This window comes from Nicotiana sylvestris, chromosome 1 (genome assembly GCF_000393655.2).
Source record: "Nicotiana sylvestris chromosome 1, ASM39365v2, whole genome shotgun sequence".
NCBI classification, from domain to species: Eukaryota; Viridiplantae; Streptophyta; class Magnoliopsida; order Solanales; family Solanaceae; genus Nicotiana; species Nicotiana sylvestris.
In genome coordinates, this window is record NC_091057.1 from 141,499,094 (window position 1) to 141,571,182 (window position 72,089).

Below are 72,089 nucleotides of genomic sequence, written 5' to 3' on the forward strand. Positions count from 1 at the left end.
GACTTGCTGCAGGTGCCGCAAGTGCATGACAATTCAAATTGTTCTTGGGTGCTGCCGATATCCCCTGAAACATTGGCTTGACTGGAGCATCAATTTCCTCTCCTGCATTATCCTGATCACCCTCTTGGTCATCTTCTTCAGATGAAAAACCAGCAATTCCGTCACCCCAGCCCTCCTCATTATCATACTCTCGTAGGTCGTTCCACTGTTTCGAGTTAATAACCATCTCCCTCACCTTTGCTTGAATTATTCCTTTGTTATTACTAGTGGAGGTTGATGGTTGCCCAGATTCACCCCCATGCTCACCAATTGACTTACAAGATTGAGAGGGAATATCATACATCGATGTGTTCAAGGTGACCAACGGTTGCTTGAACATAGGGTTGGCATCCAACATTATTTTAATATGTGAATCTTTGATAATTTTCTCCACATGTGGACTGGAGAAATGTATCGTAGGAGTTACCTTCCCTTCATTTTGATCACGGGCTAGCAGTTGCATATTTGGATCAGTAGTCTTGCCTTCATTCTGATTCACAGTAACAAGAGCTTTATTCAATGCCGCTGGAGTCGATAAGCTATTTTGATCCAATTTCTGGTCCTTATAACTCTCAACCAGCTGTAAATTCTCTCCAGTCAACTTCCCATCATTATCATTCACATTACCAAGAGCAGAAAATGAGTTTGAATTTTTTGGTACACATGGACTCTTTTTTGCGATCTGCATTAGTTTTTTGCTGCTTGGAGTCCTTTTTTTGCTGGAAACCGATGTCCAGTTATCGTTAGTAATATGTTGTCCAGCTTCCCTTGTATGTTGTCTAGCATCAGTAGGTTTTGATCGTTCAGATTCAGCCCCTTCTAAAGCAAACTCAGCTTGAACTAAGGCAGCATTAGAGACATCTACAGCAGCTGTACCTATAGAAACAGTCACACCACCTTGTTGTTGAACCATATCAGGCTGGTTAGAGGTATCTGCTCGGACTGCCTTCAATGCAACATTAGTATCCATAGGATTTGCTGTTCTTTCAAGAAGATCAATCACAACATCATGTTTATCACTCGTAGATACAACTCGATCAACAGGAGATTGCAAAGCAACAGTACAATCCAGCTTCGAAACAATAGTAGCTGCAGCAGCTGCTTCAATAGCTACTGTCCAGTTGTTACTCTTGTTACCCTTTGTATCAGATGCTGCAAACTCCAATTCCATAACATCTACACGATGTTCCTCATTGGTAGCATCAACATTTGTTGCTTTATCAATTAATTCAACAAATATATCCTTAGGTTCTGCACTACCATTTGCTTTCCCAGTAGTTTTGGTCTCCATATTTTCTTGCACAACATTTTTCAAACTCCCACAAGCATCTTGTTCTACTCCAGCTGACATTTGGGAACCTGTAGCTGCACACTCCGAAACCACAACTTCACTTTGAATCCTAGATAGCCCAGGGACATGTTTAAACATATCAAGGTTGTTTGAATTATCAGTTCGATTAGTAACTGCCTTTAAAGAAACAACAGTAGCTTCATACATCCTTGAAAATACTGTGGAAGCAGGGATATCACTCAACTTTGTATTCAATGCAACAACATTTTTCAATGCAACATCAGTAGATTGAACAAATGGTGGTTTTCCAATTATTTCACGCGCAGCTGTAGTATCTCGATGATTCTGTAGTTGGCCCTTAACAACAGCTGGTCGTGGACCATCAGTCAATGCAGACTGAGTTGCTGCAATATTCTACTTATTTACATCAGCTCCTTGATGATAAACAATGGAATTATTTTCAAAATTGTTATCTGAATCCACATTTTTGCCTTCTAAAACCTGTTGCATCTTTCTTGCATTCAACAACTGCCTTAAATCCCCTTGATATTGTTCTACAGGACCTTGATCAATTGGTTCTTGAAAAACTTCTACATCTTCAATCTCATCATTTTGGTGTGCCATTTTCGATATATATCGACATGTTTTCTCATCGTGGCCCTGATGTTTACAGCAATTACAATACAAAGGTAGATTATCATACACAATTTCCTGAAAAACTTCAACAATTTTTCCAGAATTTTTATCCAAACTTTGGATTCTCACTCGCTTGGGATGCTTGTTCATCAGGTCCAAAATTACCTTCACCCTCGCTGTGCTTGGTCTGGATTTAATTTGTGTCGCTTTATCAATGGCTATAGGTTTTCCAGCAGCAGAAGCAATTGATAGCAACGAACACATAACAAATAATCCGGCGACAGATTCGGCAACGAAATCCAAACTACTGCCATTGTAGTTTCTTCGTTTGGATTAAATCCAATTGTCCATGGAAAGACTCTATACTGATGTTCTTTGCCATTCCATGATAGGTAATTTACTGCACGAGCTAAGGCCTGTACATAATCTTCATTTTGATCGAACCTTAACAGAATTTGCCTTGGTGCGAGTGAACCTACGAGGCATTGACCTTTTGTTCCTAGATGTTTGGGCAGTAAATTTCTTAGCTCTTTGAGATCTGGTGCACCTGAAGATAGTTTAAAAACAACAGATTGGTATAACCCTTCCTCCATTGCAAATTCACGCCTTTCTTCCATGGTAAAACAAACAGTTGGTTCGCCATGTACATATTGAATTGATTTCAACACTGTTTTTGTTGCAATTTGTGTTGGTGATTTGGTTTGGATCTGAGCAGCATATGTTGGTTTAATAGATGGCTCTCCCACAGCCAAAGGCTGGGGAGAGGACGCAACAGGCATGAAACTCTTCAACACTCCATTAACGTGAAGAATCAGAAGAAATTAATGAAGAACGCCTGGTTGCTACAGTAACCGCAAAATGAAATTTAAGATCCTTACCAATTGGTTACAGATTTGAGTATGAAAACAATTGGGGTTTGTGCGCAAAGAGAAAATGCTTCTTTTGACATCAAGTTTGCGACAATCAGCCACCGGATGCCGGAATTATGGCCGGAAAATGGTGACGAAAATACTATTCCTTCTCTTCCCAGAGAGAAGGCAGAGAATTATAAAATCCAACTTTAATTTGAGTTTTGACGAAATCATTTACATAATATTAGCAATTGGTGCACTTACTTTTCTTCCTAGCACCTTTTGTAATGCTGCCCAAGAGCAGCTGCTCCCTGTACTACCACTTTAATTATAATATAAATTAGCTTTTTAAACCAAACAAAAAAAAGGATAATAAAGAAGGACTAATATCAAGAAAAGCATCAAGTTGCTTATTTTGACGGGGATGATTCCACTCACCTTAGACAAGTTGTTGCTAGTAAAAGCTTCAACTTTCTTTTCGGGTAACAGTTCCACACGGTTTCACAAGGCTTTTCAAATATGAATCAACTGATGCATCATCTTGTTCTGCTTAAAATTAAAATAGTCAAATTATTTATCTGTTAGCAGCCTCAATTTTCCCTTTCTGCTCACAGTCCAAATGAGAAGTCAAATGTTTTCCCAGTTCTTCTTCATCCTACTACTCTCTATCTGCAATAAAATGAATGATGCAATGGCAGCTAATTCCAGCAAATGTCTTGAGGATCAGAAGATGTTGCTGCTGCAGCTCAGAAATAATCTTACTTATAATTCTGAAGTATCCACCAAGCTGGTTAAGTGGGATCAGAGGATTGACTGCTGTCAATGGCAGGGCATCACCTGCAATGATGCAGGGCAAGTTATTGGTCTTGACCTTAGCTATGAATCGTTCTCGGGCAGTATCACCCCATTAGCAAATCTTAAGTTTCTCTCTGTTATCCGTCTTGATGTGAACAATTTATCTGCTCCAATTCCAGAGTTCTTTTTGGACTTCTCCAATCTGACTGTCTTGAGTTTATATTCCTGCAACTTGATAGGGGAAGTGCCTCAGAAGATATTCCAGGTATCAACTCTGCACACTATTAACTTAGCACAAAATGAAATGCTTGGAGGTTCTTTACCTCAATTTCCTTCAAATGGATCTCTACACACTCTGGATCTAAGCTACACAGGACTCTCAGGAAGTATACCCACGTCCATTGAGAACCTTAGCATGTTGTCGCATGTTGACCTTAGGTTATGTAATTTTACAGGTCCAATTCCATCTTCTATGGAAAATCTTACCCAGCTTTCTTATCTGGATTTCAACTGGAATAGCTTCACTGGTTCTTTCCCAACTTTTAAACTGTCCAAGAACCTCACTTATATAACCTCTGCTGGAAATAATTTGACAGAAATATCATCCGACTGGGAAGGCCATGAGAATCTTAAATATCTTGACTTGGGTAACAATTCACTTTCGGGGCTCATTCCAGCGTCATTGTTTTACCTACCCTCACTTGCGAGTTTATATCTGGCCAACAACAAATTTTCTGGCCAAATAACTGAATTACAAAATGTTACTTCTCCACTAGCAACTCTTGACTTGAGTGCCAACAAATTGGAAGGGCCAATACCTGAGTTCTTCTTTGAGCTACACGAGCTCGGAACTCTTAAACTTTCATCCAACAATTTCAGTGGAACTGTGCACTTGAAGAAGTTTACAAAGCTCAATAACCTTGGAAGCCTTGATCTATCCCACAACAGCTTATCAGTTATCACAAATATAAGTGAATCAGAACTTGCCTTGCTCCCCCAGCTTGGTGGTCTATTCTTGGTGTCGTGCAACCTGCAGAGTATCTCCTTCCTCAAGAACCAATCCAGGTTGCAGATGCTAGATCTCTCAAGCAGCCAACTTAGTGGTGAAATACCAAATTGGTTGTGGGAAATCAATGATGGATATCTACGTTTTCTGAATCTTTCTGGCAATCACTTCACACATTTTCAAGAGCCTTATAGATTTGGCATTCTAGATTTCCTTGATCTGCATTCAAATCTGCTCACTGGAGATATTCCACTACCACCAATAGAAGTTAAATACGTGGACTTCTCCAACAATAACTTTGCTACATTGATGCCACCTGACATTGGCAATTATCTTGAAATTGCTTGGTTCTTCTCAATTGCAAACAACCAAGTTATTGGCAATATCCCTTCTTCAATCTGCAAGGACAGATATCTTGAAGTACTTGATTTGTCTAACAATAGATTGAATGGCACAATACCACCATGTTTGGCAGAATTGAGCAGCACACTGAAAGTGTTGAACCTGGGGAAAAACAAACTTGCAGGAAATATACCTCGAAATATTTCTCATAATTGTCAGTTACGAAGCCTTGATCTCAGTCAGAATCTCTTATCAGGTCAGCTTCCTCGTTCTTTGTCCAACTGCACAAATCTAAAGCTAATGAATCTGGGAAACAACAAGATCAGGGATACCTTCCCCTGCTGGTTGAGGAACTTATCCAATTTGCGCGTACTTGCATTCCGCTTCAATCGTTTCCATGGGAACATTGATTGCTCTGGATTGAGTTCCAACTGGACAGCTCTTCAAATCATTGACCTAGCTTCCAATAATTTAGGGGGCATTCTATCCCGAAATTCATTCTTGGAGCTAAATGCAATGACCGTTGATCCAGCTATAGCGCATTCACACTTTGATTACTTGCATTTTGAGTCTGTATCGGTTAGGCCAATTTACTATCAGGATACAGTCGGTCTTTTTCTTAAAGGACAAAATGTTACATTGGCAAAGATCCCCGTCTTCTTCATCTCCATCGATTTTTCAAGTAACAATTTTGTGGGGGACATACCGGAGACAGTTGGAGATCTCAAATCACTTTATCTGCTGAATATTTCACACAACAATCTCACAGGTCAAATCACTCCAGCATTTGGAAATCTGAAGCAATTGGGATCACTGGACCTGTCATTCAACAATTTAGATGGAAATATCCCAGAAAAGCTTGCTAGCCTCACATTTCTTTCCGTCTTAAATTTATCATATAATGAACTGGTTGGAATGATACCACGAAGTACCCAATTTGATACCTTTGCGGAAAGTTTCAGAGGAAACAAGGGGCTATGCGGGTTTCAGCTGAATAGAACTTGCAAACATATTTCAGCAGTAGCACCTTCAGAGCCAGAATTTGAGGAGGAGAATTTAGTTTCAAGGACGGAGATTTATTTAAGCCTTATATTAGGATTTGCTGTTGGCATTGGGATCATCTTTCTACCACTTTTGTTCTCTAAAAGATGGAACCAGTCGTACAACAAACTAGTTGACAGATGGATTTTAAGGATATTTGAGCAACGAGATCAAGATGGAAGATCGAGTGAGAGCATTAGCGAACCATCTTGGAAGAAGACAACGGGGAAATCAACAGGCAGTCATTAGGTTCACGAAATGATTGTAGATAAAGGTTTATGTTTTGAAGCAATTGCAGTCCTTTTTTGCCAGAATAAAGAAACAGTCCCTTGTACATTCCTCCATCTTGTAATACTTCAGTATATAATTGTTTCCACTGTGAGTTATCAGTGTTTCGTAGTTGCTGGTCCATTCATTTTGATCGCTACTTATTAGATAGCAAAGTAGTTTGTCAACCCATAAGATAAAAGTTTAAATTTAAAAAGAAGCAATCTTGCTTTCTACTTTGTAATTGTAGAGAACATCAGTGATGATGGCAAGAATTAAGGACATAAAAGAGAAGTCCTAATTTTTAGAAGAGATTTTTGGGATGAAATTGCAGACATTCTCGGACATTAAAGAGATGACAAATTCTTTTAGGTATCTACAAATGTAAATAATACACTGCCTCATTTGATATATACTTGATGCTAGGATTCTGTATATACTATTATTTAAAAATGATCAACTTATGAAAGTTTCCTTAAATGAAATCCATTCAGAATTTTTTTTCCTAATTCTTGGCATTTAATAAAGTGAAAATCCCACTTTATACCTATTAAGCCCAAACTATTTACCTTTTAATACCCATGCCCAAACTATTTACCCTGCCTACCCAGTCGGCCCAATTTATTTACCCGACCCCCATATTTCACGCGGCCCAATCTACCCATCTCTCCTTATCTTCGATCTAGCCCACCTATTTCACCCGGCACAAGCTTCCCACGCTTTTCTTCGTTCTTTAACGGTTAACAAGTAGACTAGAGTACAGTTTCCAAATCTCCATAGCCAACCAATGAGAACGCAAAATTCACCCACATTCGAGTTTTTAATTTTTTTTTTTTCCGATTTCGTTCTATCTCTTCGTCTAGTACCTATTTTTGGGTGACATTTTTGCTTTGAGTGAAATTTTTGCTTCTGAAAGTACATTTTAGTGAAAGTGGGTTTTCAAAATCATAGGATTTTTGTGTTTTTCTTTGTACTTTTGTGAATCAATGTCTATGGGTTGTTGTTTTCTCTATGGGTCGGACGCATTGTGCGCGTAGATGGTGGCGCCGTGGACAATATCATTCTTCAACACAAGTAGCTGTTGAATCCGTTGCCTCAGCCATGTCTGTTCCTTGTTTTTCCTTATTTTCTGATTCTCAGTCTCTATTTAGTCGTAACACTAGCAGTAGTAATGTTGAAAACACAACTGAAAATGTAGAATTAGAGGGTGGAAAAGGCAACAATATTAATGCTTCGTCAGTCGATGAAACTCCATACCTGTCATTACCCTACACAAATTCCGAACCAGTCATAGGAGGTGTTCCTGTGACTGATAAGAGAAAAGGTAAAGTTGTTGAGGATTCTGAGTTAGGGGGAAGCCGACATGAATCCGTGTCTAAAACAGAGACTCAACCAGTAGATGTTGATTGTAGCGATGACTCTCAGTTAAAGAAGAAAAAAATTGGTATCGCACTCAAGAAGGTAATTTTCTTACAATTATGATCGTTGAGATTTTTAATGTATAATACATTGTTATTTTTTGATTTCCTGTTATGCTTTTGTATTATATTATAGTTATAGTCAGTTGTGTTAATTTTAAGTGAATTCTATTTCTTCAAGTTCATTCTGTACATTTAAGAGAACTGTTGTAAATTTATTACGATTTCCATTTATCTATTTATTCCAGCTATCCGTTTCATCAATGTTCAGTGCGTCGTAATAGTGTTAATAGCTGTCAAAATCCATCACTAGATGATTAACTAAGAGAAAATCAAGTACCAACGAATTTTAAATTTTTGGGTGAAGTTCATTTGAGATGTTCTATGTGTATGTTTCTGTGATATTAGCAAAATTTAGGCATATTATTCTACTTAGAAGAAGTAAAAGATATCATTTTGTATACATTGGGTTTGAGCGTGAAGGAATTGAGTGATCTTTTCTAGTATATTGTACAGACCAGTTAATTTTCAATAATGAGCTTGTTAATTTTGGATGGCATATTTGTCTTTGCTATTAGTTTCTCAATGTTTTTGAATCAGTATAGACAGATTAAATTAATGTTCTGCTGGAGGTTTAAAAAGGGTCACTGATTCAGTAGTTGTTGTAGTCAACCATATTTATTGAAGCCAGAGCTGCTCTGTGTGATTTCTGATTTTCAGTTTTGCATTAGATGGTTTTGTACATGATTTAGTATTTAGCCAGTTGACAATGGTGGAGAGAAGCATGGAAGGAATGGGACCGTGTAAGTTAGGAGTGCAGAATGAGCGTTTCTTTATAGGTGGCATTGTGTGGATAGGGTCAATGAGCGAGAAGCGCTGGTACTGTAGCATAAGTTCCTTGTCGAATATTAGCTATCTTGTAGTGCAATTTGATGTGAGTTTATACTATTCTTTTACTTCCTTAGTAATCTCAAGAATATGTAAGATGAAAAGTATTTTGCTACTATCCTCTAAAATATGTATTTGATAGAATAGTTTCCGGATACTGTAGATTTAATCGCTAAGTTTCTTTTGGCTTTCCCTCCCTAGTAATATTGAATATGCATCTTCAAATGAAACAACTTAAAGTAAGTTTATGCATTGATGGTCACTTAGTATTGCTGTAAATTGTTCCCATACTATTTTCCTTTTGTTTCCTTATAAGTAAAATTTGTAGTTACCAGAAATTAGTTAGTAGAATTGTATACCCTGCTGGTATAGTTATATGTCGTGTTGGTATCGTATGGTAGTTGTAATATTTTTAGTTGGTTTAGTTTCATTTTAAGTGAATTCTATTTCTGAAATTATTTTATATGAACATGTTTTGCAGTGTTGGGATTTCCTTGTGCCTATGGACTTAGATTATAAACCAAAGGTTGATTGGGATACCAACTGCCATGTTATTCATCAATTGAAAGCGAATTTATCAAAGAGGCAACTTCGACTATTTAAGAAAACATGCTTTGGCTATTTTTTGGATCTGCCACAAGTTATTGTGCAGATTCGGGTTATGCACCATTTGCTTATTAGAGAAGTACATTATGAGGTGAAAAATGAGATGCGGTTTGTAGTGAATAATTCTAGGTTGTGCTTTGGCTTGGGTGAATTTGCACTTGTTACTGGGTTGAAATGTAAGGGTGATACAAGTATAGAGAGCATAGCAGAGAATAGGTTGATTTCAAAATATTTTGGGACTGCATCCGTGACGTTTGCCCAAATAGCAGACTGTTTTAAGAAGAAGAAATGAGAAACAGATGATGATGCGTTGAAGATAGCAGTTCTTTATTTTGTGAACAACTTCTTACTTTCTCAACTCAAAACAAAGGTTATTTCACGATCTTACATTGACTTGATTGAGTGCGGTGATTTTAATAATTATCCCTGGGGTATAGATGTTTATAAAGCTACAATTGACTCGTGTTCCAACAAGTTTCAATATAAGCCTTCTTTTTATAGACTCAGTGGCTTCCCGTTGGCTTTACAGACTTGGTTGTATGAATGCTGCCCAAGTTTGGATGGTCACTTTGCTGATCATCTTGGAAACAAACTTCCACGAATTTTGAATTGGGTAGTCATGGGTCAAATACCGAATGAACGAGTTGGTTTTAAGGGTGTTAAACGGGTGGGCCAGGCCGGGCCGTGTTGCTATTTTTTGGACCCGTACGGGTTACGGTCCGGGCCGGTTACGGGTTGGGGCTTAACGGGTTTAACGGGTTCGGGTTCATCCGGGTAAAAATTGAACCGTACGGGTTACAGGTTGAGGGGGTCGGGCCGGACCGGGTTTAGTGTATTTTTTATTTTTTTTGTATTTTGTATAACTATTGTAAGTTATATTAATACTTTGTATTAATTTAAAGATTACAAGTTATATTAATACAAAATTATTAATATAAATTGCAAGTACTACATTTATTTCAAAATTCAAAATTAAAGTTTGCATTTAAAAAGTAAATTAACAAAAAATAGTAAAACTAAATTTTCATGCATAATAAATTAACAATACTTCAAATTAATCTAACAAACTAAAATATTAAGCATAAATACGTCTAATAATTTTAAAATAACACAAATTGTCTTAAAATTTTAAATACGAATTTCCGGAGGACGCTCAAGACAATACTTGATATGCCTCCTTAAACTGCCTGTGCCAGACTCTGAACGAAAATTTAAGACTTGACCACAGTTCTTGCACTTTACTTTCTGACCTTCTTCATTTTCTTCTACCACCTCAAAGTGTTGCCAAACATATGAGCACACTCTAGAAGTACGAGGCATGATTTAAATTGAATTGAGAATTGAGAATTTGAGATTGAGACTTGAAAGCTTGAAAATTGGAGAATGAGAGAAACTGAGATTGGGAAATGAGAGTTGAGTGAAGAAATGAAGAAGAGGGGGTGTATTTATAGTTTTAGAGAAGGTTAATTTTGTAAATTGAAAAAAGGTTAAATTTTAAAGAAAAAAGAGGCTATTAATGCAATTAACCCGTTGGGCAACGGATCCGTGCCAGGTCTTACCGTTGCCAACGGTTAGGGGGCCCACTTAATTCAAAAAATTAAAAAAAAAACAAAAAAACGATTGTACCGGGCCGGGCCGGACCGGTTTAATCGGTACACAGTACTATTCACATGGACCGGGTTTGACCGGTCCGGTTAACCGTTACCAAAATTTAAACGGACCAACCCCCTCTACCCCTCCTACCCAGCCCCACCCGGCCCCCTATGTACCGGGCCGGTCCGGTTTCGATTTTAACCGGTCTGGGCCGGTCCGGTTACGAGTCAACCCGGCCCGTTAAACACCTTTAGTTGCTTTGCAAATGTGTAGCTTGAAATGCGAGTAGGTAATTTTCTCATAGTTTTATTGCCTCTCTTAATGTTTTGGTACAGTAGTTTAGTCACAGTTGTAGCAATATCCCAATTCAGTGATATGCTCTGTTGGTATACATGTATACTATATTGGTATCATGTATACTATATCCCAGTTCAGTGATATACTCTGCTGGTATACATGTATACTATATTGGTATCATATGATAATAGGGATCTTTTATCTTTCCATACTTTATTATCATTTCTATTTCTAACTAGTGTGCTTAATAATTGCAGTTAAAGAACATCACCCCAACTGATGATGAGAAACAACTATTTGATGTACGTAGTCTAAACTTTGAAATTGAAGTTGAGTGCACTGATAGTCAGCCCGATAACTTTCAGGTTTTTGGCACTCAATTACCAAAGACACAAAGTATGCATGAAAGTACTGGAGGTGATTCTCAACCTACCAATGCTGAGGTAATGAAAGAGTTACAAGCTTTGAAGCTTTTTGTAGAGACCAAGTTTGAGGAGGTGCTTGCAGCTATTGGTAGGCAGTCAATGAAACTAGAGGGAAATTCAGCGGTATTGATCTTTTATATAATATAATGCTATAGTATATTGTTCAAAGATGCAATATATGCTTATAGGATACTATTCCATTCTTTACTTTTAGTGCACATAGTATTCTTGTAATATACATAATACTAAAGTTGTTAGTTTCTCATTTTCAGCATAAGCAATAGGATAATGATCCTGACTTTCGTGAGATGCATAATGATTATGACCAGTTTGAAAGTGGCCACGTTGGGAATGATCCTGTAGTTCTTGGAGATAGCACGCCCAAAGCGCCTTCTACTATGTAAATCATAGATTTGATTGATTTTTTTTACTGTTGTTTTTTGAAAATAGTACTCTTGCTTATACTTTTATATGTTTGGTATCTGGTTTTGGTGGGGTTGGTCAAGATGGAGGTGCCACTGGTGTCAATGTGAAGAACTTCACAGCAAGTGATGGTGTAGTTAATGATGATTTTGGCTTAGATTCTAACTTTAAACTGTCTGCATCTGCAATTGATCAAATCACCGCCATAACACAACAAGCAACATATAAGCAGTCATCTCATGATGTTAAAAAGTCGGGTCCTGCTCCACTGCTATCAGGAATCCCTGTACAGACACGAGCATATGTTGTTATTGAGTCTAATACTGCTCCACAGGGTACGATGTTGATGTTACTAATTCTGTAGTTTGTATGTAAATGATAGGTTCTTGATAGTTTTTAAATTTTTATTTAAGTAGTGATGCTGATAATGCTTTTATGTGTTCAGCATGTCGGGTTGATGGTGTTGATCAAGTGGATGTTGGTGGTAGTAATGTGAATTTGCCTTCTGGTAATATCTTCTATATTTAACTTTTCATTCTTTTTTTCTAAATTTATTAACTTTGTATATTTATTTATTCACTAGCATTTTCTAATTTAAGCTCCATGTCGACACTGGGGTGATCTTCACTTGGATTCTGATTTTGAATATACTGATTCTCAACTTGATCTAATTGCTGTCATTACACAAGGAGGGAGACGTAATGTAAATCAATCTGGAAATGAACTAACAACTCGTGTTGTAAATAAGTCTAAACCTGATCAGTCGGTATCAAGAAGTATTGTCCAGATACAAATAGACGTTGAAACTACTCCTGCAGGTTTCGCACGGAGAAGGCGCCCCGCAACTGTAAAACAGTCGCCGTATAGGAATGACTGGCAATCTGGTGTTAGTGCAGTTGGGGGATCCTCGAAGGTTATCAAAGGAAGATTTCTATTTGTAAATGACATTTCAGAGACTGTTTATTTTAAGCTTACGACTGCATTCTCAAACTTTGTTGAAGCAAACATGCAATTGGGAAAGTGCGTATTCGTTTCCATGTACTTTTGTTTTCATTTTTTCTTAATGTTTGTTGTTATATTTCTTATCCATATCTTCTTTTATACAAAATAGGGAAGTGTATTTATCCGGTGATCAAAAGCTAGAGCCTTATTTTGACTTTGAAGTTGAACAGATTGATGATAAGACGTTTTTCCATACCTTAAACTATTCTGGCAGGCCGCTCTCTAGTTCGGTATGTGTACTTCTTTTTATTTTTGTTGTTGTAGTAGTTCATTCATATTGTTAGTGGTAGTCATGTTTTCTTCCTCTCTTTTTTGCAGCACTTGAATATTATATTCTACTATCTTAGGAAGAAGGCGAAATATGGAATTAATATGCCAATCAAAGTCACAACTACAGATACTCTTTTTAATAATATCATTCAAAGGGTTTTCACAGAATTTGTAAAAGGTGGCAAACAAGATCATTTGATTGATAGATCAGACGATATCATGGAGTACATGAAAGGATTTAGGATGCATTGCAACACTCCATGGCACCAGGTTGATCATGTCATTTTTCCAATTAATTTGGCAGAAATTTGGCATTGGATATTGGGGTGTGTGTCATTCCACAAGAGATGTTTTTACGTATATGACTCGCTACGTAGTCGGAAGCACAAAAAAGCTATTCAAAAAGTGGCAGAGGCTTATGCTGTGTTGATCCCCCTATTTCTAGTTAGTATTGAATTTTATAACCAAAGAAGTGACATTGTAGTAGAAAATGGTCTGCACATGGGAAAAATGTTCACTGATCCTTTTGAGATTGAACTGATTACAAATCTGTCAACACAACAAAATTCGTAAGAATAGTTACTTTTTTTTTATTTTGTTTTCCTCATTCATATTAACATTTTCACTTCTAATTGATTTTTATAGTCTATTCATTTGTTTTATTCCAGATATTGTGGAGTATATGTTGCTTGCTTTGCTGAGTATATTATTGAAGATCTTCCAATCCGTGTTGCTAATTTTGATGTGGATGGTCTTCGAGCTAGGTTTGGTATACTGTTGTGGCACTATGGGAGGAACAAGCAGTTGCATGGTGAATCAAGTGAATTCGAAGCTCCAGTAGCACCTAAAAAGACTCGTGGAAAGAAATGCAAGAAGTAGTATACATCTCTTTTTGGTTTTAGTTAATCGTATCATGAAAACTTTGCAGGATTTTAATAGTTTTTGATGAAGTATGGTATTATTAGTAGTAAATGACCTTCTGCTGATTCAAGACTGTAAGAAACTTGTGCCTTTATAAAATATTTCCAGCTGCTAATGTTTCTTTTATCATATTTAATTATTCTGGTTCAGAATATGTGGTATAGATTTCTTCAAGTACATGGGGGTTATCAGTTTAGTTATGTCTCTTGATGCTGAAAATTTGCTGATTTTGTTTCTGATTTCAGCTTGTTTTATTAGGCTTTTCTTAGGCTTCTTCCATAAAGTTGTTAGTTTATTAGGATGTCGAGGTCCATTCCTTTGACAGAGGGTAAGATTTAATGGATTCTGCAAGTGAAAATTAGGGGCAGATGAAGCGAACACTTCCAACAACATACAAAGTAGTTGTGATAGAAGTTAAATGATCTGCTTTCGAATGTGATGATGGTCTAAGCTTTAATGTTCATCTGTAGATTTAGCATAGATGGTGTATTAGTGTAGTAGAATTATATACCAATCAGGTATACTGATATACCATTTGGGTATCATGTTGTATTTGACTCACCTTTCTTCCTTCAACAACTAGATGTAAGTACTGACATGAGTTCCAAAGCGTTCGCATTTTGGGTATCACGTTGTATCTGGTGCACCATTTATATTTCTGCGCATATTTTGTTTTAGCTATATTAGTGCAATACCAATATATACCAGCGAGGTATACAAATATAACATTTGGGTATCACCTTATATTAATGTACCTGATGATGTACAATAACTGCATGTAAATGGCTTCCAATTTCTTATACTTCAATACAGACATGAGCTGCAAAGCGTGCCCATTTTGTTAACAAAGTATGTACAAATGTTGCATTTGCAACACCACTTCTATTTCTACACATATTTTGATACTAATAAGATATACAGATATACCAATAAGGTATACAAATATACCACTTGGGTATCACATATATATTTTAGCATCTTTTTTCCTGCAGCAACTAGATGTAAATGCATCCCACTTTTATATACTAAAATAGAAAATAAATAGATTCTTATTGAAAATACAAATAGCCATATAAATTTGTTGCCAAAAAGTAATTTCTCAAAGAATCATCATACCAAATATATGTCTAATGCAAGAAATGTATTTTATTTTTTTGCAATTCAAATGCTATGATTCTACGATATATGAGTTCTATAAAAACATTAAAGCATTATATCAATATCTCTTTGGAATATTTCGGCATGTTCTCCGGTTGTGTCCTTTTCTCCCGCATAGTGCACATGTAAATGTATTTCCTTCCCAGCCTCCTATGCCTCTCTTCTTTTTAGCTCTTCCTGGTTTGATTTTTCCTTTTGGTGGCAGTACCACCTGCGAAGAGACATCTTCTGGATTTTGCCACATTGTTTCATCAGGCAATGGATTTACTGGTATCTCATTTGTTTTCAGCAAGTAGTCTATGCTGTAGTAATCCGAGCAATACTTGTATGAATCCATATGGAATTTTTGTATAACTACCATTGCATGTGGACATGGAATATCGTCTAGCTGAAACCTCCCACAAGTGCAATTTTTTTCATGTAGGCGCACCATATTTCTTGTTTGGCCATCAATTACTAAATGTAAGAATTTAGTTGATGGCAACACCTAGTATAATTTTAATTAAGAAAAGTCATTAGCTATATGAAGTAATAGTATTTCTTAAATAACAATATTCTGTTGTTTAGTGAAATCATTAAGGTAAAAAGGTAAAAATATAGTACATGCAGTGTTTTTATGATTTTGAAAATGCATACCGTCATCGTCTGTGATAAGATAGTATTATCTGCCAATATTTTTTCATACTTTGCACCAATCTTCATAAATGATTCCGCTGCATCCTTCTGATTGGTGTAATTCCATTTTTGAATCAATGTTGTCATAAAGTCAAGCAAATTCACAACTGGGAGGTCTCTTGCGTGCTTGTTTGCTGCATTTACTGATTCCGCAATATTTGATGTCATGGTCATGGTTCTATTTGCCTTAGAATGCGCCCGAAACCATTTATCATATCCAATATCCATCAGGTATGTTTTCACTCTACTATCAATAGCTTCTAACTCTACCATATGCCTGTTGAATTCTTCAACAGTGTATGCTCTTACTAACGCAAAATATACTTCTTTGATTTGTTTTTGGCTCTTCCTGAAGTTTGTCGTTATGTTGTTCCACAAATGGAACATACATGCACAATGAGGGACTTCTGGATAGACAATTGAAGTTGCTTTCCATATAGCATCATGCCTGTCTGATACAATGTACATTCCCTCTCTTTGTCCATAGGTTTCTCTGAACTGCACAAAGAACCATTCCCACGATGCATCATTTTCCGAATCAACAATTGCATATGCAAGGGGTAGAATTTGTCCTGTAAACCCAAAGAACAAAATATCAATTACAACACACTATATTAATTTAGCATTTCATATAGTAGTATAGTCATAGGTAGGTGCATGTGTGTAACAAAACAACTATATACTCTGTTGGTATACTTGTATACCATACTGGTATCATATAATATTTGCAAATATTTTTTTTCTTTAACTGAATGTAATTGGATTGTACACAAAATATTAATTTAGTATTTCATATAGTAGTATAGTCATAGGTACGTGCAGGTGTATATCAAAACAACTATATACTCTGTTGGTATACTTGTATACCATACTGGTTTCATATAATATTTGAAAATATTTTTTGTTTCTTTAACTGAATGTAATTGTATTGTACACAAAATATTAATTTAGCATTTCATATAGTAGTATAGTCATAAGTAGGTGCAGGTGTGTAGCAAAACAACTATATACTCTGTTGGTATACTTGTATACCATACTGGTATCATATAATATTTGAAAATATTTTTTGTTTCTTTAACTGAATGTAATTGGATTGTACACAAAATATTAATTTAGAATTTCATATAGTAGTATAGTTATAGGTACGCGCATGTGTGTAGCAAAACAACTATATACTCTGTTGGTATACTTGTATACCATACTGGTATCATATAATATTTGAAAATGTTTTTTGTTTCTGTAACTGAATGTAATTGGATTGTATTCATACCCTCCGCGTCTTGCGTGGAAGCCACGAATATGGTCCCTCTATATGTTGACTTTAAAAAACGTCCATCAACTACAACTGTTGGCCTATAATAGACCCATCCTCTAATCGATGCATATATAGCTATGAATGCATACAAGAAGCTCCTATCTCCTTCAGTGTGTAGTCGTGTCACTGATCCTGGGTTAGTGTACTCTAACATATAAAGATATGTTTGCATTTTCTTGTATGATTCACTTGGTGATCGTCTCAATAATTGCATTGCTTTTTCTTTTGATCTCCATGTTTGCATGTAGCTTAAGTCCATACCATATGCTTTTTGGATGTCTCTCTGGATATCTGTTGGTGTATATATGGTTTTTGGGTCTACAAGTTTATCTTGTACCACAGCTGCAACAAAAGTTGAGACAACTTGCTTTTGTGAACAAAATCTCTTATCAGTTAAACAATTGTGGACATAATTGAAATCCGTCACTTTGAAAAGATTTGATGCTCGCAGGCTTGATGCTTTAAGTCTCCAAGTGCATCTTTCATCCACGCATTCAAGGATATACCTGTTTATAATACAAATACAGTTATGTATAATGTTTTATTGATAAAAAACACACACAAAAATTCGTACAATTATATACTTACATGGTATACTCTGTTGGTATACTTATATACTGTATCAGTATCATATTTTGCTGATAAAAAATATAGACAAAGCAACACAATTCTATACTCACATAGTATACTGATTTAGCATACATATATACTATATTGGTATTATGTTTTACTGATAATAACAAAGACAAACCAATACAGTTATATAGTCGCATAGTATACTGATATAACATACTTATATACTATACCAGTATCACTGATAAAAAACACAGACAAACTAATACAATTCCATACTCGCATAGTATACTGATTTAGCATACTTATATACTATATAGGTATCACATAGTTTTTTACATGCAGACGGACCTTCTTGGGCATGATTTATGAACCCGATATTGACATTTTTCTCTAACAACATACTGTTTCATAACGAGAGCCAACAGGTTCTTGTCTTCATAAATTTGTCCCTTTTCAACATTTTGATGAAATTGATCAGTTATGATGTTTGCATCATCAAGTTCTAAAATGGCGTCATCTGCTTCTTGCACATCAAACGTAGTAATCATATCAGTGCTTTCAAATTGTGCAATTTCTGATGAAATTGGAGCAACATCGAAACTGGAGGTGCTTGCAGCTATAGTGTTTTTAGCAAACGACACACACAGGGGAAGTGTTGTCATCCCTGCATTTGATTTTTTCAATTCCATGTAAACACTAACACTCATATCGCTGCAAATTGTAATTGGTGGATATCCTTGAGCAATAGCATACTGAATAACTATTGTTTTACTGTCCTTTTGCAGTTGCTTTGTAATTTCTCTGAGAAGTTGTTCAAATTTCCAAGAGGTCTTTATTAGAATTGCATCAACATGAAAATTTATGAAATTATTGTTATCATCCCATTCTCCACTATGCTGCAGCAAAATTGGAATATTTTCCATGATTCTGAAGTTATAATCACTTTTATGTCTTGAATCTCAACAATGCAAATTTCAACAGTGTTCGAAATCAATAGTGTTCGAAATCAAAAGTGTTCGAAATTTCAACAGTATATAGCTGCAACAGATTTTTCGAAATCAAACCTCTAGATCTCCAGATCTCCAAACCTAGATTAGAATTTTCAGCTAAAATTCAGAAGTTTAGCTCCGAAATCAAAATCAAAACAACAGCGAAATCAAAATCTAAAAAAAACAGCGAAATCAAAATCCGAAAAGAAGATGCGAATCAACAACTTCGATCTATTTTTTCACACTTAGTGATCTTCAAATTAGGGAATATCAGTGGAAATCTCAATTTTGTGCGCTGATTTTCTGAAATTTTGAACAGCTTTTGCGTTTTTATAGGTAGGGCATTAAGCGTGGGGTAGTTATTTTGATATTCCCGTTTATTTATTAAATGGGTAGGAGATTGTAATTATTTAGTGGGTAAATTTCTTTAATGGATAAGACATGGCAAATAGTTTCACTTTTATCGGTAATCCTGTCTTTTCCCCTTTAATAAAGTTACCTCATAGTTTTAAATTCTGCTTCAAAACTGAATATGGAAACATCAAGCAAAAAATATACTAGGTTTCTGTAAGACTGTAACATAGCTTAAACCGTAGGCCTTTTAATCAAGCAAATTTAAGCGTTTCTCTAATAGAAACTTGAAGCAAAAGTAAGAAAATAAAGCATATATGGAAATTTGCCGCAGTCAGAATTTTTCCTATCACTACTAGGTTTCTGTAACATTGCTTAAACTCCACGGATGAGCTTACCTCTATAAATACTACCAGTAACCTAAACTAAGTTTTCCCGTGCCTTCTGCTTATGATCGTTGTTTCTTCTCCTTCAATGGCTTCCCTTACCAACCACTGTTTCTTCCTCATCTTGCTGTTAATCATTTTTTCTGCTTCTTCCGCTAAGGCACAGGAACAATCTTTCCCTTTTTATTCCATTTACAGCTTTGGAGACAGCAACTCTGCTTCTACTTCTGATCATTTAGCTGCTGTACTTGGTCTGCCTTCTCTACAACATTACACCAACGAAGGCGTTGAGTTCGAGTCCGGTATTAGTTTCATGACGCCTGGAGCAACAGTTATGAGTCCCTTTTCCTTCATCAAGAATGGCATCCCGGCGCCTCAGCAGTCTCATCACTCGCAGATTTCTGCCTTTATGAAACTCTTCTATAAGGATTGCTTCTCTTTTCATGACTGCGGCAGAAACAAGGTTCTTCAAAAAGCTATCATCTATATGGATCAGCCTGGTTTTAATGATTATAAGCACTCTCTTTTGCATACAAAATCTATTTCCGAAGTGTCCAAGCTTGTCCCTGATGTTGTGGAGACAATCAAGAGTTCTATCGAACAACTGATCAAAGATGCAGAGGCCAAACACTTTGTGGTTTCTGGAATTATTCCCATGGGTTGCCTTCCAGGTTTTCGAACAATGTTTCCCGAAGACGACAATAGCAGGAAAATTAAATGTCACAAAGGACTAAATTTGTTCGCAACATTGCACAATGATCATCTATGGCAAGCGTTGGAGGAGCTGCGATTGAAGTACCCCGAAGTTGAGATCATATATGCAGATTATTACAAGGCGTTTATGGCGGTTCTACGCAATCATGCATTCTTGGGATTCAAGACAGAGACGTTGATGAAGGTTTGTTGCGGTAGTACTGGAAGCGGTCCGTTTAACTTTGATCCTCTGAGGCAGTGTGGAGAGAAAGGAGCTGTAGCATGTTCAGATAGGGCTTCGCATGTACATTGGGATGGATTTCGATTGACACCTGAGGCGTCGAAGAATATGATTGATACTTTCTTCAGCAAAAAGGGTTTTGTATTTCCAGAGTTCAAGTTCGCCACAAATCATCATACAGCTGCAGCAGAAAGGCACCGTTCCAAGGTTTATGGACGGTTTAGAGATGGTCTAAGGCATTTATTGGAGTTGCATGCTAATAACATAGTGGACTACTAAAATACCAAGTAGTATTTGTTTTGCTCTGTCCAATTTGAGACACATTATCTTTGCTGATGAGATTCGAACAAGCAATGAGTATTGTACTTTGATCTATTGGGTAGGCCCTCAAATATCGTATTGTATGTACAGTGGCTAATACCCTCTTCTTAGTGTATGCCTTTCTTTTTTACCAATCAATAAGAAATTCTTTGATTTGTCTTGAATGATGTAGTGCCTCTTTTTTTCTGTTTTTCTTTTTTTAACTTCTAACACTGAAATTTTGAAATTGAAGACATAAATTAAGGGGAATGGGTATTTTAATTGACAAGTTAGGGGAGCATGACGTTTCTGATATTCATGGTAAGATCTTTTCTATCCTTGGATCCCCAGCTTTTAGATTATACAGCTCGGATCAGCGAGTCAAGGCTGCGATGGGAATTACTCAGGATGTAAAGAGAATGGAATTCTTTCGTCAGACTATGGTGTGAATGATTATCAATGATAAGCTTTAAAGCTTTTGGTGGTTTTTGCATAGCTACTTTGTAAAGTCTGGATGTTGTATTTTTTGTTACCTCGTAGAATATCCACAAATGAACATATATGTGGATGTTGTGGCCTTAAAGTAGGCTGTTTTTGTATAACAAATGCACATGGAAATGTTAGTGTTTTCGTAAAATGCACATGAAGAACAAAGCTTAACTGATGTATTTAGCTATTTGCAGAGAAAGTGATGTTTTTCATGTACTTGTCTTCAAAGTCTAGAAAATAATTTTTTCGCTCATTGCATATATTCTTGATTTGTCTATGCCTGTAATTACAGATGATTGAACTCTAAAAAGTAAAAACAGCACAGCAGGGTTAAGACCTATAGACTTGGACCATGCAAAAAAAATTGTGGGCCAATATGCGGTGGTAACTGATTAAAGATTTCGAACATGAAAATTCAACAGGGGTGATGAAAGGTTGGGCGGCAATAGTCATAACGAACCTGATAACTACTATACTGACTTAGTCAAAGTAAAACCGGCACCAGCATGTTCTTCCCCTGAAAGTGAATGATTTTAGAAAAATCAATCTAAAGAAGCAGTTTAAAACTTTTATTGCAGCAAGTAGAGAAAGAATGTCCTAATGGATATTCATGTAACGCTCTTAAAAAGTAAACCAAAGCATATCATTGTCAGAAGCCAAAAAGGAAAATAGTATTACCTCTGTTCAACTTCGAAGAAGCATTTCAACAAGAACCTGCTCGGCACTAGGCAGGTGAGAGTTGTATTCATGCTACAAGAGTTAGAATTGAGCTTTTAGAATGTGGTCTCTTTATTAGTACTATTTTTCTCTCTACTTAATATCCAGGTCAAGTCAAACTGGGTTGGAATTGCTGTATCTATCGAACAACCAAATCAGAGGTGAAACACCAAGCTGGATATGGGGAACTTTTCACAGAGAGAGCCATTCAAATCAATTCACACATTTACAAGCACCCTTTAGAGTTGGCTTTCTAAATTGCTTTGATATTCATGCAAACCTGCTTACCGGTGAAGTTCCATTACCACCACCTACAGCACTATATGTGGACTTGTCTAGCAATAAATTTGATGGTTTTATTCAGCAATCACCTCTCAAATGCCTGTTCTTCTCATTGCAAATAACAAACTCAGTGGTGCTATCCCTTCTTCAATATGCAGTGCGACCAATCTTGAAGTACTTGACTTGTCCAGCAATAGTTTGAATGGCAGTATACCATCATGCTTAGCTAAACAAAGCCTGACAGTACTGAACCTTGGAGGAAACAATATCAGAGGTAATATGCCTGGAAACTTTTCAGAGGAGTGTCGCTTGGAGACAATATATCTAAGCCATAATCACTTGGAAGGGAAGATTTCTCGGTCTTTATCCAATTGCAGCAATCTAAAGGTGTTAAACGTGGGGAGCAACAAGATAAGTGATATCTTTTCCTGTTGGTTGAGAAGGTTGTCCTATCTCCATGTACTTGTGTTACACTTCAATAATTTCAATGGCAACATTGATTGCTCTGGGGTCAATTACACCTGGCCTGCTCTCCAAATCATTGACCTAGCTTCCAATAATTTTAGCGGCATTCTTCCAAGAAACTTATTCTTGGATCTGGAATCTATGAAGGTGGACTCCGCTATATCACGTGTTGATCACCTATATGCTGCCAATAGAATTTTCTTTGGAGATGATTCAAGCGCACAAGTAGAGATTTACTATCAGGATACTGTCACTCTTACTCTTATGGGACAAGAAATGTCCGCGCCAAAGATTTGGTTTACCTTCAACTCAATTGACTTTTTGAACAACAGTTTCGTTGAGACAGTCGGAGAACTCAAATCTCTTTATCTTCTAAACTTGTCGCACAATGTTCTCAGTGGACAAATCTCACCTGCAACTGGAAATTTGAAACAACTGGGATCACTAGACCTCTCATTCAATAAGTTAAATGGGCATGTCCCGGAGAAGCTCTCAGGCATCCCACAACTTTCGTTCTTAAATTTATCATACAATGAACTTGTGGAAGATACCTCGAGGCAACCAAATTCAAACATTTGATGATAAATCATTCATGGGAAACAAGGGATTGTGCGGCTTCCCAATGAACAGAGCTTGCAATAAGGACAGAGTAGAAGCACCTGTGCAGCCAGCATCTGAAGACGAGCAAATGATTAGCAGGGCTGACAGCTATGTAGCCGCTGGATTAGGCTTTGCAGTGGGTATGACAATCATATTTCTACCGCTCTTGGTTTCCAAAGGACGGAGAGAATGTTACAACAAGCTGGTTGATGGACTAACTTTTTGGTTGTTTAGCATGGTTGATAAAAAGAAAGGACGTACTAGTAGCATTAGCAAACTATATTGGAAGAAGAAAGCAGGGAAATCTCACAGCCAAGTTCCAAGTTCACGCAGATGATTAAAGGCTTTCAGTTCTTTTTATATCATAACACATCTCATTACGTGTAGCTGAATGGACGCATTTCCATTGGCAGCTACGGCGACCATGGGATGCCTCATGACTATTTCATTCCCAATTAGATTAATTGCAAATGAACATTGCTTCCCCGTTATTTATAGTAGTGTTTTTTGTTTGTTGCTGGCTAGATCAATAAATTCTTGATAAAAACCTATAAAGCAGCTTTTCAGAAAAGTGCAATGTGCTAATTGAAATGCATCATAGTTATCGCGAAGCATGTCATTATATTAAGCCGGCAAGTACCGTATTTCGTTACCAGAAAGCTGTTCAGGCATTTCGACAGACGTCCGGTGAGCATAGGTGACAGAATTTCCATTCATAAATTGTCAGGTCCATGTTAAGTGAAGTCATGATCCAAAGAAGTCATTACACTAATAGATCACAATTCACAGAGAATTTAGATTGTGGGATTAAAATCCAACCCAAAATGTTACTCCCTCCGGTCCAAAATAAGTGATTTTTTTGGATGTTTTCACACAGATTAAGAAATCCACCTTTTAGCATTAATTAACAATGGAATTGACCATATTAACCTTTACTATCTCACATAAATACTCCTAATACATATTTCAACACTATTTACTCCAAGGACAATGTAGGAAGAAAATAATTAATTCATTCTTGAAATCTGGAAAAATCACTTATTTTGGACCACAAAAAAAAAAACAACCAAAAAATCACTTATTTTGGATCGGAGGGAGTACTCCATTTTCTTTATTGGAATAAGGAGTTGAGCTGCGGTTCAATAAGTGAAAAAAGTACCTAGTAAAGCATTCTATTAATGAGACTAAGTGAATTTAAGACATCTAACATTTTGCATACTCATCTATCTCTCTCTATATACAAAGGACGGACTTGACAAGATGAGGTGGCACCTCACATAGTGTAGGAATCCTATTTATCTTTTTCCTTAATTTTTTGACCTTTCCTTTCATTTTAATCATTTATCTTATTTTAAAATTTACATTCATAACTCACACCTCTTCATTGAGGGTTGTGACTTTTCTAACTCCATAACCCCCAATTGTTTAATGAGTTATAAATTGAATAATTTAAGGTTTTGATTGAAATTCCATAACTACACAAATAGTATTAAATCTTAACAAAATCAAGCTCAATTACAACTCTTACTAAGAAGGAGACTGACAAAGCAACGGTTTCGACATTTATTGATAACCATTTCAATTTCTTTATATTTAAAAAGCACCTAATTCATCATAATGATTCCATAATGAGGTTTTTCTGTTACAAATTGAAATCGACTGTTACTGTCCAAAAGCAAAAAAACAGAGAAGAAAGTGCTTTTCGGGGACCATATATATGTCCCCGGTATTGTTATCTTTGTGCATTGGTGGTTGAAGAACAAAAATGATATGAACATTGGATTAAAGGTTTTCAGATTGATCGAGAACCATAAATTTTACAAGCAGTCATGGATATTACTCTTGTTAGGTTTGAGAAACAGGGGCAAGTATCTCCTTGATATATATATATATATATATCCTAAGGTTTTGAGGCTTTTACTTTTTAATTTAACACTACAAGAGAACATGACATTAGCTAGGAATCAAAATCCTAGCTAACTTACCAAGATCCTAGCTAACTTCGCTTTAGCTAGGAAATTGACCTTAGCTAAATTCCGTAGCTAATATGCTCTTAGTTAAATTTTTGCTAGAAAATTATGTTATCCGTTGCTAATATAGCTAGGGATATTTGCTTGGCACTAATCCCTCGCAATCATTAGCTAGGACATGTGGTAGCTAAATTCCATGCAAACTTTGTTTGGTCAATGTTGACTTTGTTGAAGCGTAGCTAGGCTATTAGCTAGGGACTTATTCCATGCTAATATTTGCTACGACTAGGCTAGCTAAATTCCAAACAAATTTTTCCTGGTGAGCGTTGATTTCATTACAACATAGCTAGGAATAGCCCTGGCTAAACTTACAAACGTTCTAGCTAGATTACTAGTAGGATTTTTGTCTATAGCTAATTTGGTAGCTAATTTGATAAATATCCTAGGAATAATTCCTATATTATAAATGATGAATACGAATGTAATTTTCTACATAATTCGACATGAGACGAAATAAGCAATTAAATTCATTAATTTGAACGTAAGCATAATCATAGTACTATTAATCCTAGAACAACGAAGTATATATATGTCTATTGGTAAATAAAACATGTCTTAACTTAAATAATTAATAACATAAAGTCTACTATTCTAAGATGGGGGACAACCAGAGCCGCTTGGTGGTGGTTGAGAAGGTAAATCAAGCATCTCACGCACGACAGCACGAGCCGCAACTTTTACTTCTTCTTGCATATCCTCCCGAATATCTGCTTGCACTCGTGCCAACATGTTCTCCATCCGTTGCTCCATTGCACGATCAAGAAGTTGTTGAAATTCAGGTGTATCAAAAACTTGTTGAGTAGGAACATTTGGAGGATTAAAAGCACTAGAGGATGCACAATTAGTGTCCAGTGAATCTGCCAGAAGACAATTTTTGGGACCAAGACCATATATTCTTCCTTTTTTTGCGCCTCCAACTGTTTCAATCCAAGTTTTCAATAGTTGCTCATCTGGTATAGTTTTCAACAAATCCACAATAGTTTCTTCGCTAGTTTTTTCTCCTTCCTCATCTCCATTTGTTGCCATGTTTCTTTCCATCTCTTCATCACCTACTTCAAAACCTTCTTCATCCCTTGAAGTTGAAGTCTCACCTATCTTCTCCTTAATAATATCTGTAAATGTATTCTGAAAAGAATTATAGTAATTAGTTATTACATAGAATAGAAAAGTTACATAGAATAGATTGGTGTGAAGCAGTCAAGATTGTTTTGTAATGAAAGAACATTCTTGGGACAGAAGAAAAGGACCCCTGTAGGCATATCTAGCACATAATTGGTAGCTCTCCTGCAGCTTTAGTTTATACATTTAACATGCACATAACTTATACAAGTGTGCATCTTCGTGTGTGTGTTCAGTTAACATACTCAAAAGAAAATTAATTACCATGTTTATGACTAAAAAATGGTCATACTAATGTCTTAAGTTACACATCTAGTCAGATCACATTAAAAAAATGGTGTGATATACTAATATATTAGTCACTAATAAGAGAACTTCCATAGTAGTCTATTGAATCTAACTCACTTTTAGTTATCCAAATGATCACTGATCTTTTACTTCCGACTAGTTCAAAGACATTCATCCACTCATCGTAAGGAAAACATGCATGTGACAATAAGTTTTCCGTAAAGATATGTAATTTCATGTACATCTCTGTTGAAGATCTTTGTCTTGATCACATAATCAAAACAAATAAAAACCTGAAGTTCACGTAATCCTCTTGGATATCGCACCTGATTTCCTGGTTTCTAGGGGTTGTTATTGGTGATGTCCAGATATTATCCATTCTACACTGTAGTACTTGCTGGAAAGCCAAATAATGAACCTTAATGGACCAAGCTAACACTATTATGTAGTTAGTACCATACCTCACTCAAGATCCATTAAGTTGACACTATTGCAGTCAGTACCATATATCACTCAAGATCCGCTGTCTCGCTGTTTTGCATCGTAAGCTTAGTTCTGATAGTTTATATAAGCAGTTGCAATAGTTTATATAAGCAGTTGCAATATTCTTTTATCCTAAGCCGAGGGTCTACCGCAAACAACCTCTGTATGGCAACATCACTCCACTTTGGCAAATCAGAGAAGAGATCACTCAAGTGCAGAATATGACCTCAGAGTTGTGTGGTCGTTTGTATAAGTTCAGTTTTTATATATATAAACAGTGTCATTGGCAAGAAATATATATATATATATAACAGTGCCATTGGCAAGAAAGTTGTTTTTAACTTGACAAACTTATTTTTCAACAAGTACTTAATTGAGATACTGTAATTCTACTAAAATAAGATTACTAAGGATTATAACTTTTAAACCTATCTTTACAAATTTAAGGAAACGACTGCCTTTAGTATAGAGATTTCAACCAAAAGTCCAACTAAAATAAGATTACTAAAGATTTTAATTATTAAGCCTATCTTTACAAATTTAAGGAAACGGCTGCCTTTAGTTTAGGGATTTCAACCAAAAGTCCAAAGACCGTAATTAATAATAATAATAATTAATAATTATAATAATAATTTGATAGAGACTAGCTTGGATTCATTGCTAGCTAAACAACCAAAATTGACAAAAAAGATTAGCGCCATATTTAACTTCCCGCTAAAAGGAAACATTTGTAGTACCTTTTAGCTAGGGATTAGCCACAGAATGTAATCCTAGCTAAAAGACAAATCTTCCGCAAAAATTTTAGCGTCAAAATAGGATTCCCGCTAATATTTGGCTATAGATTAGCTAAGGAGACTTTCCTAGCTAGCGCATTGCTAGGGATGCGCTACGAACTGTGTCCCTAGCTAAACTACGCTCTTTTGGAAAAATAAATTTAGCGCCAAGTTAGAATTTTCGCTAAATATTAGCTATAAATTTGGCTAGGAAAAATCTGTAGCTATCATTTAGTAAGGAATAGTCCCTAGTTGATTCTTAGCTATTTTGTGACTATATTTTTAATCGAAAACGTTCGCATGAAAATAGGACTTTTCTAGGTACATCCCTAGCTAAATGCTTATATTAGCTAGGGAAGTCCCACGCTAATTTTCCATGCTAATGGCCTGTTCTTTTGTAGTGTATAACCTTCATAAGCAAGTATTTCGCTGATGCAACTGATCTCAAAGCAAATAATTTCAAATAGAGTATATTACACGCTTTCATTTTATGCTTCAACTTTAGTTGAATGGTTTCTATGTTACACACTTTCATTGTATGCTTCACTTTTTGTTGAACTATTTCGTTACTATTATTATTCATGTCCTTTTATTTAGAAAAATGAGTATTTTCCATGATAATTATTGTTTGAGAGATGAGATGGCTCTACTTAGTTTTTATTCTCTCTTTTTTTTTCCTATTATTTTTTCTTCTTTTTCTTGCGTCGGATAAGACATTTGCTTTGAGTGAAGCGTATGTACCAGTATTCCCTTTATTGCAAAATCCTACATATGGTTGTTTCATATTATTTTCTATCTGTCATATTATATTTACTTGTATTATATATTTTTATTGTTTGGATTATGCTCCCCCTACAGATCAATTTTATACAAATAGTTCTACAGTGTTAAGATAGTAGAGTAAGAAACAAAATATTAAGAATTTTGCAAAAAATTGGATGAAATGGGAGTTACGTTGTTTGGATAACCTTGTCTCCTTCTAAAAGACTCTCCTCCCCATTTTTTACATGGAACTCTATTTAAATGGATGTGGTGTTGAAATTGTAAAAACTAATTAGAGAAAAGAAAAGGAGTAAAAAACTAGGAGCTGATAGTGCTTTTCTTTTTAAAGGTATGTTACTTCGTGAGGAACTTGGTAATTTTTATAAATAAATGATTTCAAAAGAGTAGCTTGCTACTATGAAAATCCATGCTCACCAAGTTTTTACGTTTGCTCATACCTATATTACATGAAGAGGGTCATTTCCACAATAAGAATGTGAAACAACAACTTTAAGTATTCTCAGTAAATTAAACTAAATCAGTGTTACTAATACTTCTATGTATGTATCGGTTCTTGATATAGTGATGTTCAATATGAATTGGATATTTTTAAAGCTTAAACTTACCATTCTACCCTTAATGAAAAACTTTTATAATCATATAAATACTCTGAGCTCCTTTTTGACTTGTTTAGGACTACAAATTTCAAAAATCTTCATTTTTTCTTAAATTTCGTGCCAAGTCAAACATGTTCATATAAATTGGAACGGAGGGAGTATTAACCAGGGAACAGTTGAAGAACAAGAAAAAAATATAAAAAAGAGTACAAAAAAAAAAAAAGAACAAACAAGTAATTGTACTTGCCTATGATGAGTGTTGATTTATTTTGTTATATTTCTTTCTCTTTTTTATTTCACATATCCTCTTCCATCTTTTTCGGGAGAAATTCAAAAATAGCTTGATTTACAAGTGGTCATTCAAAAATAGCTACAGTTTCAAAAGTAACCGAAATTTAGCCACTTTTCATGTAAAGATAAATCTGAAAAAAATACTATTCAAAATCCGAAAAATACTCCAGTATAATATACCAGTTTAGCATAATATACTGGAGATTGGAGCATATTATACTGGAACTCTCCTTGTATTGGAGTTCCAGCATAATATGCTGGAAGTTCATACACAGATATACCGATCTCCAGTATATAATGCTGGAGCTTTCCGTGTTGCAGCAAAACAGTGACTATATGACTTTGCAAACACTGGTTAGTTTTGAATGACCAGTCTGAAAACTATCTAGCCCGTGTTATTTTTACTTCTTTTTTCAATAGCGGAAACTTTCAAAAATATTTTAAATAATTAAACTTAAATATGCATAAAACATAAATTACGGGAATGTATTATTATTTCTGAAAATAATATTACAATTTTTTATTGAAACTTCCTTTTCACTTTTTAGAAACAAAAGAGCTAATTTAATTTATAAATACATATAAGCTTTACATATATTGTTTGAGGAATGCCCTCATAACCAACTGCAACAATATGTATGCTGCTTGAAGTATAGATATCACTGAAAATATTTATTGATGATTTAACCAACTCTGGAATAAATTTATCTATATATGTATATTGTAAGAAATTATTTATCTCTTCTATCCCAATTGCATTTTCAGAAAAGATCATTTCAATTTATGATTGTATCTTATTATCAAGCGAAGCGCGAATAAATTCACTAGTCTGAAACATAAACTTAGGGAAAAAAAATAAAATATTTACTTGCAAAATATACCGACTTTATTTTTTTACTTTGTGATAAACTTATATTTTTGAATGGTTTGGAGAATTAATACACGCCTTAAACGTAATAAATGCATGATTCCAGGTTACTATTTGGTGTCACTAGAGTATCAGATTGAATTAGGATCTTGAAACAAAATTTAGTACCATACCTGATGCCAGCGAGAGAGAGAGAGACATAGCAAATGGAAAAAAGAAAAAGACAAAAAAGAGAGAGACTTTTAGTTGTTAAAAATCTTATTGTTTACATAAGTATAATATAGAGCTACTCCATCAGTAGAGATATCCTTAAAAGGACTAGATAATAGTATTCTCTTCATCTGAATCTTGTGCAAAGCAATCCATGTAAGGATATACTAAATCACAAAGTTCCAGAGAATTAAGAATAGGGCCATAAGCTCTACGTTTCTGATCCTCTATCATGTCAAGGGATAATCCCCATTCCTTGAGCTTCTTATCGTCGTGATGAAATGCTAGGCTGTATTCCCCTCCCTGCCCTAATTGCAGCACTTGAAATTCACAAGTTCTCATCCTGTTAAGATCCTCAAACTGCTCAATAGTCCACTCGAACCATTTCATTAGAAAGATGCGACTGCTCAGTCCATGTGTAACAATTATGATGTTGGTCTCTTGAGATGGATCCTCACAAAACTTCTTCATCTCTATGTCCCTCCTTAAGCATTCAACAAAACCTGCACTTTATTAATTGTATGAGTTTAAATCTTAAGCATGAGTACCAGAGGCGGATGCAAGGTATAACACTTAAATCCTAGATCCGCCTCTGATGAGTACTGTTAAAAAGTATTTATATAATTCATAACCTGATAAAAGATAATACCAGCTAAACAGACTAAAATACTACAAAATTATCTGTATATATAACTTAAAAGGTATTTTACCACCTCCTAATTTTAATTACTAGCAGAAGAGAGGAGTGTGATTCCTCTTGTTTTTTTTTTTTGTTTGTAACTTTTTCTTAGGTAGGTGGCTAGAGACACTGGAGGAAGACCTTCTGAGCTTAGAAATGAAGAAAAGTCAAACAGATTATTTTCTTCACTAGTCAAATCAAATTCGAGTTTACTTAATATCCACTCCAAATGAATGCTCAAGGTAACATATACTCCCTTCCCTCTATTCCAATTTATGTAAATCTGTTTGATTGTACACGGAGTTTAAGAAAAATAAAGACTTATTTGTAGTTTTAGACAAGTTAAAAAGGGAGAAGAGTATTTGTGTGGTTAGAAAAACTTCCCATTAAGGTTATAATTGTAAGTTTAATCTAAATTATTTTCAAATTTAGAAATGAGTCATTATTTTTTGAACGGACCAAAAACAAAATAGGTTCATATAAACTGGAACGGAGAGAATAATAACTTATTTGGACTAGGTTTTAACATATATTTTTTCACCATATTGATATGAGATGAATCATACTTTTCATCTAGTTTTCAAATATTTAAATTTTGTTTTTAAGATATTAAAAAAATCTAATTCAATTTAATTTTAAATATTAGTCAAATTGAGTCTCGAAAAGTGAAATGTGACAAACAAAAGTGAATGGAGGGAATAACTAGGAAAGTGGAAAATTACAACTTACTTTTAGAATACTTAAACTTTAATTAAAAAAGATCTAATATAGTCCGATTTTGTTCTAAAATTGGTTAAAAGAGAACTTACTTGATATGCGGTCATAAACTTCAGCCCCAGTTTCACCTCCAGTAACTCTATAATAAAACCTCCCGTACGTCACTCGTTCCTCTTTAACCTTTGCAATACTTGCAGGGTCATGATAGTTACCAAAACTCAATTCTCTGAGCCTGTACTCTTCCTTCACTCCCATCACTTTCCTTTTCGGGAACGACTGGCCGATCTCTCTCAACGTCCTTCTGGTGCGCTCTGCAGGTGAAACATAGAAGAAGACCTTCCAATTGTTAGATTCAACAGCATTTTCAGAAGTGATCAGTTTCTTGATGAGGGAGCCAGTTTGCTTGGCTTGCTCAATCCCTTTTTGGGTCAGTTCAATTTTGTGATTTGGGGTTGTTCCGTAGACGTTAATGTCAGTATTTGCTAAACATTCACCATGTCGGACTAGGATTATGCGTTTGGGCAAATGGTTGCTGCAGGTAGTGTGAGTTGTGCCATTGGTTAGCTTTTTGCCAAGAGACATTATATTTGAGCAGATAGATACGAAGGGAATTAGTAGAAAGTCTAGTAATGAAGTCTATTGTTTGTTTGTTTATGCTATTTGGGTGAATATCATGCAACAAGTTCAGGTTGTATATATATATTGGTTTTTGGTATAGGTTTGAAAGTGATGGCCCAAGCTTCAACTTGGACTGAGCATCGGAGACTTAGAAAACGTATAATATAAGCTGGAGTTTAAGTTCAATATTGCTCGACGCTGTAAAAATTATTTGAACGAGTTACTTATAAGAGAATAGTATGTAAATTTCTACTATTATCAAACAGTTGAAGATATGTGTTTTACTCGTAAATAGTTCCTATAAAAGATAACTAATTACTCTTAGATATACTTTACGTCCAATAAAACAAAGTTATTATCGAACAAAACCTTGCGAAGAAGAACTAAAATTAACATTCTCTTAATGAATACCCTGCCTAAATATTCTCTGAAGTCTGAACTACGTACGTAACGTTCCAAGAACTTTCCACATGTTGGCATCTTGTGTCCTTTTCCTCTTTAATTCTGTGTTAAACTTCCTCTTTCTTTAGTGGAAGACAACGTAAGAACCTGTCAAAAGGGACTAGACAATATATGTTGATTTAACGTGTCCTGCAGAATCATCCTGGCCCTAAACAAACGGCAAAATTTGTAGTAATAAAGTTACTTTCACTTAAACATTCAAGTTACATCTTTAAAGTTACAAATTTGTACCGGACTCCGGAATCAAAATACGGTCCAATAACAATGGTCTCAAACATTAATTCTTTTCTTTATTTCTTAGATAATTCAGTAAATAATTTCTTTCAAAAATTGAATTTTAAGGCTTGGGACCTCAGAATTCATTTCCGGGCATACGCCCAAGTCCCATATTTTACTACGGACCTCCCGGGATCGTCGGAACACGGATCCGGGTCCGGGTCCGTTTGCTAAAAATATTGACCAAAGTCAACCATAATGAAATTTTTAACTCTAAAATTTCTATTTCTCATATTTTCACCTAGAAGGCTTTCCGGATATAGATCCGGACCACGCACGTAAATCAAGGTGGGGCAAAAAGGAGGTTTTTAGGTCTCGGAACACTGAATTCACTTGCAACACAAGTGATGACCAAATTCATGCAGTACACAATACAAAGATTTAAATAGATAATTATAAATGAAAAAATTATTAAAATACAAGTTAATAATTAGGCAGGAAAAGAATAAAATATAATTTTCTATGAGTATTAATCAATATGAAACATCGAATACTAACTTATTTGTCGAAATCAAAATAATTGAATATCGTCTAAATCTACGGACATAAACAATCAAAGTTTAATTAGATACATGTAAATTTTTTTTTTACTTATTTACATATTATGTTGTACAAACCATATCACTAATTGGCTGCCGGAGAAACTAAATTGATTTGATATTTTAACTAAATCTATGGTTGAATAAATTTCAAATCTCAAAATTCAAAATTAATTAAGCTCAATGATTGCAAGTTTTGGTCAATAGAATTCTTGCAACTGTAGTTTGTCGGCAATACAAATATGAAGATTACCAAACCATTTTCGAAATAATTCGTCTTTTAAAAAATTATGCATTTATAACAAACTATATTCATGTATCTCAAACTTATGCACTATTGTTTTTTTAAGGTAGTAGCATGACAAGGTACACATACTTACTTTTTTAATTTAACAACTTAGTGCTTAATACATATCAATACTATCATTCATAATATTTTTATTATTGTAATGGTAGAATATTAAATAATTCACGAGTTTCCACAAATTTTAAGACGAAACACTCTAAACCATAAATCAAACAAGAAATATATTAAAAGTTTTTATTCTATGTTTATCAATTAAACTGGAAATTGGAAGAGTCAATCTAAAAAGAATCTCAACAAGGTAGTATGTATAGAGAAAGACATAAAGTTCACCAATAAATACTTTATAAGTAAAAAAAATAAAAATATAGGAAAGGTCCTTTTCCATTAGAGAAAGTTAATTAAAACTACAAGGACATTATGTGAATGAGAAAATCAAACTACCATTGTAAATAATGGAACATGTCGAAACTTCTAATGATACTGACACATATAAATTTTTTCCTTGAAAATTGATGAAATCTTCTTTACCTAAACACGTTGAAACTCTATCGTAAAATGTCTCACGACGTTGTTTGTCGAGGATAGTGTGTGAAGATCATTGTTAATTTCTATTTTCGGGCGCAAAACTAAAGAACTCTTACGAACTAATGTATGGCTATGAGCTTGTCGTTTTTTTCACTATGGATCTCATTTGTATAGGGTATTGTAGCTTTTCACCTCCATTTTGTGAATGGAATACAAAAAGGAATGGTTGTGACTTTTAACAAAGAACATGAAACGTTGGCTTGGTTGTTTTTTAGAATATTATATTTAGATTAGTTAGGTTTTTAAGAAGGGCATTTTGGCAATTCAACTTTTATGTCAAAGGGTTCCCACTTTTATAATAATATAGATATAGATATAAATAGATAGATTTAAGAAGGACATTTTGGTAATTCAACTTTTATGTTAAAGCCACTTTTATAATAATATAAATAGATATAGATTATTTGAGAAAACTGAAGGCAATTTCTCTTCCATCAATCAGCCAAGACCACCCATGGGAGATAACTAGGAATCTCATCCTTAAAAATTCTTAATTGAGCGGTAAGAGAATATCTACTTGTCCTTCCTTCTGTTAAATTATATTCTTATGTAAACTTGGGTAAGTAAATATGTAGGTTATACATATGTTTACAGTTCGACATGAAATTATAGGATGTATGGGTCAAAATTTGACCACGGTAGTTGATTCTGCTGGAACTCCGCCCAAGCGACGGATAGCGAGAAACATCACGACCAACTTCAGTCTAAGCACCTATGGTGTACGTTAAGTTGAAAGTAACACTCAAGTGACAACAAAAAGGTGGCCGCGTGAAGATACATCAACCAGAGAATACGACAAGGGTCCCAAAATTATATATATATATATATATATATATAGATAGAGGGGAAATCCTCGAAGTAAGGGGGCTTTTCTCTCTTTATTCTTCTCCATCAAATTCTTTCCAAAAAGGAAGAATAATGGATCAACCTCTCTACCTCGCGAAATAGTGCAAACATCAATAAAGATTAATCACTCTTATTTTTTTACTTATTATTTTTCAATTCATCTTCAAATCTGGAGTTTATTGTACTTGACTAAGATTTACCTCATTATTACATAAATTATTTTAATAAAAAAGGTTTTGATATCTTTTGGTCAAACAAAGGACAATTTCGAACTTGTCATAATCAAAAGACTTACCCTAATTAAGTCAACTAATTAACTTTGTTTGTTCTCCTTATATATGTCCTTTTTGTTGGAATAACGAAAGACTAGACTTAACTAGAAAGTTAAGTCAAGTCGAGTGGAGTCAAGATTGATGTCCAGCGTTGTAGGGATCGACGACCCGTGTACCACACGGTCTTCGTTTAGCGTATGAGTAGAGTCAGGTTCTAAGTTTGTGAAATTACATGAATATCACGAAGAAATTATCCGATCTTACTGGAGAAATACTGCATTCACAAATTTGTTTCTCAGGATACAGTCACTCTTACTCTTAAGGGACAAGAAATGTCCGTGCCAGGAAGAATCCCTGAGACAGTTAGAGAACTTAAATCTCTTTACCTTCTAAACGTATCGCACAATGCTCTCACTGGCCAAATTCCACTTGCAATTGGAAATTTGAACCAATTGGGATCGCTAGACCTCTCATTCAATAAGTTATATGGGCATGTCCCAGAGAAGCTCTCAGGCATCCCACATCTTTCTTTCTTAAATTTATTATACAATCAACTTGGTGGATTGATAGACTTGTGAAGATCCTAATTAGTATATATAATTTATCATCAAATATATCTGTTTGGAAATTGATTCATCGACTTATAACTTACTCATATGCATCGCTGAATATAAAACAAAATGTCTGACTTATATCTATATATATATATATAGATAAGGGTCGGGGTTTTTTTTAGGGATTGATAGACTTGTAAGGATCCTAATTAGTATATATAACTAGTACAATTATCCGCGCTTCGCGCGGTAAGTTAGTGAATTTAGAAAAGAAAATTTTAATAACACAAATTTAGATAGAAGAGATAAAATATTTATTTGCTTGGAGACAAAACTTTTTTCCTCTACTAACAGAAAGTATAAAGAAAGAAAAAAAAACGAACTATCCATAGAAATCGATCAAAAGGAAAAGAAAATTATTTTTCTTTTGGATTGAATGCTGCTCCTATCAAGGAATATATGTCAGATCCTATTTTGATATTATTTGCTTTCACTGGGCCATGTTATATATTTACTATTATTTAGCCAAGGTTTTAGGTAAGATGAACTATGGCCTTCTTGATGCACTATGATATATGGTATAATCTTAAATATCTCGCTTCAAAGGTTACTAAGGTTATTTTAATCCTATTATCAAAAGAGAAAAGGAAATCATTTTATTTAAATCAAGTGAAACAACAACAATAATAACAATAAAAAAGAAAAACAACACTTATAACTATGATATTATAAGTATTTAAATCAGAAAATCACCGGAGAATTGCTTATAATGAATACCATAATTAGAGGACTGACATAAATTAATAAAATACTTCTAGTTCAATCACTTTAGTCGTCAAATTTTACGATAAGTTAGGAAATGTAATCGAGATTTTCTTTAAATCTTGGATCAATGCTCTCATATTCATACAGATGAGTAGACATGAAGCATACCAAACAAACAATAACAATAACAACAAACCCAGTTTGATCCCAACATGTGGGGTCTGGGGAGGGTAATCTGTACGCAGACCTTACCCCTACCTAATGCAGGTAGAGAGGATGTTTCCAATAGACTTTAGGCAAGAAGGGCAAGAAGAGGAAGAGGGAAGCAAGTAAGGAAAAAGATGGAAGAGAAAAAGGGGAGATAAAGGATAAGTAGTATCAAATAATAGCAAGGGAATACAATACCTGAGGCGAACAAAATCACATATCGTAACAAAAATCTAAGAATATGAAGGGACATGCACGCTACTAAGCCTATCGGTAAACACTATAAACTACCTACTAACCTTCTACCTTAATCCTCGACCTCCACACCCTCCTATCAAGGGTCATGTCCTCAGTGAGCTGAAGCAGCGCCATGTCCTGCCTAATCACTTCTCCCCAGTACTTCTTAGGCCTACCTCGACCCCTTCTCAAACTCTCCATGGACAACCTCTCACACCTCCAGACAGGGGAATCAATGCTTCTTCTCTTAACATGTCCGAACCATCTCAGTCGCAACTCCCGCATCTTGTCCTCCATGGAGGCTACTCCCACTCTGTCCCGGATAGCTTCATTCTTAATCCTATCTCGCCTGGTACACCCACACATCCATCTCAACATCCTCATCTATGCTACTCTCATCTTCTGCACGTGGGAGTTCTTGACTGGCCAACACTCAGCCCCATACAGCATAACAGGTCGAACCACCACTCGATAAAACTTACCCTTAAGTCTTAACGGCACAGTCCTATCACATAGGACACCAGAAGCGAGCCACCACTTCAACCATTCCACTCCGATGTGATATGTGATATCTTCGTCAATCTCCCCGTCACCCTGTATAATAGACCCGAGATACCAAACAAATACAAAAATAATATATTTCAATAAAAATTGTGACATGAACTAATGTTATTGGCATTACTACCAGAATGATAAGTTCTACAAAGATTTTTTTATAATAAAGTATGAGAATTGGTCTTTGAGAAGCACATCTAACATTCGTTTAAGTTGACCTCTTCCTGAATGCTCAACAATTGAAGTGCATAATTAACATATCATATGTTGTGCCGGGTAAGAGAAAAAGCATCACATTGAGTCCGAAACCTAAATAATGGTATTTTGGACTCAAAATTCCTTTATACAGTTAAAAAAAATTACATTTCTAACTAAAATGCAGTATGCAGTATTATACTGCATTTTAGTTTATCGAAAAGTTAGCCGTTAAAGGAAAACGTAGTATAATATCGCATTTTAATTAATAATTTATTTTTTTAATGTAAAACGCAATATAATACTATGTTTTATTAAAACGTTGTACATAACGAAAAATTATTGCCAGACGACTAAAAAAATAACTATCATATATTATTAAGAAAATTCTCCCGTAAAAATATGTTAATAGATGATATGTTTGTCAATTGTTTTTAATTTTTACTAACTATATATTTACTTATAAAAAATATAACAAAGTAAGAGTGAAATAATATCCATGTAAGAAAAAAATCCGACAAAACCGAACCAATCCAAATCGATATAATTGGTTTAGTTTGGTTTTGATAAAATTGAACTAACCCGGTCCATGTACACCGTACCCCTAGTTATAGTCACAAAACATTTTATGCCTACATTTTATGTCATTGTTCTGGTATCTATTGAATTCCCCTTATGTACACAGTGGAAGCTTTAGCATATTTGGAGAATGAAAATTTTATATTACAGACTTTACAGCGAATATTTCCAATGAAAAACACATTTTGCTCGCACCAAACCCTCTACAATTTATATTGATAAAAAGAGAAAAAAAAGTAAAATGCAGAAAGAGGGATGAAGCGTGAGTGCCATGAGAAAGAGAACGTACTTAGCTATGCCACGGTATGTAGTGAGTCTTCGATTTTAATTAATCTTCCAGACATAAATGAGAAGGTGGCTAGAAGACTTTATAGCCAATGAACATACATCTTCGTTCATTTTGTCAAAAGAAGATTAAAAAATGAACAGTCAGTTTTCTTCATTAGTAGAGAAAATGAAACGGTGGATAAACACGTTATAGACAATGAGCAGTTACTTTTTTATTTTCTGGAATTAGTTAAACTTGAAAATTAGAGTAAATAGCAAAAAAATGTGATAAAAGATAAATGGTTTTCCTAATCATATAGAGTGCCATGTCACCTGCCTTAAGCCCATGTATTATATAAATATATAGATTTATCATCAAATATATCTGTTTGAAAGTTGATTCATCGACTTATAACTTACTCAGATGCATCGTTGAATATTAAAACCAAAATGTCTGACTTATATCTATTAATGGTAAAAACAAAACGTCTTGGCCTATATCGATTAATCTATGTCATGCATTATTAGTGATGAATGAATGTAATCCATTAACTCTGTTATAATACAATAAATGAATACAATTACATATACTATAACATGCTATATATATATATGTAGTTAAAGTATTACAATGAAGTGGTTGTGTGTGTGTGTGTGTATATATAAGAAATGAAGCGCTAGGAACATAGAGTCGGGTTCTTTTAGGGATTGATAGACTTGTAAATTGATTCATCGACTTACATCTATTTAGATGCATCGATGAATATTAAAAAAAAAACGTTTTGACCTATATCGATTAATATAAAAAATAAAACGTCTCGATCTAAAATGGAATAATATTATATTGGTTTATCAATTGATTAATTATTCGTACGTACGTAGTAATGTATAAGATTGATCATCAATTACAATATAGTTTATTTGTATGTGTGAAATTACTCATATACTTAAATATAACTTAAAAATTTACTTACATAGATGCTATTGTAATCTATTAAAAGTAATTACCTAGTTAATATAATTTTTTTGTAAAGATTGTGCTTATAGTTTATAATTATTTAAAATAATTGTAGTTAAACAAAATAAATCTTTATAGTACATATGACATTTTTATAGTTTGTAATAATTTTTTATAGTTCATAATATGTTAAAAAATAAAAACGAAAAAAAAGAATTTAGTTTTTTTTTTAAAAAAATTGACCAAAGTTGGTCGGTATTTGGTCAAACGGTCAACACTTAATGTACTGACCAAAATACCGACCAACGTTGGTCGGTAAGTCTGAAAAATGACCTGAAATATACGGGATTCCCCCCATTTTTTCATATCTCTCTTCTCAAAATTCCTTAAACTCCCACTCAATACCTTACCCTCTCCCTCTCTATTTCCCTAACACAAATCCCATTCCCCACCCCGCGTCGCCACTGCCCAGCTGCCGCCGCGCCGTCGCCGCTGCCACTGCTGCATCTCTCCTTCTCCGCCTCCTAAAAATTCTAGGTTTGAATTACAATTTATATCTTTTGTGTATAAATCTAATGTTTTGTTTATTAGCTATGAATTAGTTTCAATTGATTATTTAACATTGTATTTTATAGAAATCTAGTATTTAGGTCTTGTTTTAATTGAATTGATTATATATCGTATAAATTGAATGTTTGAGTTTGTATTGTCTTAAATAGTTTAGTTAGAATTGAATTATTAACTTTGTATTGCCTTGAATAGTTTAGTTAGAGTCTAGGGTTTAGGATTTGTTCTTGTGAATCGAACTTTTAGGATAAGAAGTGAACTTTAGGATTTGTAGTTGAACTTTTAGTTTATGAACTGAACTATTAGTTTATAAATTGAAATTTTAGGATATGAACTGGACTTTTAGGATTTGTAGTTGAATTTTTAGTTTATGAATTTGACCTTTTGGATATAAATTGTATTTTTAGTTTATGAATTGAATTTTTGGATATGAATTGAACTTTTAGTTTATGAATTGAACTTTTAGTTTATAAATTGGAATTTTAGGATATGAAGTGAACTTTTAGGATTTGTTGTTGAACTTTTAGTTTATGAATTGAACTTTTAGTTTATAAATTGAAATTTTAGGATATGAAGTGAACTTTTAGGATTTGTAGTTGAATTTTTAGTTTATGAATTGAACCTTTTGGATATGAATTGAATTTTTAGTTTATGAATTGAAGTTTTTAGTTTATGAATTGAACCTTTTGGATATGAATTGAATTTTTAGTTTTTGAATTGAAGTTTTTAGATATGAATTGAACTTTTAGTTTATAAATTGAATTTTTAGTTTATGGACCTTTTAGGATATGAATTGGAACTTTTAGGATATGACTTAACTAAAAAAAGATTATGATACGAATTAACTAAATTAATTAGTTCTTGTTTTATTTGTATAGATGGAACATCATACTTGGATGTACAATAGGAATTATCCTATTCGGCGTGGATTGCGGGAGGATTTTGTAGAAGGGGTTGATGACTTTATTAGACATGCAATGTCACTTACACCATACCAAAGTGAAGGAGTAATTAAGTACCCTTGTGTCAGGTGTGACTGTATGAAATTTGAAAAACCGGAGGTAGTTAAGCTTCATCTTTATAGGAAGGGGTTTATAAAGAATTACTTTGTGTGCACTAATCATGGAGAGATCGATAGTAGCTGCGAGATATTTCATAACATGGTTGTTTGTGAAAGTATTAGGTCGGTGGAGAATATAAATCGTGATTCTAGAATTCATGATATGGTTACGGATGCTTTTAGGATGCACTTCGGGGGTGAACCCAATGAAAATGTTGTACAAACTCCTAATTATGACGCAAAACGTTTTTATGAACAGTTAGAGGAAGCTAGTCGTCCACTACGTAAAGGAAGTCCGCACTTCGAGCTGCCTGTTGCAGTTAGATTACTAAGTATAAAATCTGATTGGAATATTTCTCAAGCAGCCATGAACTCTTTTATTGACCTTATGAGTGAACTAGTTGACCCTAATATCAAGTTACCTGGTGATTTCTATAAGGCAAAGAGATTGGTTTCTAAGTTAGGACTTTCGTCAATAAGAATTGATTGTTGTGAAGATGGTTGCATGTTGTATTATAAAGATGATGCAACTTTAAATAGTTGTAAATTTTGCGAAAAGCCTCGTTTCAAGAGGCTTTCTAGAGGGAATATAATCGCTATCAAGGCGATGCATTATTTACCTCTTATACCTAGGTTAAAGAGGTTATATGCGTCGATGAGTTCTGCTCCTCACATGAGATGGCACTTTGAAAATAGAAGACCACCTGGTGTTATGTGTCATCCTTTAGATGGAGAATCTTGGAAGCACTTTGATAGGACATATCCAGATTTTGCTAGTGACCAAGGAACATTCGGTTAGGTCTATGTGCGGATGACTTCATTCCTTTTTCTGTATCTGTGACACCATATTCATGTTGGCCTGTCTTTATTACACCTTATAATCTACCACCCGAGTTGTACATGACTAGTCCGTATATATTCTTAAATTGTATTATTCCCAGTCTATGTAATCCGAAAAGTTTGATTGATGTATATTTGCAACCTTTGATTGATGAGCTAAAACAATTGTAGTGTGACGGTGTTGAAACATATGACATATCAACCAAGCAGAATTTCAATTTGCGTGCTAATTTAATATGGACTATTAACGATTTTCCTGCGTATGTAATATTGTCTGGGTGGATGACTGCTGGGAAGCTAGTTGTCCTTACTGCATGGAAAATAGTAAAGTGTTCACTTTGAAACATGGCTGAAAGCAATCATGGTTTGATGTCATCATCAATTCTTGCCTCATGATCATGAGTTTAGAAGGATCAAAAATGCATTCAAAAAGAATAAAATGGAATATGATTCTCCACCTCTGATGCTTTCAGGTGAGAAAATTTGGGAGAGGGTCCAGAACTTCAGTAAAGTTACTGAAGCTCCACCTTATAGATTCCCCGGATACGGTGTTACTCATAATTGGACGAAACAGAGGGAGTTTCCTTATTGGAACGATAATCTTCTCAGTTACAACCTTGATGTCATGCATATTGAGAAGAATTATTTTGACAATTTGTTCAACACAATGATAGATGTTAAAGGTAAGACAAAGGATAACCCGAAGGCTAGAATGGACTTACAAGAATATTATAAGCGGCCTAAATTATACTTGCAGACAACAAACAATGGTAAGGTGCTCAAGCCCAAAGCAAGTTACACATTCACTTTGGAGGAAAGATGGCAAATTTGTGATTGGCTTACGAAATTGAAGATGCTTGAGGGTTCTGCATTGAATCTTGAAAAAAAGTAAATATGGAGGTAGGGAAGTTGAGGCTTTTGAAAAGTCATGACTGCCATGTTTTCATGGAGACCTTAGTGCCTATTGCATTTTGTGGTTTGCCTGAAAGAATTTGGAAACCCATCATAGAGATTAGTTTGTTTTTCAAAGACTTGTGTTCTACCACATTAAGGGAAGAAGACCTACTCCGGATGGATAAGAACATTCGTGTAACTTCTAGTAAGATGGAAAAGATATTTCCATGTGGTTTTTTTAATGTGATGGAATACCTTCCAATCCACCTTGTACACAAGGCACGACTTGGAGGGCCTGTTCAATGCAGATGGATGTATCCCTTTGAGAGGTAATATTATACGTTTGATGTAATTTTCTGTTTTATTTGAATGTTCTTGGCTAACATGACATTGTGTAGGAAAATTGGCAAATGTAAACAATTTGTTAAGCAGAGGAATATGATTGAAAGATCTACATGCGAATCTTATCTTGCAAAGGAAACTACATATTTTTGTTCTTCTTATTTTGAGAGTAACGTGCCATGTTCTAGGATAGGCCCAATAGGCACACGGTCAAATGTGTGAATGATCCATTATATCTGCCAATGTCCATATTCAATCAACCAGGCCGATGTTCTAAGGATGTTAGTAAGAGAAGTTTGAGTGATATGGAGTACAAGTCAGCTACATTTCATGTGTTGCTAAATTGTAGTTGTACCATTTCTCAAGTAAGTATTGATTTATTAGTTATAAAAATATAAAATTTACTGTGATTACATCTCGATGCAACTACTAAAAATATTTGATGTGTCACAGTCACTTCGTGGGTCAATTTGGCCATGATACTGTATATACGAGATTTGATATGTGGTTCAAACAATTTGTAAGTTTATCCTGATAATGTTCTAACACTATATAGGTAAATAATGTTTGTAAGTTATGCTAACTTATGAATTTTTTTAACACTATGTAGGTAAATGATCCAAATAATAGTGTAAATCAATTTTTGATAGATATATCTTGGGGACCTGGGCTTAAGGTCACAGCAATATCTAAGTACGTAGTGAATGGTTATAAGTTCCATACAGAGAATTGCTCTAAAAATAAAAATAGCAACAACAGCAGGGTATGGGTTCAAGGTGGTGATGGCAACCAAGTTGGAGATATTGATTATTATGGTTTGCTCAAAGAAATAATAGAACTAGAATATACAGGTTGGTCATATAAGAAATTGATACTTTTTAGATGCAAGTGGTTTGACCCAAATTCAACAAGAGGCACAAGAGTACACAACCAATACAACATAATTGAGGTTAATCATACGAGAGAGTATGATCACTATGATCCTTTCATAATGTCACGACCCGGATTTTCCACCTTCGGGAGTCATGATGGCGCCTACTCATAGAAGCTAGGCAAGCCACGAAATTTAGAAAATTCTTTACTTTTTTATTTTAATCCTTTTAACAACCTGCTTTAACAGGTGATAAACATTTAAATAATAGCGGAATATGAGATTAAGCGAAAGACTTAAACAAAATAAACCAAAATAATTCGGAAATCAACATATGCCTCTACCCAGAAACTGGTGTCACAATATTCACGGACTATCTATGATTACTACATATAAACGTTTGAAAGAAGGAACACTGTCTGTCTTGGATACAATGATAACAGAACAAAATAACTGATAGAAGAGACGCCGGGCATGCGAACGCCTACAGGACTACCTCGGAATCTTGGGGGATTGAAGGCTAGCTCCCAAGCTACTGCTGCTGACCCAGTGCTGCTCCGGTATCTGCACATAAGTGCAGAGTGTAGCATCAGCACAACCGACCCCATGCGCTGGTAAGTGTCTGGCCAAACCCCGGCGAGGTAGTGACGAGGCTAGGACCAGACTTCAGATAAACCTGTGCAATTATATATATATATATATACAACGGAAAAGAAATACAGAAATAAACAAATAAAGATAGAAGGGGGAAACATGCTTCGGGGAATAACAGGTAAAACAGAATACCAAGAGAATTATAAAGGAATCAAAATCAACCACTAATAAGAATGAGGAAAAACAAAGATAGATTTCACTTTCTTTTCACATCTTGTTGCAGGCGTGCAACCCGATCCCGATTCCTGTATTTTGTGGCAGGCATGCTACCCGCTCCCATTTCATTGTATCTCGTGGTAGGCGTACCACCCGCTCCCATTTTATTATATCTTATGGTAGGCGTGCCACCCGCTCCCATTTCATTATATCTTGTGGTAGGCATACCACCCGCTCCCATTTCATCATATTTTGTGGTAGGCGTACCACCCGCTCCCATTTCATCATATCTTGTGGTAGGCGTACCACCCGCTCCCATTTTATCATATCTTGTGGTAGGCGTACCACCCGCTCCCAATTACAAGTCAATAATAATCACAAGGAATCCCGGCAAGGGAACAAAAGCAATATAACAACTTTCCGGCAAGGGAACAATGATATTTCATCAACATCCCGACAAGGGAACAATACTATCAAAACAAACATCCCAACAAGGGATCATTAATATCAAACAAACAACCCAACAAGGGGACAATGGTGATAATAACACATAAAGCGCAATAAATCACAACGAAGTCATAACAACTATAATACAAGACTCACGAGCATGCTTGACACCAATGTATAGATACTCGTCACCATGCCTATACGTCGTACTCCACAATTAACATGTAGCAAATAAGACACAACTCCTAATCCCTCAAGCTAAGGTTTGACCAAACACTTACCTTGATGCCTCAAACACAACTCAAGTTTCAATTATAAATTTACCCCGTGATTACTCCACCAATTCGCTCGTATCTAGCCACAAGTTACTTAATTACATCAATAAATGCTAAATGAATCAATTTGAATGTATGAAAATGAGTTTTCCAAAGTTTTACCCAAAAAGTCAAAATCGCCCCGGGCCCACGTGGTCAAAACTCGAAGTTCGAACCAAAAACCGATTACCCATTCCCCCACGAGCTCAAATATGTAATTTGTTTTGAAATCAGACCTCAAATTAAGGTCCAAATCCCCAATTTTTGAAAACCCTAGGTTCTACCCAAAACACCCAATTTCCCCCATGAAAATCATTGATTTTGAGTTGAAATCATGTTAAAAGATGTTAATGAGTGAAGAAAATGAGTTAGAAATCACTTACCAACGTTTTGGAGAAGAAGGGTTGTTTGAAAAATTGCCTCTTATGTTTTTGGGGTTTTGAAAAATGAAAAATGACTGAAAATCTCGTCTATTTATACCCCTCTCAAACCCCTGTGTGGACCGCACAAAATGGACTGCGGCCGCACAGGCCTTCCTGAGGGTACTGCGGTCCAGTGCCCTGTGCGGACCACACAAAATGGATTGCGGCCGCACAGGACTCCATCGCGCACCGCACGAAACCGACCACGGACCGCACTGGCCCCCTTCCGCGGTCGCACATATTTTTGTGCGGACCGCACTGGCGGGTTCAGAGACCTGCAATTTCTGGTTTTAAGTCTAAAACATCCCGAAACCTACCCAAAACTCACCCGAGCCCTCGGAACTCCAAACCAAGTGCACACAAAATCTCAAAAACATCCTATGGGCTTATTCGTGTAATCAAATCACCAAAATAACATCATGAACATTAAATTAAACCTCAAGATCAATGAAATTTCTCAAAACTTCTTTAAACATCAATTTTGCAATTTAAGTCTGAATCACGTCAAATGACATCCGTTTTCACCAAATTCTTTAGAAATGTCTTAAATCATATGTAAGACCTGTACCGGGCGCCAAAACCAAAATACGGGCCCGATACCATCATGTTCTAAGCAAATTTCATTTCAAATTTCTTTAAACAATTTCAGAAAATAATTTTCTTTAAAAAATTCATTTCTCGGGCTTGGGACCTCGGAATCCGATTCCGGGCATACGCCCAAGTCCCATATTTTCCTACGGACCTTCCGGGACCGTCAAATTACGGGTCTGGGTCCGTTTACTCAAAACATTGACCGAAGTCAAATTTATTCATTTTATAGTCAAAACTTATCATTTTTCACAGATTTTCACATTTAAGCTTTCCGGCTACGCGCCCGGACTGCACACGCAAATCGAGGTGGTGCTAAAGGAGCTTTTTAAAGACTTGGAATGTAGAATTTAATTGCAACACAAGTGATGACCCCAAAGGTCATCACATTCTCCACCTCTAAAACAACCCTTTATCCTCGAACGGACAGAAAAAGGAAGCACCTGAGTCAGCGAAAAGATGGGGATAACGACTCCGCATATCGGACTCGGACTCCCAGGTCGATGCTTCAGGAGGCTGAACTCTCCACTAAACACGAACAGAAGGAAAACTCTTCATTCTCAGCTGACGAACCTGCCGGTCTAGAATAGCCACCAGCTCCTCCTCATAAGATAAGTCCTTGTCCAACTGGACAGTGCTGAAATCTAACACGTGGGATGGATTGCAGTAATACTTCCGAAGCATGGACACATGAAACACTGGATACACGACTGATAAGCTCGGCAGAAAAGCAAGTCTATATGCCACCTCTCCCACTCGATCAAGAATCTCAAACGGGCCAATGAACCTATGGCTAAGCTTGCCCTTCTTCCCAAATCTCATCACGCCCTTCATAAGCGACACTCGAAGCAATACCCGCTCACCGACCATAAAAGCCACATCTCGAACCTTGTGGTTTGTATAACTCTTTTGCCTAGACTGAGCTGTACGAAGACTATCCTGAATAATCCTGACCTTGTCCAAGGCCTCCTGAACCAGATCCGTACCCAACAACCGAGCCTCTCCCAGCTCAAACCATCCAACTGGAGATCGACACCGCCTACTATATAAAGTCTCATAAGGAGCCATCTAGATACTCGACTGGTAGCTGTTGTTGTAGGAAAACTCTAATAAAGGCAAGAACTGATCTCACGAACCCCCAAAGTCAATGACACAAGCTCGGAGCATATCCTCCAAAATCTGAATAGTCCGCTCGGACTACTCGTCCGTTTGAGGATGAAATGTTGTACTCAACTCAACCTGAGTGCCTAACTCTCGCTGAACTACTCTCCAGAAACGCTAGGTAAACTGCGTACCTCAGTCCAAGATGATAGACACAGGCATACCATGAAGACGAATAATCTCCCGGATATAGATCACAGCTAACCTCTCGGATGAATAGGAGATTGCCACAGGAATGAAATGCGCTGACTTGGTTAGCCTATCAATAATGACCCATACTGCGTCAAACTTCCTCCGAGTCTGCGGGAGTCCAACAACAAAGTCTATAGTGATCTGCTCCCAGTTCCACTCGGGAAGCTCAATCCTCTGAAATAAACCACCAGGCCTCTGATGCTCATAATTAACCTGCTAGCGATTTAAACACTCAGCCACATATGCAACAATATCCTTCTTCATTCTACGCCACCAATAATGCTGTCGCAAATCCTGATACTTCTTCGCGGCACCCGGATGAATAGAGTACCGAGAGTTGTGAGCCTTCTCTAAAATCAACTCCCAAAGCCCATCCACATTAGGCATACAAACTCGACCATGCAATCTCAAAACTCCATTATCATCTGAGGTAACCTGCTTGGCACCTCCGCGTTGCACTGTGTCTCTAAGGACACACAAATGGGGATCATCATACTGCCGATCACGTATACGCTCCAATAAAGATGAACGAGCAACCGTGCAAGCTAACACCCGACTAGGCTCAGAAACATCCAACCTTACGAACTGATTGGCCAAAACCTGAACATCCAATGCGAGCGGTCTCTCACCGACCGGAATATAAGCAAGACTGCCCATACTGGATGACTTTCTACTCAAAGCATCGGCCACCACATTGGCCTTTCCCGGATGATATAAAATAGTGATATCATAATCTTTCAACAACTCCAACCACCTCCTCTACCTCACATTCAACTCCTTTTGCTTGAACAAATACTGAAGACTCTTGTGATCCGTGAACACCTCACATGCCACGCCATATAGATAATGCCTCCAAATCTTCAATGCATGAACAATGGCTGCCAACTCCAAATCATGAACCGGATAGTTCTTCTCATGAATTTTCAACTGCCACGAAGCTTAGGCAATGACCTTGCCATCCTGCATCAATACTACACTGAGTCCAATACGAGATGCATCATAATAGACTGCATAAGGCCCTGAACATATGGGAAAAACCAACAACGGTGCCGTAGTCAGAGTTGTCTTGAGCTTCTGAAAGCTCACCTCACACTCGTCCGACCATCTGAACTGGGCACCGTCTGGGTCAACCTGGTCATCGGGGCTGCGATAGATGAGAACCCCTCCACGAACCGATGATAGTAGCCTGCCAATCCCAAGAAACTTCGAATAACTGTAGCTGATATTGGTCTTGGCCTGTTCTTGACTGCCTCAATCTTCTTCGGATCAACCTGAATACACTCTGCTGACACAACATGACCCAGGAATGCAACTGAACTCAGCCAGAATTCACACTTCAAGAACTTAGCATATAGCTGACTATCCCTCAGAGTTTGAAGAACCATTCTGAGATGCTGCTCGTGCTCCTCCCGGCTGCGGGAATATATAAAAATATCATCAATGAAGACTATCACGAACGAATCCAAATAAGGCTTGAACACTCGGTTCATCAGATCCATAAAATCTGCTGGGGCATTTGTCAACCTGAATTACATAACCAAGAACTCATAATGCCCATACCGAGTGCAGAAAGCTATCTTAGGGACATCGGATGCCCTAATTCTCAACTGATAGTAGCCAGATCTCAAGTCAATCTTTGAAAATACCTTGGCACCCTGAAGCTGATCAAACAAATCATCAATCCTCGGCAATGGATACTTATTCTTGATCATAACCTTGTTCAACTACCGGTAATCAATACACATTCTCATCGACCCATCCTTCTTCTTAACAAACAACATCGGCGCACCCCAAGGCGAAACACTGGGTCTAATGAAACCCTTCTCAAGCAAGTCTTGCAACTGTTCCTTCAACTCTTTCAACTCAAGCGGGGCCATACGATACGGCGGGATAGAAATGGGCTGAGTGCCCGAAGCCAAATCAATGCAGAAATCAATATCCCTTTCGGGTGGCATACCCGGCAGGTCTGAAGGGAATACCTCAAGGAACTCACGAACGACGGACACAGAATCAATAGATGAAACCTCAGCACTGGAATCGCGAACATATGCCAAATAGGCCAAACACCCCTTCTCGACCATACGCCGAGCCTTCACATACGAGATAATACTGCGGGTAGAATGATTAGGAGTCCCTCTCCACTCTAAACGAGGCATACCCGATAAAGCTAAGGTCACAGTCTTGGCATGATAGTCCAAGATAGCGTGGTAAGGTGATAACCAGTCCATCCCCAATATAGCATCGAAATCGACCATGTCTAAAAGCAACAAATCTACACGAGTCTCAAGACCTCCAATCACCACAATATAAGAATGATGGACTCGATCAACTACAATAGAATCACCCATCGGTGTAGACATATAAATAGGAACATTCAATGAATCACTAGTCATGATCAGATACGGTGCAAAATAAGGTAACACATACGAGTATGTAGACCCTGAATCAAACAACACTGCATCATCTCTATCACAAACTAGAACCGTACCTGTAATAACTGTATCTGAAGCCTCAGCCTTGGGCCTGGCAAGGAGAGCATAACATCGGGGCTAGGCTCCACCATCCTAAACTACATCTCTGGGATGGCCTGTAGCTGGCTGGCCTCCATCTCGAGTGGCCTGAGCTCCACCTCTAGCATCTCTACCTACACCTCTAGCACCTCTACCCCCACCTCTAGCTGGCTGGGGGTCCTGTGGGACACCTGGTGCCTGAACCATAACACGGGAACCCTGATGCGGAGAACTGCTCGAAGTTCGAGGGCAATACCTAGAAATGTGCCTCGTGTCACCACAAGTAAAACAAGCCCTCGACTTCTGGGGCGTACAACCCTAGAAACTCTGAAGCGGTGGTGCACCATAGGACTGTTGATCAGAATACTTTATCTGAGGACCACGGCTACCTAAAGCACCGTGAGAAACCTGAAGTGCTGACTGGAAAGGCCTAGGGGGATGGCCTCTACCATATGAATATCTACCTCCAGACGAGGTACCACTAAATCTGCCTGAATGACGGGGCCTCTTATCCGACCCATGACCACCTCCCTGTGACAGAACTATCTCCACTCTTCTAGCCACATTAGCCGCCTCCTGGAAAGATATCTCACTCCCAGTCTCCCTATCCATCTGAAGACGAATCAGCTGAATAAGGCCATCAATAAACCTACTCACCCTCTCTTTCTTGGTAGGAAGTATGACAAGAGCATGGCGAGCTAAGTCGATGAACCTGGTCTCATATTGTGTAGCAGTCATGGAACCCTGCTGGAGGTGCTCAAACTGCCTCCTATAGGCCTCTCTCTAAGTAATGGGGATAAACTTCTCCAGAAATAGATGTGTAAACTGCTCCCAAGTCAAGGCTGGAGATCCGGCTGGTCTGGCCAAACAGAAATCCCTCCATTGTATAGATAACCCCCATGTTCCTGAGAACCTCGTGGCAACTGTATAGATAATCCTGGGGATCCTCAGAAGAAGCACCACTGAAAGTAGCAGTGAAGAGCTTGGTGAACCTATCCAGCCTCCACAAAGCATTGGCAAACATAGCTGCTCCATCGCCGGTCTAAGCTACCACACTCGGCTAAACTACTCTAACTGGCTGAACCGCTGGATTCTGAATCTGGGGAGATACCTGCTCCGGAGTGCGAGTAGCAAGAGTCTGGGCTCCTCCTCCAGCCTGAGAAACGGCTGGTGCTACAGGAAGCAAGCCTGCTCGGGTGACACTCTCCATGAGTCCCACTAATTGGACCAGAGTATCCTGAAAAACTGGGGTAGCAATAAACTCCTTTAGGACCTAAGCTAGGCCTACCGGAACTGCTGGGGCCGGAACCTCCTCATCAAAATCAACCTGAGGCTCCGTCACTGGTGCTGTTGCTCGGGGCTGAGCTCTGCCCTTACCTCGGCATATAGAACGGCCTCGGCCTCGCCCTCCGCCCCTCATGGAAGCTGATGCTGGGGGATCGGCTGCTGAACGGTGGATGAGGAAGCGCGTGTTCTTGCCATCTGCGAAAGAACAGACTAGGAATTCAATTAGCATTGAAAAATAAACCGCACGACAAGAAAGAACGAATGTGAAGTTTTTCCTAACCCTGTACCCTCTGGGGGATAAATACAAACATCTCCGTACCGATCCCTCAGACTTTACTAAGCTTGTCTGTGAATTGTGAGACCTATGTAACCTAGAGCTCTGATACCAACTTGTCACGACCCGGATTTTCCACCCTCGGGAGTTGTGATGACGCCTACTCGTAGAAGCTAGGCAAGCCACGAAATTTAGAAAATTCTTTACTTCTTTGTTTGAATCCTTTTAACAACCTGCTTTAACAGGTGATAAACATTTAAATAATAACGGAATATGAGATTAAACGGAAGACTTAAACAAAATAAACCAAAATAATTCGGAAATCAACATATGCCTCTACCCAGAAACTGGTATCACAACATTCACGGACTATCTATGATTACTACATACAAACGTTTGAAAGAAGGAACACTGTCTGTCTCGGATACAATGATAACAGAACAAAATAACTGATAGAAGAGATGCTGAGCGTGCGAACGCCTGCAAGAATACCTCGGAATCTCGGTGGACTGAAGGCTGGCTCCCAAGCTATTGCTACTGACCCAGTGATGCTCCGGTATCTGCACATAAGTGTAGAGTGTAGCACCAGCACAACCGACCCCATGTGCTGGTAAGTTCCTGGCCTAACCCCGGTGAGGTAGTGATGAGGCTAGAACCAGACTCCAGATAAAGCTGTGCAATTTTATATATATATATATATAGCGGAAAAGAAATACAGAAATAAACAAATAAAGATAGGAGGGGGAAACATGCTTCGGGGAATAATAGGTAAAACAGAATATCAAAAGAATTATATAGGAATCAAAATCAACCACTAACAAGAATGAGAAAAAACAAAGACAGATTTCACTTTATTTTCACAACTTTTTGCAGGCGTGCAACCCGATCCCGATTCCTGTATCTCGTGGCAGGCGTGCCACCCGCTCCCATTTCATTGTATCTCATGGTAGGCGTACCACCCGCTCCCATTTCATTATATCTTGTGGTAGGCGTACCACCCGCTCCCATTTCATCATATCTTGTGGTAGGCGTACCACCCGCTCCCATTTCATCATATCTTGTGGTAGGCGTACCACCCCCTCCCATTTCATCATATCTTGTGGTAGGCGTACCGCCCGCTCCCAATTACAAGTCAATAATAATCACAAGGAATCCCGGCAAGGGAACAAAAGCAATATAACAACTTACCGGCAAGGTAACAATGATATTTCATCAACATCCCCGCAAGGGAACAATACTATCAAAACAAACATCCTGGCAATGGATCATTAATGTCAAACAAACATCCCAGCAAGGGGACAATGGTGATAATAACACATGAAGCGCAATATATCACAACGGAGTCATAACAACTATAATACAAGACTCACGGGCATGCTTGACACCAACATATAGATACTCGTCACCATGCCTATACGTTGTACTCCACAATTAACATGTAGCAAATAAGACACAATTCCTAATCCCTCAAGCTAAGGTTAGACCAAACACTTACCTTGATGCCTCGAACACAACTCAAGTTTCAATTATAGCTTTACCCCTTGATTCCTCCACCAATTCGCTTGTATCTAGCAACAAGTTACTTAATTACATCAATAAACGCTAAATGAATCAATTTGAATGCATGAAAATGAGTTTTCCAAAATTTTACCCAAAAAGTCAAAATCGCCCCCGGGCCCACGTGGTCAAAACTTGAGGTTCGAACCAAAGCCCGATTACCCATTCCCTCACGAGCTCAAATATGTAATTTGTTTTGAAATCGGACCTCAAATCAAGGTCTAAATCCTCAATTTTTGAAAAACCAAGGTTCTACCCAAAACACCCAATTTCCCCCATGAAAATCATTGATTTTGAGTTGAAATCATGATAAAAGATGTTAAGGAGTGAAGAAAATGAGTTAGAAATCACTTACCAACGTTTTGGAGAAGAAGGGCTGTTTTGAAAAATCGCCTCTTATGTTTTTGGGATTTTGAAAAATGAAAAATGACTGAAAATCCCGTCTATTTATACCCCTCTCAGACCCTCTGTGCGGACTGCACAAAATGGACGGCGGCCGCACATGCCTTTCTGAGGGTACTGCAGTCCAGTGCCCTGTGCGGACCGCATGAAATGGACTGTGGCTGCACAGGCCTCCACTGCGCACTGCACAAAACCGACCGCGGACCACACTGGCCCCCTTCCGCGGTCGCATACATTTTTGTGCGGACTGCACTGGCGGTTCAGAGACCTGTAACATCTGGTTTTAAGTCTAAAACATCCCGAAACCTACCCTAAACTCACGCGAGCCCTCAGAACTCCAAACCAAGTGCACACAAAACCTCAAAAACATCAAGCGGACTTATTCGTGTAATCAAATCACCAAAATAACATCATGAACATCAAATTAAACCTCGAGATCAATGAAATTTCTTAAAACTTCTTTAAACATCAATTTTGCAATTTAAGTCCGAATCACGTCAAATGACATCCGTTTTTCACCAAATTCCACAGAAATATCTTAAATCATATATAAGACTTGTACCGGGCGCCGGAACTAAAATACGAGACCGATACCATCATGTTCTAAGCAAATTTTATTTCAAATTTCTTTAAACAATTTCAGAAAATAATTTTCTTTAACAAATTCATTTCTCGGGCTTGGGGACCTCAGAATCCGATACCGAGCATACACCCAAGTCCCATATTTTCCTACGGACCTTCCGAGACCGTCAAATCACGGGTCCGAGTCCGTTTGTCCAAAACGTTGACTAGAGTCAAATTTATTCATTTTATAATCAAAACTTATCATTTTTCACAGATTTTCATATTTAAGCTTTCCGGCTACGCGCCCGGACTATGCACGCAAATCGAGGTGGTGCTAAGGGAGGTTTTTAAGGCCTTAGTACGTAGAATTTCATTGCAACACAAGTGATGACTTTTTGGGTCATCACACATAATTGCACATAATGTTAGGCAAGTGTATTATGCTCCTTATCAATTGCGGCGAAATAAGTCCAATTTATGGGTTGTAATAAAAACTAAGCATGTAGGTAGGGTGGAAGTCGATCATGTATTAGATGTTGCATACCAAAACCAGTGTTCACCAAATAGTGGACGATCAGCTAGAAAATAATTTGGAACATCCTAAACATATATTGGAAGAAATTGATATAAATGAAGTAATAACTATAGAAAATGAGCACGAAGAATCAACTGATGAAGCTCAAACAAGTGAGGACGAAGAATTCTCGGACGAGGAACAATACGTCGATGAGCTTTAAAAAGTTGGGTTTTTAAAAAAATCTCGTTTTATAGATAGTTTCTTATATATTTCAATCTAAATATGTATTATATTATGCAGATGACAGGCTAGGGTCAAGGTAACAATGACCCTACTGGTTCTCGGGGTCGAGAAAAGGCTAGGAAGGGAAAGAGGAGGGTAGGAAATAATACTCCATATGCTCCACCCTCTTCAGAGATGCCTATGCCTATGCCTATGTCTTATCCTCCACCCGATGGCTATACTGAGCTGCCACAACATCATGAGCCCTATATCTTCGTGCAAACACCAGGTCTTTCATCAAGGGGCCATAGGACTATACGCCTGACATACAGTCCAGCTGCCTCACAACCACGTGGATCGCATCCATCTACATTGCATGGATCACATCCATCCATGTCACAACCACATGGATCACAGCCACTCGTGTTACAGCCATCAGTATCACAGCCACTTGGAGTCCATCCAGCTATGTCGTAGTCACAGGGATCGCAACCATCTTCATCATCGACTCTATCTATTTTAGGCCTTCGCCTGCGAGGTAGTAGCTCTAACCCCCTACACCGTCCACATATGCCTCTGATATACATGCTTCGAACGATGATGCTGATGATGATGAGGAGGTGCATTATGATTGATATGGCGGGATCATCATAGTCCCTGAGGTTGATGGGTAAGAGTTATTTGTTATTTTTGCGTTTATTGTTTTGTAAAATTTTTACTAAAATATTAATGTGTTTTTATTGTTAAATTGCACGTTCATCCCGAGTAATAAGACTAAGAGGATAATCACCAAAGCTATCAGAAAGCTTTATGATGGCCCTTATGCGACTTGGACTGATTTCCCATTCTCGCTGTAGGGGCAAAATTTTCAATCAATTTAAGGTATAAATGTTCTTTTAAGCAGTTTAATAATTTATATTTATGATATTTTCATATAATATTTAACTTTTGAAATACAGAACAAGTGTGTATAGGAACACCGCTATAGCACGAAAGTGGCAGCACATTTCCATCACCAAGCTCGCAAGCGATTGTCGCATACTTTCTCCGAAGCTAGAAAAAAGAACAAGAAGCCTGACTGGTTACTTCAAAATTTATGAGATGATTTGCAAAGGCAATGACTTATCGTGAAGTTCTTAGAGAAGAGCGAAAAAGGAAAGAAAGCTCGCGCATCTGAGAAGGAAGGCTCCTTGCACATTGGAGGTGCGATCAGCCTAGGGACAATAAAAAGAAGATTGGTATGCAATTGCTTAAATTATTTTAATTTTCAAACTATATCTATTCTGTTTATTAACTAAATTAATTTTTTTTTCAGGAAAAGAAGTTGGGGCGTCCAATGAACCATGATGAGCTACTCAAGGAGACACATATTGTAAAGAAGAAGAAAGAGACGGATCAAGAAAGGTGGGTCAAGGACCGAGCCTCGACTGTATATGTAAACTTTCACTTTTCTTTAAGTATTTTAATTTACTTTTATATAAATTTTGAAATATTAATTCAATTTAAATTTTCGTATAGGTTCGCTACCAAACTAACATGGAGGAATTCATCCGCACTCAGCCAGCTAGTGAATCGGGTGAGCCAACCCAACCTTCAGACGAGGATGCTGAAAGAATATGGATGAAGTCTGCTGGCGGTCCAAAATGGGGGAAGGTATACGGGCTTCCTACTAAGAAATTCTATCGCTATAAGTGTGGAATGCAATGAATAGGGACTTCCTCGCAAGGCGAACAACTTGACAGGAAGAGCCTCTCTGCTATGTGGGAGATTGTGACAAAGCTCACATCCGAGCTAGAAGCGGCCAAGGAAAGAGAAAGGGTTAGAGATGCTCAGTTCCTTGGCATGCAAGCTCAGATCAGAACTCTCCTGTCTACTGGAGCTTTTCCGTTGCCCCAGTCGTTTAGATGAAAGTTCCTTCCGTCCTCCCCGTGATCGTTCCTCCCGTCCTCCTTGTGGTCGTTCTTCCCGTCCTCCTCGTGGTCGTTCTTCCCGTCCTCCACAAGACCCTTCTCTACACTGTCTTTTAGATGAAAGTTCATCAGACGGTGATGATGATGTTGTACAAAACACTCTTTGAATTTTATTTACTTTGAACTAGACAAATAGAACCGGTTTTGAACTAGTTGTAATAAGTTTGAACTTGGTTTTGGATATTTTTGTTCTATTGAACTTTAATTTGTTAGTTTTAATGTATTTATTGAATTGTGTTATTGTTGTTGTTGTTGTTGTTGTTGTTGTTGTTGTTGTTGTTGTTGTTGTGTTGTTGTTGTTTAGGGATTTTGGTATGCTGGCAGGTGGTGTAGCTGCCAAAACATGCATTTTCTGCCAAAATTAAAAGCCAGAAAACCAACCAAAGTTGGTCGGTTCCTACTTATTTTTTTTTGCTGATTAGCGACCAACCTTGGTCGCTTAATTTTAAAAAAAAAATTAAAAATTACCGACCAAAGTTGGTCGGTTATTGAACAAGGATTACCCAGATTTCAACTTTACCGAGCAACTTTGGTAGGAATGGTTAAATTTTAATTTTAAACAATATATATATTTTACTGTACCGACCAACTTTGGTCACTAATTTTTAAATTTTAATAATTAATAACATGACGTAATTTAAATATACCGACCAACTTTGGTCGGTAAAATTAAATTATTAAAATATTGTTACCGACCAAAGTTGGTCGGTATGTGCTTTAAATTGCACAGTTGGTCTTTTTACCTTTGCGACCAACGTTGGTCGGTAATTAGCGACCAACCTTGGTCAGTATACTAAAACGACCACCAAAATAGCGACCAAGCGTGTTTGGACGAGTTTTGATCAGTAATTTGCCTAAATTGACCAACGTTGGTCGTTTTTTTGGGTCGCTAATTACTGGATTTCTAGCAGTGAATGATACCTCGAGGCAACCAAATTCAAACCTTTGATGATATATCATTCATGGGAAACAAGGGACTGGGCGGCTTCCCAATGAACAAAGCTTGCAATATATAAGGACAGAGAAGAAGCACCTGTGCAGCCAGCATCTGAAGACAGCAAATGTTTAGTAAGGCCGACATCTATGTACCCGCTGCATTAGGCTTTGCAGTGGGTATGGCAATCATATTTCTACCGCTCTTGGTTTCCAAAGGATGGAAAGAAGGTTACAACAAGCTGGTTGATGGACTAATTTTTCGAGTATTTAGCAAGGTTGATGAAGAAAAGACGTATTAGTAGCATTAGCGAACTATATTGGAAGCAGAAAGCAGGGAAATATCGCAAGCCAAGTTCCAAGTTTACGCAGATGATTAAAGGCTTTCAGGTCTTTTTATATCATAACATATCTCATTACATGTAGTTGAATAGACACATTTCCATTGTTCGCTATGCCTGAATATTTCAGTCCCGATTAGATTAATTGCAAATGAATATTGCTTCCCGTTATTTATATTGTTTTTTGTTGTTGTTGGCTAGAAAAACTCTTGATCAAAATACGATAGTATATAAAACATATAAAGCAGCTTCACAGAAAAGTGCAGTGCGCTAATTGAAATGCATCATAGTTATCACGAAGCATGTCATTTATGTTAAGCTGGCAAGGGCATTCTTTCGTTACCAGAAAGCTGCGTTCAGGCATTTCGACAGACGTCTGGTGAGCACAGGTGACAAAAAATTCCACTCATACTTGTTAGATCCATGTTAAGTGAAGTCATGATCCAAAGAAGTCCTTTATACTACTAGATCACAATTCACAGAGAATTTAGATTAAGAAGTCAACCCAAAATGTTTATAGAAGTATAATATACTAATCAATAGAGATATCCAACACCTTCCTTAATTAATTTTCTTACACATTAAGAGGACTAGAGTATTACATAATAGTATTCTCTTCATCTGAATCTTGTGCAAAGCAATCCATGTAAGGATGTAAATCACAAAGTTTCAGCGAATTAAGAATAGGGCCATAAGCTCTACGTTTCTGATCCTCTATCATGTCACGGGATAATCCCCATTCCTTGAGCTTCTTATCGTCGTGATGAAATGCTAGGCTGTATTCCCCTCCGTTCCCTAATTGAAGAACTTGAAATTCACAAGTTTTCATCCTATTAAGATCCTCAAACTGCTCAGCAGTCCACTCGAACCATTTCATTAGGAAAATGCGACTGCTCAGTCCATGTGTAACAATGATGATGTTGGTCTCTCGAGATGGATCGTCACAAAACTTCTTCATCTCTATGTCCCTCCTTAAGCATTCTACAAAACCTGCACATTATTGTATGAGTTCAAAATTTTAAGCTTTGGCACTTATTAGAAAGTATTTACATAATATAAGGTAATTGCAAGTAAATATTTATGATTTATTGTAATTGGTAACCTCATAAAATAAAAACAATGCATTAAGTTAAAGTACAATTTGATACTGTGAAAAATCATTAAACTACCCGTGAATATAACTTAATTTCTTATTGCATTAATACCACCTCCTAATTCCATTTCCTAGCAGATGAGATTAGTAGGATTCTATATTTTGTTTTGTAACTTTTTCTTAGGTATATGGCAGGGGACAGTGGAGGGAAGACCTTGTGAGCTTGGTAACTGTTGAAAAGTCAACAGATTATTTTCTTCACTAGTCAAATCAAGTTCAAGTATCCATTCCAAATAAATGCTCGAGGTAACATATACTCACTGATCAAGAAGGATTAAATAGAAAAGCTCATCTATATTCTGCAAAATAAATTTAAAAAATCGCACTTCAAATGCATAACAACAATAATTACAATCACCCTGTTCCAAACAATTTTCACTGTGTACTTTTATTTCACAATTTAAATTAAGTATACGGTGACTATCCTTTGACATGTATTCTTTTGCCATTTTACTATTGGAAAGTGGAAAACTACAACTTGTTTGTCGAATACTTACAGGGCTTTTGCATTTATAGCGGTTTTGGAGTTACAATTGAACTTATGTGTAAGCCTACTCACTTTATGATCAACTTCAGATTTATCGGGTCTGAAGTTAAAAAAAACTAGCCTGAAATAAAAAAATTGCACTTAAGATGCACTTAAGGCCAAATAGGTCCGAAGTGCAACCAATGGTTTCATGCACTTAAGGCCAATAAGTCTGAAGTGAAAAAATTGCGCTTCAGAAGCACTTAAGGCCAAATAGGTCTGAAGTGCAACCAATGGTTTCATGCACTTAAGGCCAATAAATCTAAAGTGAAAAATTGCACTTCAGATGCACTTGAGGCCAAATAGGTCTAAAGTGCAACCAATGTTTTCATGCACTTAATGTTAATAAGTCTGAAGTGAAAAATTGCACTTCAGATTCACTTAAGGCAAAAGGTCTAAAGTGCGACAAACGTTTTCTTACACTTAAGGCCAATAGTCTGAAGTGAAACATTGCACTCTAGATGCACTTAAGACGAAAAGGTCTGAAGTGCAACCAACGTTTTCATGCACTTAAGGCCAAATAGATCTGAAGTGCAAATTGCCCAGAAATAGAAATTTGTTCTTCACAATCCAATATACGATTTAATACATAAATCTACTCCAAATGAGCTCAAATTTGAAACATAACCTCCAAATATCATCAAGAACATACTCTAATCATCAATTTGTCAAAACAACAATAAATCTAACGAACCCATTTTTCAATTAAGAAAAAGAAGAAATTCTAAGCAATAGTAAAAATAAAGCGCCACAACAGCTCATCATTGTAAAACATCATAAACTATCTTAAAATATGCTCACAAACACCATATAAAATTATTGTTATAAGAAGAAAGAGGAGAAAAATGTCTGAAGTTGTTTAGACATTGGGTACAAGTTAAAATAAAATTTAAAAAGTGAGTACAGATTAAATGGGGGTGGCCAAATAGGACGTCCGTACAATTTTTACAATACTTACCGAATATTTAAATTTCATTAGAGCCTCTTTGGAAAGCTACATTGGAAATAGATTTGGATGTAATTGAGTGTAATTACACAGTTTGGCATGTTTGTTTGGCCAAGTAATTACTTGGTCAACATGGAATTGGGTGTAATTAGAGGGGTGTAATTACACTCTCCAATTCTCAAGGGGGAGGTGAGAATTGGTGGTAATTACACTGTATAATTACAAGGTTGTCTTTTAGTTTCTTTCCTTTTTGTTTTTATTTTAATTTATTTTCTTTATGACTTTTTATTTCTATTATTATTAATTTTTAAATTTTATTTTTACTTTTTAATTTCTTTTGAAATTTTAAAATATATTTTTCTTTGTACATTATTTATCTTTTATTTCTCTATCTTTACTTCTTGTGATTCCATGTAATTGCTTATATTTTATTTTTTATTTATTTTATTATTTTATTTTTTGAAACTACACCTCCTAATATTAGAAATAATAAGTCATTAACAAATTTGGCATATAATGAGTGATGTAATTAAAGTGGAATTTCGTTGTTGAATGTGGTTATAAACTTATCATGTTTCCTAATTTTAAGTTGCAATGAAATTTACTATTATTATGTTGGAATTTGACATATGTTAAACGATTTTTTATTTTTATTTTGAATTTTGAAAATGTGTTTATTCATGGTTCCAATTTACTTGTTTTAGTAGTACTGGCTCACATTGCATGTTGTTCATTTTTTAGTTAAAATTGATAGATTAGTTTTGTCAAACATTTGAATAATGTTATGACATTACATTTATAAATATTAATTTATTTATCAAACATGGATTTCATGATGTTCTTACAAAACGTATATTTTTAATTTTTGTAAGTATCTAAACAAAAATTTATTAATTTAAAAAATATATATAAATTATTTTTACAATATTAGTTATAAATATATAATTACTAATTAATGTATATTCACGGAAAAATATACATCATAAATACCAAATATAATATCATTTATGCTTATATAAATTTATAGGCATATATTTATTATATTAGCTTTTAAGTATTAATAATTGTTAATTTTAAATTTAATCTAACTGTGTAATTACACTTGTGCAACCAAACAGTAATGTTGGTATTACATTGTAATTACACTATGACAAATAAACAGATTGTTGGTATTTATAAATATTAATTTATTTTATCAAACATGGATTCCATGATGTTCTTATAAAACATATATTTTTAATTTTTGTAAGTATCTAAACAAAATTTTATTAATTAAAAAATATATATAAATTATTTTTACAATATTAGTTATAAATATATAATTATTAATTAATGTATATTCGCGAAAAAATATACATCATAAATACCAAATATAATATTATTTTTACTTATATAAATTTATAGGCATATAATTATTATATTAGCTTTTAAGTTTTAATAATTGTTTAATTTAAAATTTAATTTAACTGTGTAATTATACTTGTGCAACCAAATAGTAATATTGGTATTACATTGTAATTACACTATGATAAATAGGATATGTAATTATACCAATTCAAATTACAGTGGCTTTCCAAAGACTCTAAAAATATCTAGTGTAATCTGATTTTGTTCTAAAATTGGTTAAAAGAGAACTTACTTGATATGCGGTCATAAACCTCCGCTATAGTTTGACCTCCAGAAACTCTATAATAGAATCTCCCAAAGGTCACTCGTTCCTCTTTAACCTTTGCAATACTTGCAGGGTCATGATAGTTACCAAAACTCAATTCTCTGAGCCTGTACTCTTCCTTCACTCCCATCACTTTCCTTTTCGGGAACGACTGGCCGATCTCTCTCAACGTCCTTCTGGTGCGCTCTGCAGGTGAAACATAGAAGAAGACCTTCCAATTGTTAGATTCAACAGCATTTTCAGAAGTGATCAGTTTCTTGAGGAGGGATCCAGTTTGCTTGGCTTGCTCAATCCCTTTTTGGGTCAGTTCAATTTTGTGATTTGGGGTTGTTCCGTAGACGTTAATGTCAGTATTTGCTAAACATTCACCATGTCGGACTAGGATTATGCGTTTGGGCAAATGGTTGCTGCAGGTAGTGTGAGTTGTGCCATTGGTTAGCTTTTTGCCAAGAGACATTATATTTGAGCAGATAGATACGAAGGGAATTAGTAGAAAGTCTAGTAATGAAGTCTATTGTTTGTTTGTTTATGCTATTTGGGTGAATATCATGCAACAAGTTCAGGTTGTATATATATTGGTTTTTGGTATAGGTTTGAAAGTGATGGTGCGAGCTACAACTTGGACTGAGCATCGGAGACTTGGAAAACCTGTAATATACGTTGAGTTTGTTTATCTATAAAACGAATAACAACTAAATTTGTACGCGTTTTTAAAGATATGTGGATTGATTTAACACAAGTAATCAAGAATGTTAGATAAACGAACTGAAGATAAATAAATAGCCGAACGAGTTGTGACGTTGAGTCTAGGCTCGAATATAAGCTGAACAATAGTTTTGCCCTCGACCGGACCTTCGATTCGAAGTCCAACGTATAGAAGAACTATAATTAAAATAAGAACTTTTTAATAGCTAGAAAGCAGAGAAATAAGTTTAAGTTTATATCACCTTAATATGCATGTTACAATGTCCCTATTGAGTAAAAAGCTTCCCATTTAAATAGTAGAAGAGTTTCATCCCTAGTACAATTCTTAAAAAGATAAAAATCCTCCTTTCTCGTCAATTACTGATACACTACCAATATTAGTTGAGATCTGAGACGTGATACCCGGTTGGGTGTGGATATCACAACCCTCTGTTAGTGTGTGCAACTGTTTGTAGTGCTTTCCGAGGTTTCAGAGCTCGTTCTAGTTTTGGGGAATGTTATCTTGTCAGGCCCGATGGTGAGTACCCCGTTCCAGCCTCGATCCAAAGAGTTCCTGTCACACCTCCTTTTTCACCTACACCCCCGGAAGGGTGTAAAAGGGAGTTTTTCCAATTAAAGGACAATCGAAACGGGATTCATTATTAAAAGATTTAGAGTCGCCACTTGGGAGATTTATGGTGTCTCAAGTCACCGGTTCAAATCCCGAATCGAGGAAAAGGTTGACTCTGTATTACAATCCGCGAACCAGAAATCCGAGTAAGGAATTCTGTTAACCTGGGAGAAGGTGTTAGGCATTCCCGAGTTCCGTGGTTCTAGCACGGTCGCTCAACTATTATTATTGGCCTATTTATCTGATTTAAAACACTTTCACGACTATGGGCATTTTTAAACTTTTAACCGCTTCATTTTTTTTTTGGGAAATTGCAACGTCATTTAAAATATGTCTTGAACCACGTCACATAAATGCACCCGTGATCCGCAACACATTTTATCCGACGTTGAGATTTGGATTTAGGTCACATAAATGCGCACCCGAGTTTAGGAAGGTAGATTATTGAAATAACGCGCCTAAAGCAACTACGTGTTTTTAACTTTGTGAGGGCCATGAGAATTCGCTAAATGGCGCACCTCGATTTCCAAAGAATTAAGATTCATCAAGTGATGGCCATAGGTTATATGATTCAAATGTGTGAATGACACGCCTCAAAACTATTCAACTAAAAGAATTAAGGAAATGCGTAATTAAAACTAATTTGAAATTAAATATCACAACCACACCACGAAAACAGTACCCCTGATTTAATTATGTGCCTAAAGCTTAATCACCATATTCATAAGTTGTTTGTTCTCTTCCTATGCTTGAGACCGATTGTATGTGTTTAAAACTTGCAAAATGGTTTAAGTGTAAAGTTGGGAGAAACTTTAGCTAATATGCATACCATTTGTTTTATGAAATAACCATCACTCCACCCAGAGCAAACTCAACTTTGTATATCCTCTTTTAAAATGCCGAAATCAGTACTCATAAAATCTGTTCGTACTATGTACACATCTGACATTTGCCTATTTATCAACATCACAATTTTAATCATATACAATGCACCGATTTTTTTTTTTACACAATTAAGCAATCATCACTTCAATCCAGACAAGCTCATCACATGAACCAAAACTGTCTTCCACATAACTTCTACACATTCATTTCTAGTCCAAGTCCTAACTATTCTGTTAATTCGCTTATGACGATTGGGTTTTAGACGAACAAAATCAAGCCAATTATTGTCCAAACTTGTGAAAACTATTTACAACTACCAAATCTATACCTTGTAATAATGTTGACATCACTTTGTTATAAGAAATGGGCTGATTGCACTCCTAAACTAAAATAGGCAATTTATTGTTAAGAAAGAAAACTAGTTTACAAATTGATTTGATAGGCAAATTCACACTACATATACCACGAATACACAACTGAACCTCTCAGAATACTCCAATACTTTAAACATAATGGACTATATCAATTTACCTCTAACTTATGGTTATCCCAATAGCTGTTATCATACAAGATTACATACAAACAAGATCACTTATCTCAACCAGAATTAAAACAAAAATTCTGATGTTTGACGAAGTATACTATTGTAGTTCCTTGATATTTCCATACTACCATACACTTAGCTAACATGGCTTAAACACAAAACTTAGCTAATGGTCAACATTCTACCAAGTTCCCCATCTCAGCAGTTCAAAACCAGCTATAACCAATGAGCTTCAAAAGTAAGTAAAATTACTGTAGAGCTATACTAACTTCAACAGAGGCAAGTTGACTAATAGCTCCCATGTTGAGCATATGACATGCCAATTAACTAAAAAACAAAACTGAAACTAAACTAATAGATTTGAATGTGCAGAAGACACATTTGGAACTTCGGATTTCATTTCATTGCAATATCAAAACCTTGTGTGAGATAAGTCTAGGAACATGTACCTGAAATATGAAATGTGGGAAAACAAATGAAAATCAGTAGCCAAGCAGTACAACAACAGAAGCTCAGCAACTAGTAGAGCCAAGTTGAACAGAAAAGTTATGTGCAGCAGGCCCAGAAAAAGTTCGATCGAACAGTAAACTTCAACACGTCAAAACCAAACTTTCACAAACCCATCTTCATCTATTTTTAAACCCCCGACGAGTTAAATGTTCTTTCAGAGATTAGAAATATCCAAAATGCAAAAGTGATCGATGAAACAGTAAAAAATAGTACAACCTTTTTAATTTCAGATTGTTTCTCTTCAATCTCTTTGTTTCCTTTCTCTTTTGATCTTCCTCTCTCCTATTTCAGAATACCAACTGCTGTGTATATCTCAATGCTTATATCTCTTTGTCTATTCCTCTTCGTATTCTCTCACTCTCTATTGTTCTCCCTCAACTCCCTCATGTCCTCACTTATTATATATCAGTGAGTATCCCCCTTTTAAGGTGTATTCTGTCATTTTTTACTTCTGTTCCCCTCCTTTTCCAGACTGTATACCCTTTTACACCTGTATTTGTTAGCCTTTTAATTACATCCCCCATGTTCTCTGATTTCCAGCTCCTAAAAGGGCATTAAGCCAGCCACTACCAGTCCTTTTTTCATTTTTAATTCATTCCACTACTTAGTGCTTATAATTTAATTCAGTGTTGCACCACTACCCTTTGTTAGCAGAACCCCTGAGTTAAAACCCCTACAGTTCTAATTCATTCAGTTTGGAAGTTCTGAACATTTACAGACTCAAAAACAAAATTATTTGGGCAATTAGAATCAAATGTCAAGTGCAAACATTATTGATTGAATACAGTAATTAATAGACCTAAAATCAAAGCGCAGACACAAACAGAACCAACTACATTGAAACGGGAACTAAAATTAAGGGAACTACGAATAAATGAACATCACCTAAGTCAAAGAAATTGAGTCTGAAGCTAATCGCAACTTCAATCAGAGAGTGGACCAATCAAAACATGTAGAAGAAAAGAAGATGAGGCAGAGGTAACGCGAGTTTGAAGATGAGCAAAAATAGTAAAGGGAATTCACCGATTAGACTCTGAAAACATCGCTTGCCATCATGATTCACACGAAACTGATACTAATCGCTTGTTCTTGTAAAGAACAAGTGAGCAGTATCAGTTTTTGTGAGGAATCAGTCTTCTAATCATGGAACGCTAAGGGCCTGGACCAATATATGTCATTGGGTTCACAAAAAATCAACTTTTGAACCTCTAGGGCTCAATCTTAGATTCAATATTCGAGCAGTTTTGGTAAGATTTGAAGGAAACCAGTCTAGGATTTGGAAAGAGGGGCTCAGGGTGTTTCTATGGTGTAAAGATGGAAGGGATTGGACCACCGGAACCGCCGTGAAGCGATTTTCGATGGCGGAAGGCGGCGGAGCTAGGCGGTGAGACAGAGTGTCTCTGAAAAGATGAGAGACAGAGGAGAGGGGTTCTGAGAGGGGTAAGGGGTTTGGTTTTAGGTATATTAAAATGGGTGATTTAATTTGAGCCATTGGATGATTGAAATCCAACGGCTCCGATCAAGCTTTTAATCAAAACGGGATCGTTTTATTTTGCTAAGGCTGGACCGATTCAAGGGCGGGTCAGGGTCGGGTAATGCGGAAGGCTTTGGACCGTTCGATCAAATGAAATCGACGACCCTGATCAAAACATGTCCAAACGACGTCGTTTGGTTCTGGTAGGGGCGGACCGGGTAGGGAATAGGTTTGGGCTAGACTAGGGATTAGGTCTGGGGTGGGTTTTTGTTTTGGGCCTGGGATTCTGACCAAATTGGCCCAAACCAGATTTTTCTCTTCTTATTTTCTTTTTCTTTTCAATTTTTTTCTAATTAAAATAAGAATACAAACCTAAATTTAACCTTGACCAAATTATCCTAAAAGTATTAATTAACTCTAAGTAGTTATTATCACAAATAACTAAATACCTAATTAAAGGAAAATCACACAATTTTGACATTAAACACTAAAATGCGAAGTACGTTATTTTTTGTGATTTTTTCATTTTTGTAAAACAACTTACTTAACTAATCCTAATTGTAAAATTAAATCCTAAATGCAAATACAACATATTTTGTATTTTCATTAATTTAACAAATAAAAATGCACAGACAAATGCAAACAATAATAGAAAATACCACAAAAATCCACAAAATTGCAAACAACGGAAAAATTATTTTATTTTGAATTTTTTGGGAGTAATTCTAATAGGGCAAAAATCACGTGCTCACAGCTGCCCCTCTTTGCCCGAAAACACAAAGAGTTTTCGTGCAAAGATAAAGTGAGCGGATACGAGCGATTTTTTCCCGTTTTGAATACTCCGTGGGAAGCATTTTTTGAAAGAATTTGACCGAATCTCTGTTTCAAAAGTTTCCTACATATCCTTGGCTATAAAGGAATCAGGTCAATGTAATTCAGGAAGTTTCGGTAGCTGGGACTACCATGAAGCTGTGGTTTCACTATTACTGCTGTTGATACTGCTTACTGACCTCCTTATTACACCATGACAAAAATGAAGAAGCTAGACTAAGCTATAATCTATGCTTTACAAAGATTATTTTCAAACTTGGTCTTGTGACGATTGTTGTCTTGTTGACTTGTATTTTCTTTAGAAGTTCTTTTGTTGCTGACTCGAATTGTATTTTTGATATGCTTTCCCTCTCCTCCAGGCGGGCACTTCGTTGCTGAACCTTTAAACGTCTTCCTTTGACCATTGTTGTCTATCCTCTATTCTATAGGCGAGCTCCTGATTACTCGAACTTGAATTGCTTCTTCCTTTCGTTCTCCCTTTGGGTGCCTGACTGCTAAACTTGAATTGTATTCCCTTGCTCTTCAGGTGGGCTCCTGACTGCTAAAACTTGAAATGTATTCACTTGTTCTCCAGGTAGGTTCCTGATTGCTGAACTCGAAATATATTCCCTTGTTTTCCAGGTGGGCTCCTGACTGCTGAAACTCGAATGTATTCCCTTGTTCTCCAGGTGGGCTCCTAACTGCTGAAATTTCAACCGTCTTTCCTTGTTCTCCAGGTGGACGCCTGATTTATGAAACTTGGTCCATCTTCTTCTTGAAACTGCTTTTCTTTGACTTGTTCTCCCTCGTTACTCCAGGTGGGCGCCTGATTACCAATACTTATGCCAATCTTCCTTGAAACTTGATTTGTTTTCCCTTGTTCTCCAGGTGGGCTCCTGATTGCTGAAACTTGAAACTGTTGTTCCTTATTCTCCAGGTGGACGCCTGATTGCTGATACTTCAACTGTTGTTCCTTATTCTCCAGGTGGACGCCTGATTGCTGATACTTCAACTGTTGTTCCTTGTTCTCCAGGTGGACGCCTGATTGCTAGTACTTGGTCACGCACTTATCTTTAATATCCGTGTTGTTCTCCCTATTTTTCAGATGGGCACCTGGCTTCAACAAAAATAGACAAAACAAAAGAAAATTTTCTGCCTCAGTTTGGTAGCTGGGTGCATCTGTGAGTGTTAAACTGAATCATATTACCAACTATTACTAAGAATTTGAAAGCTAGGTCCCATTATCCAGGGGGGTCCTGACAACTCTTGACTAAATGACGATTTTAAATATAAGCTATATCTTGTTATCTAAGGAGGTCTTAAACTACTCCCCATTATTCAGGAGGGTCCTGGCAATTCTTAATTAAACGATAATTTTAGAGCTAAATTATATCTACTGAAAGGTACGTCTTATGCTAAATCCTCTTATCCAAACCAGTTTTAAACTACGTCCCATTATCCAGGCGGGCCCTGACAACTCTTAAATCAATTCTTATCTTAAGAGTAACAATTCTACGGCTAAATTATATTACCCTACAACAAGAACTTATGCTAAACCTTGTTATCTAATGGAGATCTCAAAGCTAGGTCCCATTATCCATGAGGGTCCTGAAAACTCTTAATTGAATCATATCTTAAACATGCAAACTTTAAAACCATCTTATTCCTTGGGATACATTTATGCTAGATTTTACTACTCATGACTGTTTTAAATTTTAAACTAGGTCCTATTTTCCAGGAGGGTCCTGACAACTCCTAACTAAATTCTATCTCTAGAATGAAAATTTTGAAACCAACTTATATTCTTTTGGGGTACATTTATGCCAGATCTTGCTACTCAGTCGTGTATTTTGAATTTTAAACTAAGTCCCATTTTCCAGGAGGGTCCTGAGAATTCTACGAACAAACCTGCATGGTACTTGTCTTCCTTACAGGGTGTTTCCTGAAACAAATGCCATCTTTGCCCCTGTTTCAAATCAAAGAAAATCTTGTTAGTTTAAACGTGGCGGTTAGTTGTGGCATTCTTGCTGGGGGTGGTTTTCTCTTTGCTAGGCTCTTCTTCGTTTCGACTGCCTTGAACATGGTCGAAGGATTGTTTTGACCTTCTGACTGATCCTTAACTGCAGGATTCCCAACTGTTGTTCTCCATTTCTGACCTTTCTGTCTAAACTCGTATATCTCCCACGACATTACTGAACCATTCTACCGATTTAACTTTTGCTTACACCATATGTCCCACTTTTCATCATATCATCTCTGGCATGTTCTAGCTGCATTTTGCTTTGTGCAATTTCGAAACTGGTAGTAAGCCTTGAAATTCCTTCTTATTTGTCGAAACAAGGCTATTGGAAAATTTAACAACAATGAAATGCAATGATTTTGGGAATTAAGAATAAAGAAGAAAATCCGAATTTGGATGACTGTTGGAGATAGGAAAAAGGAACTTATCTAAGTGGAGTCACTGGCACCAATGATCATGGTATGCATTTTGGATTAATCGGCCCAATCTATTTAACCAATCTCTTTGTCAATTGTTTTACTTTGTGCTCCAAGATGTTCCACAACCCAATTTACTTTCCGCCAACTTTACGAATCTTGTTCGACTTGCAGTGCCCTGAAGGGGTTTCACCGACAAACCTCTCTCATTTGTTGATTCCTCAATTCTTTGTCGCCTGATGGTGCTCGTGAAGGTTTTTACCAATAAGACTCTCTCATTTTTATTTTCGCTCAGATTTCGTCGCCTCATGGTGCCCATGACCAAT

At 36.4% G+C, this 72,089-nt stretch overlaps 6 protein-coding genes across 6 annotated transcripts; 3 read left to right on the forward strand and 3 right to left on the reverse strand.

The window, feature by feature from the left end:
* The first annotated feature begins 3,496 nt into the window (after window positions 1-3,496).
* LOC104218782 (receptor-like protein 32) lies at window positions 3,497-6,250 on the forward strand. Its single transcript, XM_009769365.2, has one exon. The coding sequence runs from the start codon at window positions 3,497-3,499 to the stop codon at window positions 6,248-6,250; it is 2,754 nt and encodes a 917-aa protein (XP_009767667.2).
* Window positions 6,251-15,327: 9,077 nt separating this feature from the next.
* LOC138875368 (uncharacterized) lies at window positions 15,328-18,758 on the reverse strand. Its single transcript, XM_070154196.1, has 4 exons — window positions 18,238-18,758; window positions 17,215-17,765; window positions 15,906-16,516; window positions 15,328-15,756 (listed from the first exon to the last, which is right to left on the reverse strand). Exons 1-4 carry the CDS (start codon window positions 18,756-18,758, stop codon window positions 15,328-15,330), a joined length of 2,112 nt encoding a protein of 703 aa, XP_070010297.1.
* An 891-nt stretch (window positions 18,759-19,649) lies between these two features.
* On the forward strand, window positions 19,650-21,244 carry LOC138875374 (GDSL esterase/lipase At5g45910-like). The gene is made up of 2 exons (XM_070154201.1): window positions 19,650-20,731; window positions 21,049-21,244. The coding sequence occupies exons 1-2, from the start codon at window positions 19,650-19,652 to the stop codon at window positions 21,242-21,244; spliced, it is 1,278 nt and encodes a 425-aa protein (XP_070010302.1).
* A 9,557-nt stretch (window positions 21,245-30,801) lies between these two features.
* Window positions 30,802-32,856, reverse strand: LOC104239450 (phosphoglycerate mutase-like protein AT74H). Its single transcript, XM_009794080.2, has 2 exons — window positions 32,278-32,856; window positions 30,802-31,292 (listed from the first exon to the last, which is right to left on the reverse strand). Exons 1-2 carry the CDS (start codon window positions 32,765-32,767, stop codon window positions 30,898-30,900), a joined length of 885 nt encoding a protein of 294 aa, XP_009792382.1. The 5' UTR covers window positions 32,768-32,856; the 3' UTR covers window positions 30,802-30,897.
* Window positions 32,857-41,852: 8,996 nt separating this feature from the next.
* On the forward strand, window positions 41,853-42,833 carry LOC138875378 (uncharacterized). The gene has a single exon (XM_070154206.1). The coding sequence runs from the start codon at window positions 41,853-41,855 to the stop codon at window positions 42,831-42,833; it is 981 nt and encodes a 326-aa protein (XP_070010307.1).
* A 17,137-nt stretch (window positions 42,834-59,970) lies between these two features.
* Window positions 59,971-64,426, reverse strand: LOC104239451 (phosphoglycerate mutase-like protein AT74H). Its single transcript, XM_009794081.2, has 2 exons — window positions 63,757-64,426; window positions 59,971-60,482 (listed from the first exon to the last, which is right to left on the reverse strand). Exons 1-2 carry the CDS (start codon window positions 64,244-64,246, stop codon window positions 60,091-60,093), a joined length of 882 nt encoding a protein of 293 aa, XP_009792383.1. The 5' UTR covers window positions 64,247-64,426; the 3' UTR covers window positions 59,971-60,090.
* Window positions 64,427-72,089: the final 7,663 nt, after the last annotated feature.

Excerpts from the sequence above, each read along its gene's own strand:
- LOC104218782 (XM_009769365.2), top strand. The coding sequence starts at position 3,497 with ATGAATGATGCAATGGCAGCTAATTCCAGCAAATGTCTTGAGGATCAG.
- LOC138875368 (XM_070154196.1), bottom strand. The coding sequence starts at position 18,758 with ATGGAAAATATTCCAATTTTGCTGCAGCATAGTGGAGAATGGGATGAT. Across the intron at positions 17,766-18,237 it reads TTGGCTCTCGTTATGAAACA|GTATATCCTTGAATGCGTGG; the intron begins GTATGTTGTTAG and ends TATTATAAACAG. Across the intron at positions 15,757-15,905 it reads TCTTATCACAGACGATGACG|GTGTTGCCATCAACTAAATT; the intron begins GTATGCATTTTC and ends AAATTATACTAG.
- LOC138875374 (XM_070154201.1), top strand. The coding sequence starts at position 19,650 with ATGGCTTCCCTTACCAACCACTGTTTCTTCCTCATCTTGCTGTTAATC. Across the intron at positions 20,732-21,048 it reads CGGTTTAGAGATGGTCTAAG|ACATAAATTAAGGGGAATGG; the intron begins GCATTTATTGGA and ends TTGAAATTGAAG.
- LOC104239450 (XM_009794080.2), bottom strand. The coding sequence starts at position 32,767 with ATGTCTCTTGGCAAAAAGCTAACCAATGGCACAACTCACACTACCTGC. Across the intron at positions 31,293-32,277 it reads AGTTTATGACCGCATATCAA|GTTTTGTTGAATGCTTAAGG; the intron begins GTAAGTTCTCTT and ends AATAAAGTGCAG.
- LOC138875378 (XM_070154206.1), top strand. The coding sequence starts at position 41,853 with ATGGAACATCATACTTGGATGTACAATAGGAATTATCCTATTCGGCGT.
- LOC104239451 (XM_009794081.2), bottom strand. The coding sequence starts at position 64,246 with ATGTCTCTTGGCAAAAAGCTAACCAATGGCACAACTCACACTACCTGC. Across the intron at positions 60,483-63,756 it reads GGTTTATGACCGCATATCAA|GTTTTGTAGAATGCTTAAGG; the intron begins GTAAGTTCTCTT and ends AATAATGTGCAG.